The following is a 72,089-nucleotide window of genomic DNA, read 5'->3' on the forward strand; positions in this document are numbered from 1 at the left end:
CATGCTGTGGGTWTGTTATTCAGTGGCAGGGACTGGGAGACTGGTCAGGATCAAGGGAAAGATGAAATTAGGAAAGTGCAGAGAGATCTTTGATGAAAACCTGCTCCAGAGCACTCAGGACCTCAGACTGGGGCGACGGTTCACCTTCCAACAGGACAACGACCCTAAGCACACAGTCAAGACAACGCAGGAGTGGCTTCGGGACAAGTCTCTGAATGTCCTTGTGTGGCCCAGAAAAATCCCGGACTTGAACTCGATCTAACATCTCTGGAGAGACCTGAAAATAGCTGTGCAGTGACGCTCCCCATCCAACCTGACAGAGCTTCAGAGGATTTGCAGAGAAGAATGGGAGAAACTCCCCAAATACAGGTGTGCCAAGCTTGTAGCGTCATACCCAAGAAGACTTGAGGCTGTCATCRCTGCCAAAGGTGTTTCAACAAAGTACTGAGTAAAGGGTCTGAATATTTATGTAAATGAGATATTAAAGTTTTTTGTTTTTTATAAATTTGCAAACATTTCTAAAAACCTGTTTTTGCTATGTCATTATGGGATATTGTGTGTAGATTGATGAGTGAACCCCCCAGACCCCTTGAAAAAGTCAAGGGGTCTGAATACTTTCCGAAAGCACTGTATACTTTGGATGGTGACCAAATATCTGGGCATCTGGATAGATGAAATGCTGTCTTTTATAAATCTTAGATGATGGGTTGGTTAAGAAGCTGAGACTAAAAATGGGCTTCTCCGTTAGAAATAGGTCCTGCCACTCACTAAAAAGTAGAAAGCAGATTATTCAGTCGACGTTCYTATCGGTCCTAGACTACGGCGACATCATCTATATGAACGCATGCTGCCACTTCATTGAAGCCGTTAGATGCAGTTTATCATAGCGCACTGTGCTTGATTACGGGCGGAAAAAGTCCCGCTGTACCTAACGTCTTTACTAAACATACGTGTTACCACACCCGGTCTCAGGGACGGCTAACTCTGGAAATTCCTTTGGTCTCTCCTGAGTTAGATGAATCCGCTTTTACTTTTCTTGCACCTTATTTGTGGGACAATCTTCAAAATTTTCTTAAGTGTGTTGTTTTGGTGCCTTTAGGGAAATTCAGAAAGCTAATTGAGGACTTTATTACTGATGAGGTGTTTGTTTTGCTTTCTGCTTGCATTTGTGTATTTTCTGTAATGTATGTATGGCTCATCTATAAAATAGACATTAGTCTCAGTAGGACAACCTGATAAAATAAAGGTAAAATATATAAAATATCAGTCTCACTCGTTTTATTGACTGAGCAGCTGAAAGCTGAGTTGATATTCAGTTGTACTGTGCTATAATTATTTGTGTACGTTGTCCTCCCCACTCTTGATCGAGCTTCACTGCGGTTGTTTGTTACTCTCACCAACACATACAGTACATCAGCTTGCTATGACAGATGATGAACAATGAGTTGCCATGGTAACCCCATGTCTGGATGATAGCAGATTTGGCCTTAGCTTGTTTCCCGCTGTGCTTGGCATTACATCAGCAGAAATGTGAAGAAATTGTGTTTTGGCCGAGTGTTTTTTTTCCATGCCCTCTCTTGCCACCCACTCAAAGGGTTAATCGGGTTAGTGAACACTGTGATTGGAGGGCTGGGAGTATAGAGTGACGGGTTTCGTATTTCAGCAACTCTTATGCAAAGAGTTATCATGCGTTTATGTGAAATATTATACTGTGCCCGGCAGCAATGTTAAAGGGTAAGTGGAATTGCATGGTGATGTAATACTGAAAAAAAACAGTGTCCCTCTCTGTGTGTGTGTGAGTGTGTGTGTACATCAGTAAGTGCCAAAGGGTGCCATTCCAATTATGACTCACCAGGACACAGAATGACTCCAGTGTTTGTTTGGTTGGTCAGTGGCTATGAGTAAGACATTTAGAATTGAAAACGTCTTTCATTTTTCTCTAACTCAGCCCCTACGTTGATACTAAGTGTGTGTACATCAGTAAGTGCCAAAGGGTGCCATTCCAATTATGACTCACCAGGACACAGAATGACTCCAGTGTTTGTTTGGTTGGTCAGTGGCTATGAGTAAGACATTTAGAATTGAAAACGTCTTTCATTTTTCTCTAACTCAGCCCCTACGTTGATACTAATTCATGAGATATATGCAAGTTATGAAAATGCACACAATGCCGTATACAAACAGGATACATTTATTTTGTTTTCCGGCCAATTAATGAGTCATGTACTACTGTGTTTAAACAACATCTTCTGCTGATGCTTTAGATATTTGGAAATGTCTAATAGGACAACTGTGCCCTCTATTGGGTGAAATACACATTACAAGAAGAATTTCCTCAATCAAATTTCAACATAATGAAATAATTATACTTGCTATGAATATTGCATTGATTAATGTCCTGCATCGATTATTGAATTATATATAAGCACATTTCAAAATTGTATTATTCTCACTATGAAAGTCCTCAGTCAGTGAAGGCTTTGAGTTACTTCAACATGTTTCGTGAATGTGGTGCAGAAAAATGTGTGATGCTGATTGACAAAGTGACACATAAAGTAATACTCATACGATAAAGCATAGGGTGCAAAGAGTATTTAAATTCTTGCTGAATCATCGCATCCAAATGTTTTCCTTCGTTGCTAGGTTGCTATCTTTCATAGTTTGGTTAGGTTTGTTGCAGACACTGGCGCACAGAACTATTTGCGCGTTCGTGGGTCGTCCATTCCGTCAACCCAATATTACCTTGATACAGATCGACTAGCTGTAGGCCTATTTAGCCTAAAATGACCATTGCTTTTGTCTGCTGGCCAGACTACAGACAGCAACGTTTGTGAACACAGCTCTCAAAACAAGGTGCCGGGAGCTCAATAAAGCTGCTCTGAAAATAAAATTCCCTTTGCATGTATCAATGGTTTATGCCGTATTATTTTGGCATTCCTCATTCCGGCACATGTGTTCCTCAAAAAAAATATGTAGCTCGGTTACTCATGCATTTTTGAGTCATTCGTTTTGGCATATGACGTCACGCTATTGAAAAGGTATTTGTTTTGTTAATAGAATTAGTAATTCGAATAATTTAATAGGATCTCTATGGTTTTGTTACTCATAACTCATAACTCAAAACTGCTTGCCTGCCTTACTGGCAGCTGTTCAGACGATTTAGAAAAAGAAAATAGATTGACATAGTATATAAAAAAAATATAAAAAAAATACATTTATATTACCTCATATATGTTTATTTTACATTAGTTAACATGAGTAATAGATAGATATAGATAGGTAAGTTATAGGGTTCAACAATAGTTACTTGCAAACAAACCATAAAAAAWATATATTAAAAAATCATAAAAGGAGCCAAGGAGGCCGAAATGCTMAAATATTAATGAATCTTTTATTTGCCAGTATAAAGTGCAAAACAAAAAGAGAACACTCATTTCGGTTTAGCGCTTGTTTTCACTCTTCRCCGACACTTGTTGTATTCTTTAAGTACGGAACTGGCTGATGGACTAAGTAAGGGTTATGGTTACGGTTAAGGGGAAGCTTGGACATAAATAGCTTGCGCTTCATTTTTGATAAATGAACAAGTGAATGAATGAATACTTTATTGTYCCATAGGGAAATGTGTCTGGCAACAACACAGGCATTCAAATTTCCCTACGGGACAATGGAGTGTTCATTCATTCGTTCATTCATTMATTCGTTCATCCATTCATAATTAAGTGCAAGCTATTTAAGTCCAACCATCTCCTTAACCGTAACTCATATTTAGTCTGTCAGCCAGTTCCATACTAAAAAGAATACAAAGCCCYATAATAAATACAGCATCAAACACCTTTGCTGCAGTAAAGTTAAGACAGTTTCCCATAAAGCATCAATCAACATAGTATCGTCAATAGATCCTATTCTCAGGGCAGCATGCCAACTTTGAGATRTAGTCAGTAACAAGGCTGACACATKCAACAGGTTTCACTGACTCAAAGAAGTCTTCATGTTGGCGGACCAAACCAACACACACGGGTGAGAGGATTTACTTCAGAAATAGTCGGCATCCCAAAGAGCTCTGGTCAAAAGTAGTGCACTATATAGGGAATGTGATGCTATTTGGGATGCACCCTGTCCGAAGGAGATGCTTAGCAACTTTCCCAGAACCAGACAGTGAGGGAGTGTACCATTCCAGATGTTATGGCTGTTTTTCTCCCCAGCCAAACAGAATTGTTCTGGGGATCCATGCCAATACTCTGTGGCTCATGAGGTAAAGGGTAAAAGCTTATTTGGATCTGGCACTAAATTAAAGAGGTTTCTCTTTGGTAAGATAAACAAATGTTTTTGTCAGTGGGAAAAACATCCTCTTTAGTCTTTTAGTRGCTCAGACTGTATTTTTAGGCTCCAGAGAGGATTGTGTTCACCTGCCTCAGTGCCACAGCATATTTAGCATAGCATACATTATTTTGATATTGAAAAATGCATGCTAAACTTACATTTTGGTTCCATCTGGCCCATTCTTAATGAAAAACAGTTAATCATTTGTCATCTGTGTATAGCCTCAGGCTTAGTCCAGACTCCAATTTGTAATGTCTGTAGTTTCGCCCACTGTGACAGTGCCAGAGGTGCTATATAACATTCACAGAAACACACCCAATAAACAGAGGGTCTAGGAATAGAAATGTTCTTCTGAGACCCTCCAACTGCATTCCCACTGAGCACAGACGTCAATTCAACRTCTATTCCACATTGGTTCAATGTTTCGTCATTGAAATGACGTGGATACAACGTTGATTCAACCAGTGTGTGTCCAGTCAGTTCATTTCACAGCTCTATACATTTTTCAGTAGGCCTTTTACTCAGSCTGGATGTAAATGTATTTTGGAGGGAGAATTTAGCCTGGCCTCCATTTATATAGCTTAAATATAATATGACTGCACTTCAAAGCTACGAGTTCTCACTTGCCAATTTCTAATTGATAGCTTGAGAGCAGAGGCTTCTAACCTTGAATTTAGCAAGGCGGCGGCTGCGAACACACCCCACCCTCCGCCTCTTCGTTGGTGCTATAGCAGATCATTCACGTGCATTCCCCAATTAGAGATGATTTGTAGGGGAGTCCGGGCAGCGAGCTCCTTGTTGGCGGTTCGTGTCTTGGCAGGGGAGCTTGTTTTCAACCGCGTTGCTAGGGGACGCGGGGAACAGCAGACATAGGTTAGGTTAAACCAGGGCAGTTGCTGCGGAGGCCCAGGCAGAGACAGACCTGCACTGTCTGACGGAGTCTATCGGCCGGGAACGGGATCAAGGGTCAAAGGTCTGTCAACGCTAGGACGGTTTCAGTGCTCTAAACCTGCTCTAACCTAACAAACAGCTCACAAACACCAAGGAGTCACGGATGAGGATAAGGAACTGTCTGTCACACATTCACAGTGTGGTTCTATAGAGGTGCAGACATGTCATTTTATATGAAGTGAAAGGCAATGTAGTTTAAACATTGAATTGGAGGTCACCTGTTGAAATGTGCTTTGGCAATATTCAAGTACCAGCATACAGCCTCCAAAACATGTCCTGATATGACCTAAAGGTTGAGTCAAACTGAGAGAGCCTTGTGTTATAGTCTACTAAACCAGTGACAGCATTGGAAACTCTGACGAGAAGGAAATAGAACTCCACTTCAGAGTGGCAGTGAAATGAACTAACATATTACTGTAATGTGGTTTGACCGAATATCCTGTCCGGCAGTAGTACACACATTGGAGTAGTCTGCACACTGTGAGCCTTCAACACTGTGGGTAGAGATCAAGCTGAAGACACTGTATCCCTTTTGCTAAAGGAGAATGGACATGCACTACCTGAGGTTATTCAATCAAACCGCAGACCTAAAGTTAGGTCGAGGTGAATGACCGACGGCAAGAAAAAGAGAAACATTTAATCCTGCGCCAAGAAAATGAAAAGACGCCATCTTTAAAAGAGCAGAATACTGAAAATCTTTAATTAAGGCTTTTAAYGTTATACATAGACAGGGTTTAGAGATCTTTAATTGAGAAAGGATCAAGTTCCCTTCCTTGTCATTATATTTCAATGTCTCGTATCAGTCACTGCGGGGCTGAAACTACATGTAAAGTACTTCCGGTTGTCCTTTTGTTATGATATCTGTATTCCCTTTATCATTCTCCGTTGATTAAATACACTTTCTTTTATAGCTCTGAGTAAAATATCTATATTCCCCTTTTTCTCATCCAGGGCTGAATTCAGTCTTTCGTTTACAGTTCATAGTCCTTGGGATATGATATCAGCATTCCCCTGGGCTTATTGGCCTGGAATCATTTTCGATTTCATAGCTCGGTCCTTTTATCATTTCCAGAAATGAAACGTTCACCGTGCTTTTTTTATATTGCGCCATCCTCCAGTCCCTTTTGTCATCCAATGCCACCTTTAAAAATGTMAAAAACACCCAGTCGAAAACTGGCTAAAATGTTATTAGTGTTACCAGTATTGACTGCTCTCTTACTTTCCCACATTGGTAACCCTCTTTCCTATAACTGCACTGTATTGTCATCATGAATATACAGTAACGGAATATACACAATTTGGTATGCATAGCTATTAATAAAGTGCAAACAGTATTTAGTTACGAAGGCTGTATATTTTCCCCAGTCCAGTCATGGCTTGATCCGTCTTTGGAGCAACTGCTGTAAATCTTTAAAAACACCATCACTTCCTTTCTGATTGGTTTGTTCAGTYGTGTTACCTTTTACATGCATGACACACCACATCCAATCTGTTTGCTCCTTGGAGTCACAAGCAGGACAAATACACAGAGCACATACACAGACTCTCCACTTGAATCTCTCTCAGCTGCTTGGTCGCTTGTAGTTATCAGCCTCCCCAGCAGGGGGCATTGTAGTTTGAGGCATAMTTCCTACTTCTCAATCTCTTCGATCTCCGTCACAGAGACGTCCTGGGGGATCTTCTCCTCGGAATTGCTGCGTCCAGACAGCTTGTCTGGGTGCTCCATGTCGTTGAAGCGTTCGGCCACACACTGAGCAGTCAGCCTGGCCTCGGGGTCGTGGTCCCAGCACTCGTCTATGGTGCCGCACACCACCTGGATGCCCTGAGAGAGGCGCAGTGGAGCACAGAGACACACAGTCAGCAGCAGTAGACAGATACTGGAATAGAAGTTGGCCCTAATCACAGATCTAAGATCAGATTATACTATGAAAAAAATTGCTGAACCTGTATCTGTGATTGGGGCAACTTCAACCTAATCCTCGTTATTGTAAAAAAAAAAAAGAAGAATGCGCAAGTAAATGATGCAATAATTATTCTGCGCATGTGTGCATTATGCACCTGCAGTATGTGCGTGTGTGTGTTTGTGTGTGTGTATTTAGTCCTATGTGTGTGTAAGGATGCATCAGTGAGTGCATAATGAAAGCAGGCCTTGTTACTTACTGGGTGGTTAATCCAGCTGCTGGGGATCTCTGGCCTCCCTCTGTCTCTGAGAACGCTGTCCTTCATACTCTCCACACACGGGTGCTCCCTCACCTTACCGAAGGGCGGCTCGTAGTCCTTCACCTCTGTACACAAACACACACAGAGCTGTACATTTAAGACAGGAGCCAGAGAGATACAGATGTCAAAATACTCATATGATACAGGTTACTAGAGGTAGGTTCGGAAACATACACACACAGAGCCATGTATTGTTTTGTTTATATTCAAATGTAGCTCTACCCTCACTATATGATTTTCCATGAAAGTAGACAATAAAGTTTGTATACGCAAACAGAAACAGAGAGACACAGACGTCCAAAAGATACATATGTTAAAGGTTTATAGGATGAGGGGCCAGGGAAAACCTGCCGGAGAAAAACAGTCAATATTATTGCATTTGGTCTCGGTGAGAATGTGCTTGAAACAACTCACCAACTCAGCGTTGGCTCAGTGTCAGCTATCTTATAACGCGGCATCCAAGTTACTCGTCAAGCCCTATGCCGGAATAAAGTTTACTCAGGCAGAATACTAAAAGAGTTGGCTTGGGATGATGCAGAKAACTATTTATCTTCAGATAGATCTGATCTGTCCTTTGGGTAGAGGCAACAAATCAAACTCAAGTGTACTATGAAGAGTGAAGCTCTTGTATAAAAAACATTTGTCTCAGAAAGTCCAAAGCGGGTAATTAAAGTAGTCTGACGGAAACTGTGTGAGAACCCGAGCGCTGAAATGGAACTAAGAGTCACTTTCCAGGAGATTTCCGACGATAAAAAAAATGGTATGCGAGTAAGTCAATTATCCTCAATAGCGCCATATTGCAAAAACATTCCCGTACAATGACATGGAACCGTCGTGAGACGRAGCCAACTGAAAACAACACGGTTATTCCGGGGGCAAAGGCACTGTGGTATTAAGAAATATTTCCACAATGAATACCTGTACTGTGACTATTGTTTCACTTTTGCATTAGTTTAGTAATGCCATTGTGAACGGAACGAAGTTATGGAAATGCAGTAGTATATGGATCATAATGAAAACCTTTCCCATCTCTTAACACAATCCCACAAGCAATCAAACCAATGATGAGTTGACCTGTTAAGAAACTGAAAGGCCCAGTGCAGACAAAAACGTGATTTTCCTGTGTTTTATATATATTTCCACACTATGAGGTTGGAATAATACTGTGAAATTGTGAAAATTATGATAATGTCCTTTTAGTGTAAGAGCTGTTTCTCCTGAAATGTCTGCCTGTTTTGGTCAGATAGAGCTTTGGTCAGCTATTTTGGTTTCTTTTTGACCATTTAAATTGAAAACAATCACAGAGAGACACAGACGTCCAAAAGATACATATGTTAAAGGTTTATAGGATGAGGGGCCAGGGAAAACCTGCCGGAGAAAAACAGTCAATATTATTGCATTTGGTCTCGGTGAGAATGTGCTTGAAACAACTCACCAACTCAGCGTTGGCTCAGTGTCAGCTGAGCCATTTCAGCTTGTTAAGCAGAAATGATTTGATATTGAGATAAAAATTGCTGCATTGGCCCTTTAAAGCTGGTGAGCTGTTTCCCTGTACAGTTCTGTAATACTGTTCAATTCTGAGTGAATTCTGTCTGACAGTTGAGAAACGGGCGATCCCTGCCCAGAAGAGAGGCCYCACAGGAAGTCCAGATGCACACAGACAGGAATTGGACGCTAGGTCACGGCTTGGGCCAACAGCTGACTCCACAGGCATGAGCATCCTGTTTTGACAAGAAGATTTCCCTCGTTTCAGTGTTTAAGAGAAATACACCCATCCACCCGCCCGCCCATCTGTCATTATTCAAGCGAGTAAAGCAATAACGTTAGAGGATCTGGGTACTGTAACGAGAGCACAAGTGGGAGCCAATTTCTAAAACAATTGTGAAATTTTGTTTATCGTCTTAATTCTAAAACAGTAGCTCCCAMAATATGCCATAGGAATCGCTAAGTCCACACCCTTTATCTGGGTAGCCGGAGAGTAGAGCATTGCAATAGTCTAATGCTTTTGTCACATCTAGATTAGACTATCKCGATGCTCTATTTTCCGGCTATCCGGATAAAGCACTAAATACACTTCAGTTCGTGCTAAATACGGCTGCTAGAATCTTGACTAGAACCCAAAAAAGTTKATTATATTACTCCCTACACTGGCTTCCTGTTAAGGCTAGGGCTGATTTCAAGGTYWTACTGCTAACCTACAAAGCATTGCATGGACTTGCTCCTACCTATCTCTCCGATTTGGTCCTGCCCCTACATACCTACACGTACGCTACGGTCACAAGACGCAGGCCCTAGAATTTCTAAACAAACAGCTGGAGGCAGGGCTTTCTCCTATAGAGCTACATTTTTATGGAATGGTCTGCCAATCCATGTGAGAGACAAAGACTCGGTCTCGACCTTTAAGTCTTTACTGAAAACTCATCTCTTCAGTGGGTCMTATGATTGAGTGTAATCTGGCCCAGGGGTGCGAAGGTGAACGGCAAGGCACTGGAGCGACGAAACGCCCTTGCTGTCTCTGCCTGGCCGGCTCCCCTCTCTCCACTGGGATTCTCTGCCTCTGACCCTAGTATGGGGGCTGAGTCACTGGCTTACTAGTGCTCTTCCATGCCGTCCCTAGAAGGGGTGCGACACGTCGTGCCAGGTTTTTTTCCCTCTATACTCGGCTTCAGTGGGTTGAGTCACTGACGTGATCTTCTTGTTCGGTTTTGCGCACCCTCAGGCTCGTGCGGTGGAGGAGATCTTCGTGGTCTGGTGATCTCCCTCTAGTGGTGTGGGGGCTGCTTTGGCAAAGTGAGCGGGGTTATATCCCGCCTGGTTGGCCCCATCGGACAGGCCCCCCCCCCCTTGTCTCAGCCTCCAGTATCTATGCTGCAATAGTCTATGTGCTGCGTGGCTAGGGTCAGTCTGTCCTATCTGGTGAAATTCTCCTGTCTTATCTGGTGTCCTATGTGACCTTAAGTATGCTCCCTCTAATTCTCTAAATCTCCCTATTGACATGAATGTGGCGTCATATAAAAGAAGAGGTTGTGCTCTTTAAAAGTACGTTAACTCGTACTTGTCATGTGTTCTTTGTTTTTGAGCTATGTCTGTTTGTTTGAAACGTGTGAGAAAATGAGTTGTATCTCGAAAATTCTCCGCAAACTACAGCAGCATTCTAGAATTCTATTGGGGTCTAAAGGGTTAAAGCATATCACTTTCCTATTGACTCACATACCTGTATTAGAACTGTTAAGAACGCCGTTGATGATAACTGACATATTGTCTGTATCACTCTATCACTGTGAGTTGTCATAGGACATGAGAAAAGTCTGAAATAGTCTCAACAAGTGAATCAGGAAAATATCTCAACATTCCCGCTCTGGTATTTCCCACTGACTTCCTTTTGCTGGTTTGCAATGTTAATACAGTACATTTTTGGCAGCTCAGACATGTTTCCATAGGTTTAGACTCATGGCCAGACTGTTATGTCTTTATTCGATCTCATCACCACACTGCCTCTCTCTCCCTCATGCTATTAACCATCAGGTCTCAGTCTGGTTTCCTGGTTCAGAGCCTGACCTGTTTAAGTTACTGTGCGGCCCCAGTCATATGTTTGTTACTATGGCTCATTCTAGAGACTCCTGTTCAAACTGTACCCTGTGGTTGAGCAAGCATGCCACCACCTGAGTATATCTGAATAACCTGAGTATATCTGCACAACCTGAGTATATCTGAACCACCTGAGTATATCTGAACCACCTGAGTATATCTGAACCACCTGAGTATATCTGAACCACCTGAGTATATCTGAACCACCTNGAGTATATCTGAACCACCTGAGTATATCTGAACCACCTGAGTATATCTGAACCACCTGAGTATATCTGAACCACCTGAGTATATCTGAACCACCTTATTACAATGCCTTGCAAAAKTATTCATCCCCCTTGGCCTTTTCCTATTTTGTTGCATTAGAACCTGTMATTTAAATATATTTTTATTTGGATTTCATGTAATGGACATACAAAAATAGTCCAAATTGGTGAAGTGAAATGAAAAAAATAATAAGTGGTGCGTGCATATGTATTCACCCCTTTGCTATGAAGCYCCTAAATAAGATCTGGTGCAACCAATTACCTTCAGAAGTCACATAATTAGTTAAATAAAGTCCACCTGTGTGCAATCTAAGTGTCACATGATCTGTCACATGATCTCATTACATATACACCTGTTCTGAAAGGCMCCAGAGTCTGCAACACCACCAAGCAAGTGGCACCATGAAGACCAAGGAGCTCTCCAAACAGGTCAGGGACAAAGTTGTGGAGAAGTACAGATCAGGGTTGGGTTATAAAAAAAGATCMGAAACTTTGAACATCCCACGGAACACCATTAAATCCATTATTAMAWWTKTTTAAGAATATGGCACCACAACAAACCTGCCAAGAGAGGGCCACCCACCAAAACTCACAGACCAGGCAAGGAGGGCATTAATCAGAGAGGCAAGAAAGACACCAAAGATAACCCTGAAGGAGCTGCAAAGCTCCACCGCGGAGATTGGAGTATCTGTCCATAGGACCACTTTAAGCCGTACACTCCACAGAGCTGGGCTTTATGGAAGAGTGGCCAGAAAAAATACATTGCTTAACTAAAAAATAAGCAAACACGTTTGGTGTCTGCCAGAAGGAATGTGGGAGACTCCCCAAACATATGGAAGAAGGTACTCTGGTCAGATGAGACTAAAATTGAGTTTTTTGGCCATCAAGGAAAACGCTATGTCTGGCGCAAACCCAACACCTCTCATCACCCCGAGAATACCATCCCCACAGCGAAGCATGGTGGTGGCAGCATCATGCTGTGGGGATGTTTTTCATCGGCAGGGACTGGGAAACTGGTCAGAATTGAAGGAATGATGGATGGCGCTAAATACAGGGAAATTCTTGAGGGAAACCTGTTTCAGTCTTCAAGAGATTTGAGACTGGGACGGAGGTTCACCTTCCAGCAGGACAATGACCCTAAGCATACTGCTAAAGTAACACTCAAGTGGTTTAAGGGGAAACATTTAAATGTCTTGGAATGACCTAGTCAAAGGCCCGACCTCAATCCAATTGAGAATCTGTGGTATGACTTAAAGATTGATGTACACCAGCAGAACCCATCCGAATTTAAGGAGCTGGAGCAGTTTTGCCTTGATGAATGGGCAAAACTCCCAGTGGCTAGATGAGCCAAGCTTATAGAGACATACCTCAAGAGACTTGCAGCTGTAATTTCTGCAAAAGGTGGCTCTACAAAGTATTGACTTTGGGGGGGTGAATAGTTATGCACGCTCAAGTTCTCTTTTTTTTTGGTCTTATTTCTTGTTAGTTTCACAATAAAAAACATTTAGCTTTTTCAAAGTGGTAGGCATGTTGTATAAATCAAATGAAACAAACCCCCCCAAAAAATCTATTTTAATTCCAGGTTGTAAGGCAACAAAATCAGAGAAATGCCAAAGGGGGTGAATACTTTCCCAAGCCAMTGTATATCTGAACCMYCGGAGTATATCTGAACCACCTGAGTGTATCTGAACCAGAACATGCCAGTTCACATCAAAGTTGAAATAAGATGGAGAAGAGAGAATGACCAATGTAAACCCACAGACATACAGTACCCCTCAGGCACATAGGAATGTGGTATTCATCATACACTACTTTGTTATGGTTAATTTCTTGTGCACTAYCTGGTAGATATTAGGATTTCAGTCATCTTAAATAATTCAAGAAAACAGATCCTCATAGAGCTAACAAAAGTCTGCTTYCCAATCTGAAGCCAACACAGCAGCAGGAATCTGTTGGAGATGCTGTAGTCTCAATAAGAGTCACAGCTTGACTATCCAGCTCGACGCTCTCTCCCTCCCTCTTGGAGAACGATAATCTATTCTTTTATACTCCTCTCCTCTGATGGTTTTGATTAAGATGAAAGCGTGTGGCGATGGCTCTGACACTTGTTTTATGTTCCTCACAGGTTGTTAAAGCCCTGGGTGACAGACAGACAGAAAACCAGCCAGCAAGCCAGACAGACAGAAAGACATACCCTTACGGAAAAAAAACATGAATTTCACATGAACACGTGAAGTGTTCCAAAAACACGTTTTCATGTGATCGCATGCTCTTACATGTATGTGAAGTTAAGGTGATAACACGTGACAACGTTTAAAGTAAGATGTGATAACACAAAACTACACGTGAAAAGTGTTCCAAAAACACGTTTTTACATGAGTTCACAGTTTAAATTTCATGTCAAATCATGTGGTTTTTCTGTAAGGGTAAGGACAGACCGAAAAGACAGACAGACAGTTTGCCAGACAGCTAGCCAGACAGACAGACAGCATGGGGCCCATTCAGGCTTGAGGTGAGGCCATGACATCTGGATAGCAGCCGCCCTCCTCTACTCTACTCTAACCCTGTCTTCTCCCTCAGGGGAGTGGAGGCATTTCTCCTACAGTGGGATGGTCAACACCACCGTTCTCCCATTCCTCCCTAACCCCGCCTGGGAACACCCTCCCGTCTTTCCTGCTCCTCATTCCAGCCCTGCAAATTATATGGGAGAGACATTTCGGGAAAAGAGACGGCCCCGGGACGCTGTCTTTTATTACTTTCTTTCAGAGTTTTTCTTTTTACTTGTCCTTACTTTTACTTTAGAGGATAAACTGTGCATTGTGTTGGCTGCTGCTGCCTTCCCTGAGGTCGCGACTGGCCCTGTTGACAGACAGGCACGTTCGTACCGCGTGACAGACAGCGTGACAGATCCCAGATTATACAAAAGGCCCCGAAACTGTGACAAAGTGGCTGACTGACTGCCTGTGTTTATGTGGCAGTCTGCSAGGCAAGGCAGTGAGACGACAGGAACTGTTCTGACATCTGTCTGGCGGTGGCRGCTGAGGCCGACAGACAGGGAAGCCAACGCGGCTTCGCCTCCCAACTCATTATAATGATGCACTGAGAGGTGTCAGTCGGACTGTGTGTGGGGAAGAGGGAAGTGTGTGCGTTTTCTCAGTTGAGAGGAGTTTCATGCCATCAGGTGTGTTCTCAGGTGAGCAGAGTTTTATGCCATCAAGATTGAGTCACCGAGCTGCGATTATAGCATGGGAAGCTTTTATTGAACGGATGACAAGTGGTACAAAAACGCACGTGCTGTGGTTATGCGAGTGCCACTTTCGCTGACATAGATAGAAGATTTGATAAGATAGTCATTCTAACTCCGCAAACATTTTACCCCCAAGGGAATATCCAAACAAACGGTCAGTGCGGGACAGTAACGCTATTACACAAAATAAGGCAGCTTGCTGTATCAAGGTGGGAGACTAGCTAAATGCATGGTGGATGTATGTAATGTAATCATGCGGTGGGGGGGCAGGGTATTTATTACTGTAGAGTATATGCTTCAGCACAAGAGACTTCTGAGAGAGAGAGAGGAAGGGAGAGAGACTGTGCCCTAGATAGTGGAGGCCTGAGGACATAGTGACCGACCTGGGTCTGTAAAGAATGTCTACTGCCTTGAAGCTGAAACCAGAGAGAAGTTATTGGAAACAATAACAACTGACTATCTGAATGTTTGGAGCGATAAGTGAATGAATGAATGAGTTCATGAGTGAACGAGCGAGTGAACGAATGAATGAATGAACATAAAAATATAACCATTCATGCGGTTTCTGTGTTGTCCTACTCAGTGGAATGCCTTGCTCTCTTGGACCAATGTAACCATAAGCCACTACACACTTTTGCCAATCATGGGCCTAGATTCCCTTAAAACTCATCATCATCACCACAAATATGCTTTCTACTCCAGCAAGACACCAGCTAGGCTACAGCACATCCTCATGTAAACAAGACCAATATTGCCTCTCCATGGAACTGAATATAGTATTTTCAATATGTGTGTGTGTGTGCATTGCTCATTCCATGCAAAACAGGAAATTAACTATTTTCATTTCAGAGGTGTACCCACAGGGCACACAYATTCTTCACCCCCTGCCAATGGAGGAAAAAGTGAGAGGGTCTAACAGGCCCGACCATTCCGCAATGTTGTCCTTGAGAGGGCTTTGGGGCAGCGCTACCGCTCTGACGGTGTAAAAGGGACCACTAGGGACCAAAGGGGAAACAGGAAATGGCCACGCTGGAAGCAGGCGAGTACCAACACTAACATTTGATCGATCAACGTTCTGACACAATGGTCAAACGGGATCACCGGCAAGACAAAATAGACCACAGTGACACAGAGTGGATTGAAAAACAAATTCCTCCTCGTCACATGAAATATGGCCATGTGGCTTGCCGTAGGATGCCCATTAGATAGTCACCCAATTATATTAATTTCTCATATCCTGGCCGTGTTGTTCAGAGAGATGACAAACAGGAAGAAGGGTCATTAGATAAGGGAAGGCTGTTGTTMATTTATGAACTAACTGAGGATGAATTGTGTTTTTGACACAATTTGGTTTCTCTGAAATGGTTCCCACACCACATTTGTTTTATTTTACCCTTATTGTAACAGGTAAGTTGACTGAGAACACATTCTCATTTACAGCAACGACCTGGGGAATAGTTACAGGGGAAGGGAGGGGGGATGAATGAGCCAATTGGAAGCTGGGGATGATTAGGTGGCCATGATGGTATGAGGGCCAGATTACAATAGGTGCAATGGTATTTTTAGTGACCACAGAGAATCAGGACACCCGTTTAACGTCCCATTCGAAAGACAGCACCCTACACAGGGCAATGTTCCCAATAACTGCCCTGGGGGAATTGGGATATTTCTTTGTCTACGTACTCCCCGCCCCTGTTTTGGTAAAAAGCTAAGGGATGGGACTGGAGAAATGTAACGACTCCTAAATTTGTAGAAAGACCTATGGATGCAAGGACTGACCATCCATGATATCAAAATGATAACTTTAACAATTTTTTAGGCTATAGAGTGTTTGTTCACATTAACTTGTTTACAAACATTGGAGTAAAACAAGCTTATATTTTGGCTTTTTGAACTACGCTCATGAGACATTTATAAGTTATATTCTTCAAGAATCATTGGGTAAAATGGATGTAGCGATTGCTGATTGCCCTTTTAAGCAGTCATGAGTAGTGCTGTGGACATCATGACATTTTGTCAGTCGGTGTTATTCAAGCAAATAACTGCTGGTCTCAAGGTAATTTACCGTTAATTAACATAAACAAATGTAGCATCTCCTGGCTTCCACGCACAGCCTACAAGCCTACAGCCTACAAGCCTACAGCCTACAAGCCTACAGCCTACAAGCCTACAGCCTACAAGCCTACAGCCTACAAGCCACTGACCTTTGGAGCATCTACATTTTAAAAAGTCTTAATAAATCCATGAAATATAGCCTACACCATCACAATAAATCCCTTATTTATTTTAGACTGGTCTGATATGATATGAAGAAAATGTAGTCTATTTCAGAAGAACAGAATAGCATACTCTGAGTTGTCCTTATGTTAGGCCCTGATCTGGCTATGCCATATGGCTGTGGGCTATACTAGTTCATTTAGCAGACAGGATTTGCTTAGAATTCCGTGGCATTGGCCTGCCGAGTGGTGCAGCGGTCTAAGGCACTGCTTGAGGCGTCACTACAAACCCGGGTTTGATCCCGGGTTGTGTCACAACCGGCCGAGTYCCATAGGGCGGCTCACAATTGGCCCACCGTCGTTTGTGTTAGGGGAGGGTTTGGCCGAGGGGGCTTTACTTGGCTCAGTGCGCTCTAGYGACTCCTTGTGGCGGGCCGGGTGCCTGCAGGCTGACCACGTCGTCAGGTGAACAATGTTTCCTCCGACACATTGGTGCGGCTGGCTTCCAGGGTTAAGGAGCGCGGTTTGGCGGGTMATGTTTCGKAGGACACATGACTCAACCTTCACCTCTCCCGAGCCCGTTGGGGAGTTGCAGCAATGAGGCAACATTGAAAAAGGGGTACAAAAATATAAATACAAATCTGTGGCATTATTTTATAGTATGAAGAATACAATATCTCCAAACGATTTGAGGGCGGCTATTCTGTGTTGAGCGGTTAACAAAGAAACTGGTACTTCTACATGCTTAATTTAGAGTTATTTATGTCACTTTAGTTGTGATACAAACGTTGGGGGATATGTTTWGATTTTTTATACATTCTAAGGCTGCACGATGCGATGCTAATGATGATTTGAAAAAAGTTGCRCGAAAGACATAAACTCAGCTTTGTTTTTAGCGCAGGCTGTACACACTTCATCAGTTTCTCATTCAAAATTTGACAAGCACTTGATAATGCCTCGAATTTCCCCRCGGAATCCCCTTTGTGTGGCCATAATACCCCCTAAAAAAATCTATGGCTTTTGCGGCCAGTGGGCGTTGGGCCCTTGGGCTGAATATAATAATGATAATTTCCTTTTCCCGTCTGCRCGCTCCGAAGCACCTCTCACTCACATGGCTCTTGGGAACGCAACTGCTCACGTCCTAATCCAATTCAGAGGTGCATATTGAAGATGTCTACATTGACTTTTTGTCAGCCAACAMGATGAGTAGGCCTAAGGAACAACAAAAGTACTAGCCTGTCAATCTACTATCCCCCATAGTACAAAAGTTGACACTCTATTCTGCGCGAGAAATAAATATTCCAAACATAGTCTGGGACAGTTGTGGGATGCGATAGATCCCAAATTAATACAACCACTAGCATAAAAAAACATTTTTAAGTAATGAGGCTGACGCAATAAATCAGAACATTTAGCTTAAAATGTTGATAAACTATCAGGCTATTTCTTCACATTATAAGCGCAGCAATGTGTMCACGGCCGTAGGCTATAMGCGCAAATGTTCCATTAGCAGGAAAACACCAYTCTAAAAAGTGAGTGCAAATGCAATTATGCWTGTRATGCTTTTATTATAAAGGTGCATATTTATGGTGAAAATTATTTAAAACTCACGCGCTGCATATGTATGCCAGTTAGGCTCTAAACCCGTTGTAAAGYAGATGAATGTGTTTAATTTTAAGAAGTTATCAAAACATATAGGCCTATGGGCTAGGCTACATGAGGTGTGCGACTCTGCTGTTGGATCTGACAATTCATCTTGATGGTTGTACAKTTGTCTCAAATAAAMCTTTGAAGGACCTCGGCATTACTCTGGWCCCTGATCTCTCTTTTGACGAACATACCAAGAATATTTTAAGGACAGCTTTTCCATCTTCGTAACATTGCAAAAATCTGAAAGTTTTTTTACAAAAATTATRCAGAAAGCTAATCCATGCTTTTGTCACTTCTAGATTAGACTACTATAATGCTCTACTCTTCAGGATAAAACACRAAATAAACTTCAGTTGGTGCTAAATACGGCTGCTASAATCTTGACTAGAAACCCCAAAATGTGATTATATKAATCCAGTGCTAGCCTCTCTACCCTGGCTTCCTGTTGAGGCTTGGGCTGATTTCAAGGTAGCATTGCCTTTAAATTGTTTAACTTGGGTCAAACGTTTCAGGTAGCCTTCCACAAGCTTCCCACAATAGGTTGGGGGAATTTTGGCCCATTCCTCCTGACAGAGCTGGTTCATCCTTGGGAGCAATTTCCAAAYGCCTGAAGGTACCAAGTTAATTTGTACAATCAATAAAAGCACAAGCCTTTTCAGTTCTGCCCCCAAAAATTATATGGGATTGAGGTCAGACTTGTGGAGGTCTACAATTTATTTTCTAAGGTCTTGGCTGATTTATTTTGATTGTCCAATGAAAATCAAGCAAAGAGGCACTGAGTTTGAAGGTAGACCTTGAAATACATCCACAGGTACACCTCCAATTGACTCAAATTCTGTCAAGTAGCCTATCAGAAGCTTCTAAAGCAATGACATAATTTTTTGGAATGTTCCAAGCTGTTTAAAGGCACAGTCAACTTAGTGTATGTAAACTTCTGACACACTGGAATTGTGATAGAGTGAATTCTAAGTGAAATAATCCGTCTGTAAACAATTGTTGGAAAAATTACTTGTGTCATGCACAAAGTAGATGTCCTAACCGACTTGCCAAAACTATAGTTTGTTAACACGACATTTGTGGAGTGGTTGAAAAATGAGTTTTAATGACTCCAACCTAAGTGTATGTAAACTTCCGACTTCAACTGACTTCATCTTCACCCTGTTCATCCACGACTGCGTGGCCAAACACAACTCCCACACATTAAGTCTGCTGACGACACAACAGTGGTAGGCCTGATCACCGACAACGATGAGACAGCCTATAGGGCTGTCTCTTATACACATCTAGATGTGTATAAGAGACAGGTCTTGCTCAACTGTATCTCTCCGATTTGTTCCTGCCGTACATACCTACACGTACGCTACGGTCACAAGACRCAGGCCTCCTWATTGTCCCTAGAATTTCTAAGCAAACAGCTGGAGGCAGGGCTTTCTCCTATAGAGCTCAATTTTTATGGAATGGTCTGCCTGTCCATGTGAGAGACGCAGAAGTCTTTACTGAAGACTCATCTCTTCAGTAKGTCCTAGTGTAGTCTGGCCCAGGGGTACGAAGGTGAACGGAAAGGCCCTGGAGTGACAAACCACCCTTGCGTTCTCTGCCTGGCCAGCTCCCCTCTCTCCACTGGGATTCTCTGCCTCTGACCCTATTACGGGGGCTGAGTCACTGGCTTACTGGTGCTCTTCCATGCCGTCCCTAGGAGGGGTGTGTCACTTGAGTGGGTTGAGTCACTGACGTGATCTTCATGTCCGGTTTTGCACCCCCTCGGGCTCGTGCCGTGGGGGAGATCTTAGTGGGCTTTACTCATCCTTGTCTCAGGGTAGTAAGTTGGTAGTCTGTTGATATCCCTCGAGTGGTGTGGGAACTGTGATTTGGCAAAGTGGGCGGGGTTATATCCTGCCTGGTTGGCCCTGTCCGGGGGTATCGTTGGACGGGGCCCTAGTCCCCCGACCCCCCCCCCCTGTCTCAGCCTCCAGTATCTATTCTGCAATAGTCCATATTCAGGGTGGCTAGGTTCAGTCTGTTATATCAAGTGTAATTCTCATGTCTTATCTGGTTTCCTGTGTGACCTTAAGTATGCTCCCTATAATTCTCTCTCTCTCCCTCTCTCCCTCCCTCCCAAAGGACCTGAGCCCTAGGATCATGGCTCTTGGCTGTCCGCCGATCCACCTGGCCGTGCTGCTGCTCAAGTTTCAACTGTTCATAATGCGGCTACGGAACCCTGACCTGTTCACAGGATGTGCTACCTTGTCCCGGACCTGTTGTTTTCGACTCTCTCTCAACCACACCTGCTGTCTTGACCTCGGAATGCTCGGCTATGAAAAGCCAACTGACATTTACTTTACTCCTGAGGTGCTGACCTGTTGCACCCTCTACAACCACTATGATTATTATTTAACCCTGCTGATAATCTATCAACGTTTGAACWTCTTGAAGAACAATCTGGAATTAATGGCCATGTAGAGGACTGGCCACCCCTCAGAGCCTAGAGCTTTCTTCCTAGGTTCCTGCTTTTCTAGAAAGTTTTTCCTAGCCAACGGAAAAACTTCTACATCTGCATTGCTTGCTGTTTGGGGTTTTAGGCTGGGTTTCTGTATATGACTTCTGCCGATTTTGATTTGATAAAGTCGCAAAAAAAGGCATGCGCTGTTTCTTGCCTTAAGCTGGACATCATTCMCAAGTGATAATATATCACTCACAAGTGAAAGGCTAATATTGTGACCCATCAGACTATTCTTGATTTATTGTCTTTAMATATACTAAATGATATATGAGTGAAATTGATTTAGAATGGACCGTTATCATGCACTTCTCTATCATGCACCTACAGTATATTTAAATAGTGAATGCAGGACACTATTCCCATGGTTTATGTTCATGCAGGTAGGCTGAAAAGAGAAGCAATGTGCTTAATATTAGGAATGTCGAGAAAKAAATATAGTAGGCCTAGCCTATTGAAAGTTGATGGGATCCTCCTCATTCTAATAGAGGCCAWCACTCTGTTTTCTCACGCAATTGCATAGCCTATAGAAATGTTGCGCAAACATGAGCTCATGGGCTCTCATGAATAGTTTGATTCGATTTTCGAAAAYACATTTGCATTGATGTCAGAGTGACTAGAGGGAYAATAGAGCGYGGAGTACTGGGCAGTTAGCAAGTTTGGTAGGCTACCAATGACCATCGGCAGCATCAGAGCTTGGAGAAGCCTAATTACCTAGACTAAACGGTCATGTGGAATTTGACTGCCGTCCTGACTTGTGWCTGCCGGTGTGGTGGTAATACGGTCACCGTAACAGCCCTAGTCATGACTAACTTCAGATAAACAAACCTGTGATTATTTAACAGTGAACACCTGTATTTTTCACAAACATTTTGTCAAGGTCCTGAARGAATTTCAGGAATGTGTGACTACAATTGCGGGGACCTTTTACGGAGAAGTACACCTACTCTGTATCACTTACACAAGGTCACAAATGAAAATCAATTGGCTACAGTCTAAAGCAGCTCAGTCATGTGATTGGTCAGACGTCATGTGGCGTTACTTTACCTCCAATGGCGTTGCACCTGGAGGTGATCTCCCACAGTACCAGGGCCATGGAGTAAACGTCTGTCTGCTTGAACGACTCAATGTTTTCCAGGTTGATCCTGGACTCCAGCACCTCAGGGGCCATGTACCTGGCAGTGCCCACCTGTAGGGTAAGACCAACAAGGACAAGATGTTAGCCTACTCAGTGGATATTATCAAAACGGTTCTGTTCTATTCTATTATTTTCTATTCTACTCTGTTTTGTTCTGTTCTATTGTATTCTGTTCTGTTATATTCAACTCTATTCTAATGCTATTTACAGTAGAATAYGCATGCTTGCTTCCAGAGGTAGTACTGTACAGTACCATGTACCACTACAATTCAACTGCAATTTTAACTGACAGCCTGGTCTGATACATGTCTTCCCTCTTTCTTCCCCCCACTGTATTATAAGACACTACGAAGAGGCAATGGGTGCATTAGACACCAAAGGGGCACCCTCTAAAGAAGCTCACGATGACTACGTTTCATAACAACGTCACAACGACCCTGTCCTACTGCTGTACAACAGTCTAATGGTTCTATTAGAACTCCATCAGCCCGGTTTGCCTRGTGACTGTAATAAAACAAAAAGGCCTAGCAGCACTTCCTCTATGGATATTACTAATCTGTTGTCCAGAAGAGGAGCCCGCATGGGTAAGCAAGCCAGTCTGAAATGGCACCCTATTCCCTATATAGTGCACTAATCATAGGCAATATGGTACCATTTTGGATGCACCGTGAGTGGAAAGGAGAGACAGGAGSGAAGAATCTGTACCTGCCCACTGTTRGCCAGCTCGTCCACAGACAGCGAGTTGTCCAGACGCAGACCCAGTCCGAAGTCACACAGGACACAGGTGAGGTCCCCCTTCACCAGGATGTTGGAGCTCTTGATGTCCCGGTGGACGATGGGCACCTTGTAGCGTCCGCACAACGTGTGGTCACTATGTAGGTGGGCCACGCCCCTTGCCAGCGACCCGCCCAGCACCCACAGGTCGTCCCAGCTGATGACGTGGCGCGTCAGGTACTCCTGGAGGTTGCCCCGGGGGTGGTAGGCCGTGATCAGCCAATACTGTTTCTCCACCTTGTGGTCCTCTGCGGTCAGGAAGTGCAGGACATTCTCGTGGCGCAGGTCGGCATCCGAGAAGATGTCCTTCTCGTTCTTCCACGAGGCATAYTCCTCGTCKGCGAAAATTTTGACGGCAACGGTCTCGAAGTGCTCGCCGGCYCCCGTGGCGCCCTGCTTCAGCTTGGCCTTGTAGACCTCGGCGAAGCGGCCCTTGCCCACCTGGGCGTCCAGCTCGATGGGGAGGAGCTCCGTGTTGTGGTTGAGGTTGTTGGCGTGCGTGGAGCTGCTGTCCGAGCCRTCGTCGTCCATCATGATGGCGTGGGCATCACTGAAGTCGAGCGGCGTCTTCTTGCGCTTGGCACCGGCGCGGCGCTGGTGGTAGATGCGGTACCAATAGAAGGATGTGATGACCAGCACGGCCAGAACCAGCAGAGGAACCAGGCTGACCAGGATCACCGACACCACCTGGGAGTCCAGGGAGTCTAGGGTGGAGARGAAAGACGAGAGAAAAAGAGACAACAAGGTAGATGTTATCGAWTAGTTATGCAATACATTGCCTATTCAGTTGAAATATTGTAGAATATACCTATTCTGTAACATGCAGTAGGCCCACCCCCTAGTTAGGTATATTCTACAATACTTTTAAAATGATCCACCTCTGCAATATTAGAACTCTTCAGCCATCACACTCTGCTCTAAAACTTGAGCATATTTTCACAATGACCTTTTCACTCACTATGAGTAGCTGGACTGGCCACGAAGGTGAAGATCAAAGAATAGTCTGTTTGTTGATTGAACTTATTAAGAGCCCACTGCATAAAAAACTATGACCACAAAGGACTATGTGGGATACATGACGTGTGCAGTAGCCTATACTTTGACGTTTTGACATTTCAGTTGCACTTGAACGTCATACTGTACATTACACTCCAGCTCCTTCAGCGCTCGGAAATCAACAGGAAGTAGCCAAGTAGCTATGTCGTCTCAGAGCATCTTGCTACGCGCCACGCAGCCTGCTCCTTTCCGGCAAAGCAGAGGAACCTAACACTTCCATGAAGAATGTCAGTAAGCATCTGGAAGCTACGAAGCTRAAGTTAGCTTGCTGGTCTGTTAAACACACAAATAGGCTGTAACCRTGCCCMAGTCAACCACATATTGTGTTCCCTTTATAGACCTAGTCTATGTCTGATTCTTATACTTTTACGGAGTGATGTCGGTGTCTGCTAGACAGAGTAATCTGGTGAACGTTTATGTATATGCTATGTTTATGATCCTATTTCTGGGGATGGCAGAAGTCTCGTAGAAAACGGTAATAAAATGCAACGTGTCACGCGAAATTCCAGACCCCAGATCAGTTAGGATTTAAAGGGTCGTAAATGAGTCATTAACACGTTGTCTGAACAGGCAGACTGTGACAAGTGCTGCTGGGGTTCTATAAATACAGACAGAGATATTAGGAACATGTTTGGCAGTGGAGGATTGTGTGTGTGCGTGTGTGTATGTGTGTGCGTGCATTTGTGTGTGTGTGTTTGTGTGTCTATGAATGTTTCTGTGCATACAGAGCAGCAAGTACMCGTCAAGCCCTCACTCACTCGCTCCTTTTTTTCAGACAGGAAACCACATGTCTGAAATCTTCCACCGTGGCCTCAGCAGAGTTTGTTTTCTTTTTCTCAGAGCGAGAGAGAGGCGATCCGTCACAACAAACCTGTCCCTGTGCCTCTGCCATCTCTCGGCAGATACGGCCGACAAAGGAAAGCTTCCTAGTTACTAACCCCGCTTAGGGCCAGGTTTGAGAATATCGATTGTATTAATACATGCACACGCTGTTTTTCACCATTCATTTCTGTGACATGTTGTCATATCAGCGTTGTCATATGTTATGCTGTGAACATGAGGTTAGACAGTGTGCAGCAGAGCTATCCATCTTCCACGGTGAGGGGAAATGTTTTTCCATGACATCGATGTTCCCGATGTGCAGATGCTTTTAACTTTGGGCTCCGGAAAGCAAAGTCTTGAAAATGTATCTCTGTGTTATTACTGCTTGGATGCTGTAGTCAAAATACATTTGATTCCAAAATTATAACGAAAGCCTACAGCCAAAAGGCCTCGGCGATGCGGAACCTGTTTACAATCTTGTATTTGGWGGGTGTACAACAGTAMACAMATGTTAGCATTCATGTGACACCTTACATGACAACCTAATAAGGAATTGCATAAGCGTTTATTACAACATATGATAGAAGAACATGTGTGAGTTACGTCAAAAGTGTTAGTAAACTACATGATCAATTGTAATAGCTAGCCTACAAAACACAATCAGCCATGACAGGTGACATAGCACCAGATGGGGACTCCCAGAAGGTGAAGAAGACACGGTCGTTGCACTCGTTTAACCAATCATAATGCCAACAAAAGGCTATCTTGAGCATGACATAACAGGTGACATAACCCTATATAGGGACTCACAGGGGGTGAAGAAAAGGTGGTCGTTGCACTCGTCCTCGGAGCAGGAGCAGATGAAGAACTGGGAGCCCATGCCATTCCTCTCCCTCATCTCACACTTGCTGTTGTTATAGTCCTCCAGCACCAGACCATGCAGCTTATGGGCTGGGTTGTGGCATATCGTGTCTATGGTGACATTGTCGTCTTTCTTCCTCCTGGAAACAAGACAACAGGAGCCATTAGTTCCACTCCAATTCATATTTATTAAACATAGAGAACATTTAAGCTATTGATAAATACAGCAATAAAAGGGAAAATAACTTTTTTTAAACTAACATACCGCAGTCTAAGCATTAGGGTAATGCTTTGAAACAGGGGTTAGGTTGTACAGAATGTATCACCCAGTTACAAAATACCACCGTGCACGTGCAGTGAATAATCCTGAAGGTGCACAAATGGACCTACAAATGGGCTACTCAGGCAAATTTCACAACAATATTTGGTGGGGTTAACTAAACCTTGTTCACAGCAAATTTCGTTTTTAAATGACAAAGAAAGATGATTCATTTCTGCTCTGTCACACACGTACCCACTACCCAGCATGCTCTCCTAAGGTCAAGTTTAAAGGTCATTCCAACTCCCAATGAGAGATGATGAGGGGTGCTGTAGTCACTCACCAAATGCTGACACACACGTCCTCTGGATGGGGGCAGATGGMTGTGATGCTACAGTCGGTCATACAGCTCCCTGTGCCCGTACAGCTGGTAGACTCAACGTCACAGAACTTACACAGACGCTTCAGCTTCAGCATAGTCATTGATGAGGCCACTGAGGTGGAGACACAAAGAGATAGGGGAAAGACATTAGATTGATCGTTTATAAAGGGATACTGTTTCGTAAAGCAGTCAATAGTTTGTCCATTTAGGTTACTCATGTGTCGTGAAATATGTTCACTCTTCACTGCAGCTCTTTACTTCACTATTACAAATTAGTACAGGTCACTTTGAGGGTCTAAAACACAAGATAAGACATTTGACCGGGATTAAATTTGATCGCGCTCGAATACAGCTTTTAAAGGCAATGTTACCGTGTTCGCGGAGATCACATTCGAGGTAAACGCTGCAGATGTTGGCTCAAATGGAAATCCCCTTTAAATGTTTTGGATTGAACCCCAGTCATTATTTGCTTTCTTAAATGGGCCTAAACTGTATTGACCCAGAGAAGATGATAACTTTGCTCGACTTAGGAAACTGACATTTCCCTCCAACTACACAGACAAACAAAAGGCTACAAACATTACAAAGGCRAACTTTCTCATCTAATATATTACATATTCATCTGAACCTTTCCTACACTGGAAGAGTATGGCGTGTGGAATATCAGTGAGTACAGTAAAACATTAACCTCACATCTCAGTCCAGACTACGTGAAGGAATGTATCATTAGGGAGAGACTTGACAATTTCACTTTGAAAAGAATATGTGAAATAGACCAAAAGGAATGTTCCCTTCGGTACTACGTCTCTAAGTATAATTATTCCAAAAGACAGTTTTCAAAAGCAAGTGATAAAAAGCATTTGTGTTCATGTGTTCTTCTCCAATTCATTCATTACAGTGTAACATGTACATTCATTTTTCAACCATATGTAAACTATTTCCCTCGAGCACAAATTCTACTGGGTGAACAATCAGCACATTCTGCAGTGCCATCTATCTACTATGGTCGTGTTCAGACTTGACTTCACACTCAGACTCAGTGGTGTGATGAGTGCCTGTGTGTGTTTGATAGTCATCTCTACTGAGACAACCACTAGACAGACAAAAAAACAAGCAAAGGGAACATTGAACATCAGTATATCTTTCAGTCGAGTAGTCTCTAATTTGCACATTTGATTAGTTGCTGTCTTGCCAATTCACTTTGGGAATATCAAAAAGCAGGAGATAATGTCGGAGTGTGTGTTTGTGAGTGAGAGAGAGAGAGAGAGAGACAGCGAAATAGATAAATAATAGAGTGTATAAATGTGTGTGTGCGCATTTGTGTGTTTAAAGTCTAGTCTAGGATGGCGCTCCTAGTGGCAGATTACTTTAATGCAGGCAAACTTAAATCAGTTTTACCAAATGTTTACCAGCATGTCACATGTGCAACCAGAGAAAAACTAATCCTAGACCACCTTTACTCCACACACAGAGATGCATACAAAGCTCTCCCCTGACCTCCATTTGGCAAATCTGACCATAATTCTATCCTCCTGATTCCTGTTTACAAGCAAAAACTAAAGCAGGAAGTACCAGTGACTCGCTCAATACGGAAGTGGTCAGATAACGCGGATGCTACACTACAGGACTGTTTTGCTAGCACAGACTGGAATATGTTCAGGGATTCATCCAATGGCATTGAGGAGTACACCTCTTCAGTCATCGGCTTCATCAATAAGTGCATCGACGACGTCGTCCCCACAGTGACTGTACGTACATATCCCAACCAGAAGCCATGGATTATAGGCAACATCCGCATCGAGTTAAAGGCTAGAGTTGCCGCTTTCAAGGAGCGGGACACTAATCCGGACGTTTATAAGAAATCCCACTATGCCCTCAGACGAACCATCAAACAAACAAAGCGTCAATACAGGATTAAGATTGAATCCTACTACACCGGCTCTTACGCTCGTGGGAAGTGGCAGGGCTTGAAAAGTATTACGGACTACAAAGGGAAACCCAGACGTGAGCTGCCCAGTGACGCGAGCCTACCAGACGAGCTAAATGCCTTTTATGCATACTTCGAGGCAAGCAACACTGAAGCATGCACGAGAGCACCAGCTGTTCTGGATGACTGTGTGATAACGCTCTCGGTAGCTGATGTGAACAAAACCTTAAACAGGTCAACATTCACAAAGCCGCTGGGCCAGACGGATTACCAGAACATGTACTCAAAGCATGCACGGAACAACTGGCAAGTGTCTTCACTGACATTTTCAACCTCTCCCTGACCGAGTCTGTAATACCTACATGTTTCAAGCAGACCACCATAGTCCCTGTGCCCAAGGAAGCGAATGTAACCCGCCTAAATGACTACCGCCCCGTGGCACTCACGTCGGTAGCCATGAAGTCGGTAGCCGCCGCCAGGTGGTAAGAGTAGGCAACAACTCGTCCGCCACGCTGATCCTTAACACTGGGGCCCCTCAGGGGTGTGTACTTAGTCCCCTCCTGTATTCCCTGTTCACACACGACTGCGTGGCCAAACAGGACTCCAACACCATCATTAAGTCTGCTGACGACACAACAGTGGTAGGCCTGATCACCAACAACGATGAGACGGCCTATAGGGAGGAGGTCAGAGAACTGGCAGTGTGGTGCCATGACAACAACCTCTCCCTCAATGTGAGCAAGACAAAGGAGCTGATCGTGGACTACAGGAAAAGGCGGGCCGAACAGGCCCCCATTAACATCAACGGGGCTGTAGTGGAGCGGGTTGACAGTTTCAAGTTCCTTGGTGACGAACTATCATGGTCCAAACATACCAAGACAGTCGTGAAGAGGGCGCGACAAAACCTTTTCCCCTCAGGAGACTGAAAATATTTGGCATGGGTCTCCAGATCCTCAAAAGCTTCTACAGCTGCACCATCGAGAGCATCCTGACCGGTTGCATCACCTTCTGGTATGGCAACTGCTCGGCATCTGACCGTAAGACGCTACAGAGGGTAGTGCGAACGGCCCAGTACATCACTGGGGCCAAGCTTTCTGCCATCTAGGACCTATATAATAGGTGGTGTCAGAGGAAAGCCCGTAAAATTGTTAGAGACTCCAGTCACCCAAGTCATAGACCCCCCCCCCCCCCTTTTGTAAACTGCTGCTACTCACTGTTTGTTATCTATGCATAGTTACTTCGCCCCCACCAACATGTACAGATTACCTCAACTAGCCTGTACCCCTGCACACTGACTCTGTACCCGGTGCCCCCTGAATATAGCCTCATTATTGTTATTCTTATTGTGTTCGTTTTAATTATTACTTTTTATTTTAGTCTACTTGGTAAATATTTTCTCAACTCTTCTTGAACTGCACTGTTGGTTAAGGGCTTGTAAGAGAAGCATTTCACAGTAAAGTCTACACTTGTTGTATTCGGCGCATGTGACAAATAAAGTTTGATTTGATTTGCGTGTGTGTGCACTCATGTTTTACATCCAAATAAATGATATTGGTTATCTACCTGTCCTTGCACTGTGTGGGCTGCTCCTGATAACCATTAGACTGCATGCTACTGTTTGGCTAATGTAAGAGAATACAAATCTCAGACACATGGCAACATCTGGAATTGAACTCTTCCAATCCCAATGAGTATGAGGAAATTCTGTTTTCACCGCAATCACCATAGTGAAGTATGTGGGAACAGGGATCTTTTGGCTGCGAGATGGGGAGAGGACATCTCTATCTCTAGGGCTCCCGGGTGGCGCAGCGGTCTAAGGCACTGCATCTCAGGTGTCATTACAGTCCCTGGTTCAATTCCCGGCCGTGATCGGGAGTCCCGTAGGACGGTGCAAAATTGGTCCGGTTTGGCTGGGGTAGGCTGTCATTGTAAATAAGAATTTGTTCTTAACTGACTTGTCTAGTTAAATTAAACAAATTAAAAAATCTCTCTTGACTTTATCTATGTGTGCAAGCATTATTCAGTCCCAACCCCACAGGGGTCGTGTTATCATATGAAGACTTGGTCCAACTTTACACACTGTCTGCGTGTGAAATGGCATCCTATTCACTATGGAGTGCACTATAAAGGGTATACAGGGTGCCATTTTGCCATTTTGGACACACATGTCTGTTTCGTGAATAGGCATACTGTATCGTTGGTGAGAGGAACATAGTCCCCTTCCAGCAAAAATGTGTAATTTACTATTACTGGGTTATGTTTGTCCACCTGTTACAAAAGCGAATCATAATTCAGAGAGTTATGCTTTGGAGGGCGCCAGTGAACGGTTGATTACCTTACATAAATGTTTTTCTGTAGTTACTTAATTGTCGCAATAACATGTGGACAGCACATTTTGAACATAAAATCAACTATAGCCCCAAAACAGTCCACTTTGGTAAGGTAGGAAGGATCCAACAATCTTCAGGACTTTCTCACTGAGGGGTTGGAAAGTGAGAAAGAAAATGCAAGAGCGAGAGAAAGAGAGAGATTTTGCACCTAACTGCCAGATCACTCCCTTTTTTCCCCATTTGCTCTCCTTCCAGACCTTTATGGAGTGTCTTTAGCATGAATAAAAACAGAAACGGACCAAAATCAGACGCTCCTAATTGTTAAAACAGAGATGAGGTGAAATGAAGTGAAAAGAGATGGAGGGAGAGATCTTACACACTGAATGACATCACTACCACATAACCACACGTTTCAGTATGATAGACTGCACAAACAGGAAGAGAAAGTTCAACCTTTTACTTGCATCAGCAGCGTCCTCGTGACACAACCAATAGTGAAAGTGGATTATTGACCGTCAACTAGGCCTGTCTGCATGTGCAGCTCGAGGATTTCCTCTTGAAGAATTTCAGTCGCCGAGAGCTAAGTTCAGCCAAGCGAAATGGGTGAGGATTGGGTCTGTGTCCAAAATGACAGCCTATTCCCTATGTAAAGCACTAATTTTGATCAGGCAATGGTCAAAAGTAGTTTACTATATAGAGAATAGGGCACCATTTGGGACGCAGCCTGGGTCTCCGCTGTATTTGACCGGCTGGCAGGGGGCGAACCTGATAGAGCCACTTTGTCAGGTCACGTGACCAACCATGTCAAAATAATCAACCTTCTCTCTCTAAAGTCGGTAGAGGAGAGAGAGCAAATACGGTTCTCTGCCCTCCAACTTCCTCACAGTGCAGTAGTATACTGTATTACTCTATGCCAGAGAACATCAAGGCTACTGACTTAGGAGAGAATGTTGTACTCCTGTACCAGGACAAAACGCCTACTGTAGCTGGTCCCAATCTGCAGGGTGGAGTAGAGCTGCGGCTTAAAGCAACAGAAATACAACCTGCAAGTCTGAAAACCAGAGTAACTGGAGCAGATCATTCCACCTGCAAGTCTGAAAACCAGGGTAACCGGAGCAGATCATTCCACCTGCAAGTCTGAAAACCAGAGTAACTGGAGCAGATCATTCAACCTGCAAGTCTGAAAACCAGGGTAACTGGAGCAGATAATTCCACCTGCAAGTCTGAAAACAGGGTAACTGGAGCAGATCATTCCACCTGCACGTCTGAAAACCAGGGTAACTGGAGCAGATCATTCAACCTACAAGCCTGAAAACCAGAGTAACTGGAGCAGATCATTCAACCTACAAGTCTGAAAACCAGAGTAACTGGAGCAGATCATTCCACTACAAGTCTGAAAACCAGAGTAACTGGAGCAGATCATTCCACCTGCAAGTCTGAAAACCAGGGTAACTGGAGCAGATCATTCAACCTACAAGCCTGAAAACCAGAGTAACTGGAGCAGATCATTCAACCTACAAGTCTGAAAACCAGAGTAACTGGAGCAGATCATTCAACCTACAAGTCTGAAAACCAGAGTAACTGGAGCAGATCATTCCACCTGCAAGTCTGAAAACCAGGGTAACTGGAGCAGATCATTCCACCTGCAAGTCTGAAAACCAGGGTAACTGGAGCAATCATTCCACCTGCAAGTCTGAAAACCAGGGTAACTGGAGCAGATCATTCAACCTACAAGTCTGAAAACCAGGGTAACTGGAGCAGATCTAGAGAAGCCACATCCACTGCAGCTGGCAGCATTCATAAGGCAGTACAGACAGTGAAGTAAACACGGTGTCAGGATATTGCAGAGGGATACTAGGCTACATTCTGTTATTGCTATTTCTAGGGTGTAGTGTACATGTCTGACTTGCTAAATCTTAAGCAAACAAATAAAGGCATTACATTTCAATTCTGCAGAGGAGTACAATTTTGAATTTGGCCTGAAGTGGTTTGTAGTGTGTTATAGATTTATAACAGAACGGCTAAGAATGAACTTGGGCTGAGAGCTGGTAGTAGAGAGAGAGGTGGTAGAGTTAGGAGTAATTATATCATTAAAAAACTCATCTCAAAGTGTATGTTATTTAAGCACAAGGAGGCGGGCTATGGTGTGGATGAATGCTGGTAATTGTCACCCAGGGCAAAATATAATTGCAGATGTGGGGGAGAGAGGATTATTAGAAGTCAAAGCTGTTTGGTACCATTGGGGCATGTTTGGAGTTGGAGACAGAGGCAAATAGATGACAATTTCTGATATGTCTACCTTGCAAATGATAGACCAAATATAATTCCAACATCCAGTGTCAACAACGCACATCAGCATGAAAAGTCCCATTGGTAGGACGAACATGCATGTTTTCTACTGCAACAGGTGGTGTAGCTAAACCTCCTTCCACTGTGTTAAGCAACCACTTCAATACACAACATATACTCTACCTACCGGTACTTCCTCTTTACAAAAACATCATGCTACACACTCAAATGCTTTTCTGATGTGATTTCCTCTTGGAAAATACTAGTGCTCACTTGAATTATGGAACATATACATTATGTTCATAAATTCCAACCCCGCTTTAGTAAGAAATAAGGATTTGGGTATAAATGTACCGCCGTTCCTGAATTCCTGATATTGAACAACACTGACTGCGTAGTTTGTATACATTAAATACTACTATGCATACAAATTGCAGTAACACCATCCAATATCTTTGCGCGTTTTAGCTCAAATGAGCTGAACATTTTGCCTTCCACCAAAATGTATAGTTTTATGTATGGATTATGTTTGACCACCTGCTACAAAAATCTGAATGACAATTTTGAAGAAACGTGTGTCAACGTTCGTTACAACAACCTCATTAATGTTTCAATAATTACTTGATTACCTCGATAACACTAACCAACCACCAACATTCATAGGTTACTTTAAATAAACGTATAACTCACTTTTCTGTTCTAGAAGAATACTACCAAACATTATCGTTCCCCACCAGAAAGGGGAAAAACGAAGTAGCTCCATTTAGAAACGGACTATAAACTCCTCTTCTTTTCATTTACTAAAGCCTTGATAATAGTAAATATCCAGACTTTAATTCGAGACGTTCTTCGGATTTTCTTCGGTCTGCCTGTTGCTCTCATGCGTCTCTCAAACAGCCTCCGGTTAGAAAAGTAAGTAGTTCAGGCAGAACTTGCCGTATATGAGTCAGACGGTATGTATGCACTTTTCATGAAACAGGAAATCTTCAGAAAGGGCAGGACTGTTTTTTTCTTCTTCTCTAGGCTACTTCTGAACTTCTGGGCTTGTGGCTCACTGGTCTTGAAACATGTTATTATGGCCACAAAACTTATAGCAAGGCAAAACTTGAAACGACACGCTCCAAAATAGATGGCAATGACTTCAAAAGAAGTGAGGATAAGTATACATCCAAACAAAATGTATGAACTTAACACCTCTCTACTTACAATTCTGCAACATTCTTGAAGTTTTTACACACTTCACTGTGCCATTTACCATAACACACAAATTATTGATCAGCCAAAATACAGCTGTGTCTGATGTCAGAACATGTATGACAACATTACATAACTTCTTTACTTGCTATACTAACACTTTTTCACATGGACCCCTGATACATTGTCCCCCTCCTGCATATCTCTGAGGAAAGCTATTATTCATCAGAGGGGGGGCAGTAGAGGTGGTGAGTGGCCTGGGTGAGTGCTCCTTGATGTTCCTCTGTGTTGGTTTGATGGGTGGCGCTCAGGGGTTAAGTCCACTGTTAACACCCATAAATTAATGGTTTATTGCTGGGCTTCACCAGCATATGTTTTCACTTGGCATACTCTAAGCCATGATGTCAGGCTTCAGACCTGACCTTGTGAACTCTCTACAGATGTCGTCTCTACCTCTCTTCACAATAAGGTATTGCTGCCTTGCAATCCAATAAAAGTCACATAAAACACTCATAATAGTTATTTTTCTGTATTTATCTCATTGACGAGATTTTCTGAATAAAATATGATTTGTTTATTGTGTGCAAACCTTTACGTTTTGTGGTGAGTGTGTGTTTTTGTCTGTGTGCGTTTGTGTGTGTGTGTGAACATGCGTGAATTTTTTAATTTTTTAATTTTTAATTTAAACTTTCTTTAACTAGGCAAGTCAGTTAAGAACAAATTCTTATTTACAATGACGGCCTACCCCGGCCAAACCCGGACGACGCTGGGCCAATTGTGCCAACTAACAAATGTAGATCGGAGGGCCGTCAAACAAAATAGACCAATGAAGCGCGGGTAAACTGCGCGTGTATCTACAACTCTCTGAGGGCTGGATATGGCAGGGGGCCAATGCCCTCCGGCATGGCGCACGTCGTCCGCGTCGTTACACGTGCATGCATATGTGTGCATGTATATGAGTGTGCATACTGTCTTAAAAATATACACACACACTTACACATACACCACCCATGCACGTAGCACTCGCTTACCGGCTCTAGCCTTTCGGGTGCCCTACGCAAGATTTGCAGCACATTTCCTGCAATTATACACATTATGCCATTGGGTGGAGAGAAATGTTTACAGTTTTAAAGCAAATTTCCTGCAAATTGATACATTTTGTAATGACTTAGGGAATGTTAATATGATATCTGAGTGAGAATGACTAACCACCTGGAGGTTTGCCCCTTAGACAAACTACATTGTTAAAATGAAGTGCTTTGAAACACTAAAACTAGTGGCAACTGAGCTGCCACCACCTTAAAGGAGACAGAACCTTAGCTTTGCTGGAGTATTGAAACACATGGGTGTGAGGGTATTGGGACAGATTTAAAGGGACATTTCAAAGTTTTCACCTCATTCATCATCTCCAACACCACCCCAACATCAACATATGTGAAATGGCACGTTTCTATGTTTTGTAGAGAAAAATATAGAGGAAGATAAGTGTTTCTAATGACATCATATTTGGTTAAAATCACATGATGCATACTGATGATGTCATTGGAAACACTTATCTTCCTCTATCTTTTTTTACTACAAAACATACAAACACAATTTTCACATATGTTGATGTTTGGGTGGTGCTGGAGATGATGAATATGACATTGACATTTTTTACAATTTCTCTTTAGGGTGTACTGAAACATTCATCCTGAGGTATTCTGACACATGACATGGTTTGTTGTAACGCCATTTAATTAAGAGTTGTGCAACACCTTGCCAGAGACTTGGAGCAATAACCCAGAAAAGGTTGAACACACTATTATGGTGTTTTGAGTCCTGTGTAGTGCAGAATTAGATCCCTTCTCTTTTAGTGTTGTTTACACTCTCTAAAGCTCCCAAACACTATGACGGTGTTTTGAGTCTTGTCTAGTACAGAATTGGAAACCTTCTTCTGGAGTTTCCAAATATTGTAATTACTAATGAACTCCTCATTGGTAATTCTAAAAGGTCCAATGCTCAGTATAATGCTCAAACAAAGAACAAGAGAAAATATTGTTTTGTGAAAATACTATTTCATCAATTTGTCCAGGATAATAATTATTGAGTACAAAATTACTTTTTCCAGACATGATTTGAAGCTTGAAATGCTTTCTCTTTTCTTTGCAACTGATCAAATGACAACAAAACATTAACAGGTCTTTCACATTTTCTATGTAAAGTAAGACAGTTCGAAGATCTGTAAGGTATTTATTATATTAGTAGTCTTCCAAATTAATGGAAATATGGCATTATATTTCACATTCATGGATAAACAATACAGGCAATGACTGCCAATGTCAGCAGTAGCACATACAAAACTTGTACAAAATTTCACTCCACGGCTCAACGCAATCCACCAGTCATCCATCATGCGAATGCATCTGACCTGAGTCTTTATATTCAGATGATGGTACATGGCATGCTAAGTTGTTCAGATGGAATCACAGTACAGTTGATATGATTGACAGTTGAGTTGACATTAGTCAAATCAAAATCAAAATCAAGTTTATTTTTATAAGCCCTTCGTACATCAGCTAATATCTCGAAGTGCTGTACAGAAACCCAGCCTAAAACCCCAAACAGCAAGCAATGCAGGTGTAGAAGCACGGCGGCTAGGAAAAACTCCCTAGAAAGGCCAAAACCTAGGAAGAAACCTAGAGAGGAACCAGGCTATGAGGGGTGCCAGTCCCCTTCTGGCTGTGCCGGGTGGAGATTATAACAGACATGGCCAAGATGTTCAAATGTTCATAAATGACCAGCATGGTCAAATAATATCAGGAGTAAATGTCAGTTGGCTTTTCATAAGCCGTCATTAAGAGTATCTCTACCGCTCCTGCGGTCTCTAGAGAGTTGAAAACAGCAGGTCTGGACAGGTAGCACGTCCGGTGGACAGGTCAGGGTTCCATAGCCGCAGGCAGAACAGTTGAAACTGGAACAGCAGCAACGCAGGTGGACTGGGGACAGCAAGGAGTCATCATGCCGGTAGTCTTGACGCATGGTCCTAGGGCTCAGGTCCTCCAAGAGAGAAAGAAAGAGAGAAGGAGAGAATTAGAGAGAGCATACTTAAATTCACACAGGACACCGGATAAGACAGGAGAAGTACTCCAGATATAACCAACTGACCCTAGCCCCCCGACACATAAACTACTGCAGCATAAATACTGGAGGCTGAGACAGGAAATCGGGTCCAGGAGACACTGTGGCCCCATCCGATGATACCCCCGGACAGGGCCAAACAGGAAGGATATAACCCCACCCACTTTGCCAAAGCACAGCCCCCCAAAGCATTAGTCTGTGATTCTTGTCTTGATTGACTTTGATTAAGGACTGCCCAGCCGATGGGTAACGTAGTTTGTATATACGTTTTYTTCTGCAGGGACACAGAGAAATAGTAAATAATAATAATCATGATATTACATGAAAGCATAATWAGGTTATCAAATCCTATAATATTAATAAATTGCAATATGAATATACAATTATTAAACATATCGGTAGCAAKCAAAATGCATATGTGATTAAGCTATGCAAATATAGCAACAGATAACAATAWGGGTAACACTTTACTTGACACCCAGTGTCATAACACGTTATGACATGGTCAGAACCATGCCATAACATGTCATAACAGATGACATAACTTGTCATAACCTGTCATAATATGGTCATTACACTGTCATGACCCATATATTTACACCTGTTGTGACATATATTGTGTTATTTCATGGCCGGTTATGACACCTACATTTATTGAAATTATTTTTTTCACTGCCAGTCATGTTTTTTTAATCATATTTTAAATAACTTGTCGAAAATACACTTTACGACACTGTCATGAAGCATTACGACCATCCTTTGTCACTTTACTTAGACTAAGAAAATACACTTTAAGACACCGTCAAGAAGCATTTTGACCATCCTGTGTTACTTTAATTGGAAAAAGAAAATACATTTGATTCTCGGACCAAGATTATAACCAAACACTACAGCCAAAATGCCTCTGCGATGTAAAACCTGTTTGCAATCTTGTACCCAAAGGTTGCAAGATCGAATCCCCGAGCTGACAAGGTAAACATCTGTCGTTCTGCCCCCTGAACAAGGCGGTTCACTGTTCCTAGGCCGTCATTGAAAATAAGAATTTGTTCTTAACTGACTTGCATAGTTAAATAAAAGTTAAATAAAAAAAAAAAAAAAATTTGGAGGTTTACAACAGTAAACAAATGTTAGCATTCATGTGACACCTTACATGACAACCTAATAAGGATTGCATAAGCATTTATTACAACATATGTTTGAAGAACATGTGTGAGTTACGTCAAAAGTGTTAGTAAACTACATGAAATCATTTGTAATAGCTAGCCTACAAAACACAATCAGCCAGGAAAGGTGACATAGCACCAGATGGGGACTCCAGAAGGTTTTATTTTTTTAACCTTTATTTAACTAGGCAAGTCAGTTAATAACAAATTCTTATTTACAATGACAGCCTAGGAACAGTGGGTATCAACTGCCTTGTTCAGGGGCAGAACGACAGATTTTTACCTTGTCAGCTTGGGGATACGATCTAGGCAACCTTTCGGTTACTGGTCCAACGCTCTAACCACTAGGCTACCTGCCGCCCTATAAAGGTGAAGAGACACGGTTGTTGCACTCACATGACCAATCATAATGCCTACAAAAGGCAACTTGAGCATGACATAACAGGTGACATTGCACTAATAGCAGGTGACATAGCCTACAGAGGGACTCACAGGGGGGAAGAAAAGGTGGTCTTTGCACTCTCCTCGGAGCAGGAGCAGATGAAAACTGGAGCCCATGCCATTCCTCTCCTCATCTCACACTTGCTGTTTTATAGTCCTCCAGCACCAGACCATGCAGCTTATGGGCTGGGTTGTGGCATATCGTGTCTATGGTGACATTGTCGTCTTTCTTCCTCCTGGAAACAAGACAACAGGAGCAATTAGTTCCACTCCATTATTTTATTAAACATAGAGAACATTTAAGCTATTGATAATACAGCAATAAAAGGGAAAATAACTTTTTTTAAACTAACATACCGCAGTCTAAGCATTAGGGTAATGCTTTGAAACAGGGGTCAGGTTAGGTTGTACAGAATGTATCCCCCAGTTACAAAATACCACCGTGCACGTGCAGTGAATAATCCTGAAGGTGCACAAATGGACCTACAAATGGGCTCTCAGGTCTCCTGCTGGGTGGTGTGGAGCGTATGTAGTGAAACCTTTTTAAGAGGTGTTGCTGTGAACATGGCATTAGGAGTTCAACTGACTTCAGCTCCGAATGCTATGAATGTGATGACATAATGTGGTATTGCCTTCAGCTTCGAACAGGAGGCCAAATCTAGTTCTCCACTTTCTTAGTGGGATTAGTGGGTGGGGCACTTTGGGTTTAGCTACTTAGCTAAACCTTGTACCCACTACCCAGCATGCTCAAGTTTAAAGGTCATTCAACTCCCAATGAGAGATGATGAGGGGTGCTGTAGTCACTCACCAAATGCTGACACACACGTCCTCTGGATGGGGGCAGATGGCTGTGATGCTACAGTCGGTCATACAGCTCCCTGTGCCCGTACAGCTGGTAGACTCAACGTCACAGAACTTAACCAGACGCTTCAGCTTCAGCATAGTCATTGATGAGGCCACTGAGGTGGAGACACAAAGAGATAGGGGGAAAGACATTAGATTGATCGTTTATAAAGAGGTATGGTTACGTAAAGCAGTCAATAGTTTGTCCATTTAGGTTACTCATGTGTTGTGAAATATGTTCACTCTTCACTGCAGCCAAGATAAGACATTTGACCGGGATAACATTTGATTGCGCTCGAATACAGCTTTTAACGGCAATGTTACCGTGTTCGCGGAGATAGCATCCGAGGTAAAGCTGCAGATGTTGGCTCAAATGGAAAATCCCTAAATGGGCTTGAACCCCAGTCATTATTTGCTTTCTTAAATGGGCCTAAACTGTATTGACAGGAGATATACTGGACTTAGGAACTGACATTTCCTCCAACTACACAGACAAACAAAAGGCTACAAACATTACAAAGGCAAACTTTCTCATCTAATATATTACATATTAATCTGACCCTTTCCTACAACTGGAAGAGTATGGCGTGTGGTATATCAGTGAGTACAGTGAAACATTAACCTCAGACTACGTGAAGGAATGTATCATTCACTGTGAGAGCATGACAATTTTACTTTGAAAAGAATATGTGAAGACAAAAAGGATTGTCCCTTCGGTACCATGTATTGTCGTGGAAATTCCTAATTAGTCATGCTATCCCGTGTTTTATTGTTTAACTTTTATGGCTGCAGCCCGGTGTCGGTACACTTATGAAACAGCCCGTCCAAGTGCAGGGCGCGAAATTCAAAATATATTTTTTAGAAATATTTAACTTTCACACATTAACAAGTCCAATACAGCAAATGAAAGATACACATCTTGTAAATCCAGCCAACATGTCCGATTTTTAAAATGTTTACACGCGAAAACACCACGTATATTTATGTTAGCTCACCACCAAATACAAAAAAGCACAGACATTTTCACAGCACAGGTAGCTTGCACAAAACCAACCTAACTAACCAAGAACCAACAAACTAACCAAGAAACAACTTCATCAGATGACAGTCTTATAAAGTTATACAATAAATCTATGTTTTGTTCGAAAAATGTGCATATTTGAGGTATAAATCATAGTTTTACATTGCAGCTACAATCGGAAATAGCACGAAGCAGCTAGAACAATTACAGAGACCAAATTGAAATACCTACCTTAAATATGCACAGACAACTAATTGCCTTTTACATACTGTCTGCTGACTGCCACGTATACAAAAAGGATTTATTTTTCTATAAAAGCAGAGACCCAACTGTGTTTGTGAAGGTTTCAACTCTGAACCATTCTTGGTGAAGGTTGGTTGCTTCATTTTCTAAAATCTTTTAAATTTTTCGTTGTGCTGACAACAAAATCCCACAAAAATTATCAATGGAAATCAAATTTATCAACCCATGGAGGTCTGGATTTGGAGTCACACTCAGAATTAAAGTGGAAAACCACACTACAGGCTGATCCAACTTTGATGTAATGTCCTTAAAACAAGTCAAAATGAGGCTCAGTAGTGTGTGTGGCCTCCACGTGCCTGATGACCTCCCTACACCGCCTGGGCATGCTCCTGATGAGGTGGCAGATGGTCTCCCGAGGGATCTCCTCCCAGACCTGGACTAAAGCATCCGCCAACTCCTGGACAGTCTGTGGTGCAACGTGGCGTTGGTGGATGGAGGGAGACATGATGTCCCAGATGTGCTCAATTGGATTCAGGTCTGGGGAACGGGCGGGCCAGTCCATAGCATCAATGCCTTCCCTTTGCAGGAACTGCTGACACACTCCAGCCACATGAGGTCTAGCATTGTCTTGCATTAGGAGGAACCCAGGGCCAACCGCACCAGCATATGGTCTCACAAGGGGTCTGAGGATCTCATCTGGGTACCTAATGGCAGTCAGGCTACCTCTTGGCGAGCACATGGAGGGCTGTGCGGCCCCCAAAGAAATGCCACCCCACACCATGACTGACCCACCGCCAAACCGGTCATGCTGGAGGATGTTGCAGGCAGCAGAACTTCTCCACGGTGTCTCCAGACTCTGTCACGTCTGTCACATGTGCTCAGTGTGAACCTGCTTTCATCTGTGAAGAGCACAGGGCGCCAGTGGCGAATTTGCCAATCTTGGTGTTCTCTGGCAAATGCCAAACGTCCTGCACGGTGTTGGGCTGTAAGCACAACCCCCACCTGTGGACGTCGGGCCCTCATACCACCCTCATGGAGTCTGTTTCTGACCGTTTGAGCAGACACATGCACATTTGTGGCCTGCTGGAGGTCATTTTGCAGGGCTCTGGCAGTGCTCCACCTGCTCCTCCTTGCACAAAGGCGGAGGTAGCGGTCCTGCTGCTGGGTTGTTGCCCTCCTACGGCCTCCTCCACGTCTCCTGATGTACTGGCCTGTCTCCTGGTAGCGCCTCCATGCTCTGGACACTACGCTGACAGACACAGCAAACCTTCTTGCCACAGCTCGCATTGATGTGCCATCCTGGATGAGCTGCACTACCTGAGCCACTTGTGTGGGTTGTAGACCTCGTCTCATGCTACCACTAGAGTGAAAGCACCGCCAGCATTCAAAAGTGACAAAAACATCAGCCAGAAGGCATAGGAACTGAGAATTGGTCTGTGGTCACCACCTGCAGAACCACTCCTTTATTGGGGGTGTCTTGCTAATTGCCTATAATTTCCACCTGTTGTCTATTCCATTTGCACAACAGCATGTGAAATTTATTTGTCAATCAGTGTTGCTTCCTAAGTGGACAGTTTGATTTCACAGAAGTGTGATTGACTTGGAGTTACATTGTGTTGTTTAAGTGCTCGCCTTATTTTTTTTGAGCAGTGTATATATATATAAAATATTAAAAACATTGTTCAAGAAAATGAATTGTACTGGTAAACAGTTGGTTATGATTGGGAAACCAGATAAAATGTAAACCCTACACGGAAATGTGCATTGGAGGAACTACCATGTGGGTACAACATTTAAAATGACAGAGTAATTCAAAAATATTTTGATGRWGAAGAAATGACTCTTTTCAAATTCTAAGAAAGGAAGACGTTCCTAACCAAATAGTGTTTATTTTGTGTGTTTGTTTCTGTTTCCTGAGTGTGTGTATTGACAAGATATTTATATTGTGGATGGACAATGGACCCTATCAGCACGACTGGCTGCACTGTGTGATTGAATAAAGGAACACATATTCTCCAGTAGTAAATTGGCAGACGTTCCAGTATTGGTTCTAATACAAGCGATCAAAACCTTTACCAATAACTTTCTCTCTGGGGAAGTGGGTATCACTACCTTGGAAAAATGTTAATATTAGAGATATATTAGACATATTAGACATATTAGAGCCATGAGTGAGTAAATTTAAACACTCTGGCCACGGTCAGGAAGAGGTAAACTATAGCAAATCCATAGAGAAACTAAAAGAAGCGCAAGTGTATTCTACCAATTCGGCTCAAATACGAAAAAATTACTTWAAAAAATTAAATTCATGGATAAATTTGGCAGCATTTCCCTGCTGACGGGAAATATGCTAGAGCCGATACAAATTCATTGCTTTAACTAATTATGACAATTTGCTAGTTACGCTATCCGTTTGAACCGCATAGCATATCATTATAGCAGTATGTACTGGTAATATATGTTAGCTAGCTACCTAACATAAGTTGGCTACTAATACATCGAACATGCCTGTATATTAACTATATGTAATCTAACTACCCAACGTTTATTGACTTGATTATTCACGTCATTCTTAGCTTAGCTAAATGGTATAGTCGTTGTGCATTCTCATCGGACATTGTTAATTCGGGTGCCTTGAAAATTCGCTTTGGCTATCTGCTCAGATTTCAGAGCACTCTCATCTGAATGTACCAGAGCGCAGAATAACTGATGAATATACTAATGCTCAACACCCGTTGAATATAGTCGGTGTCAGTAAACGTTGGGGGTAAAGAAACATAAGTAAATTGTTGTCAACAGCACAGTTAATCACCATCGCTTTGGATAACATGCCGAACCAAATCTGCTAGGGTGAGTAGACTAGTCAGAGAGAGCAGGTGTTCTCATTTGCGTTTGGAAGTAGCTAGTAAGCTAGCCAACTTTAGCTAGTTAGCTTGGGTGCTTGACTGCCGTTGTGAGGTACGAACTCTCAGATCAACCCTGCTCCTCGGCCAGAGTGGGCAGTGTACACTCTGAACAGTCTGAATTTTCAAACACCCGAAGTTGTAGTAATTTGCTAACAAGCTAGCAAGAGGCTGCATAGCAACAGCATCAACTTCCGGTAGACATGCAAAGCTCAGCTGAAAGGTTACCATTTGTTTACAGTATACTAAAATGAGCTAATAGTATATAGTATGAAGTATATACTCATTGAGTATGTGTTATATAGTATATTAGTATGGGTATTTGTACACCGTTTGGGTATGTGAGTATATTGATAAAATGTGTACGTATGTTTTGATTGCAGGTTTCAAACCTGCTATGTAAATGGATACTGCGGGGGTAGCGGAAAAATACGGAAAAGTGAGTGTAGGGGCAATATTGGCAAAATTTACAACAGGAAAAGTATTATATTTATTGGGGACACAGGCAGAATCGAAAGCGATATGACTACTACCCATGTCTTTGAACATGGGACCAGTAACAATACCCAGATCATTGTACATGGCCATGGGTGTGGAACTAATTTAGGGGTTGGATAATCCTTGCGAGAATCAAAGGCAGTGGATATTAGGTAACATATTAAAATTGTCAGTACATATGGGCGAGAGCACGAATGATGTTTACAAATAGTCCAACTTTGTATCACGCCTCATTAAAACAATTGCTAAAAGGGTGTACATTTGAGGGTTCTGTGATGATACAGTATGTAGTGACTTATTATTGGCGTAAAATGATGAAGAAACTCATATGCCAGACATCACCACGTTAGTAAACTATTTGGTAGAGCAGGGTCACAAGGCATCACATGGTACAACCAGCATAAAACAAGAGATAACATATTTGGGCGTTTCGATTTCGGAAGGCACGAATCACACTACACGTGATCGAGTAGGAACAATACGTTCCTTGGCAAAACCAAACATTCCYTGTAGACTCAAGAAAACCCCAGGGGTTTTAATCTTGTGAGACACTTTATTACGTCTTCTTATAAAATAGATGTATACAATTGACGAAAGGGAGGAGGGGTCACGAGTAATTAAAGTGGCCTCCCTGTGGACAGAAGTTATCGTGTTTGTTTGACTGTAATTTAAAACGTATTGTTCACCTGGTAAAGTAAACGTTAGACGGAAAGACGGAGGTAGAGTATAGTAGAGATTGAGAGGGCTTCCGAGTTAAAGCAAACAAGGGAACCCGACCCCTCCTGTCTCAGCCTCCACTACTTATGCTGCAATAGTTTATGTGTTGGAGGGCTGAGGTCAGTCTGTTATATCTGGAGTATTTCTCCTGTCTTGTCCGATGTCCTGTGTGAATTTAAGTATGCTCCCTGTAGTTCTTTCTCTCTCTCTCTCTCTCTCTCTCTGTCTCTCTCTCTCTTTCTCTCGGAGGACCTGAGCCTGAGGACCATGCCTCAGGACTAGAGATCGACCGATTAATTAGGGCCGATTTCAAGTTTTCATAACAATCGGTAATCTGCCTTTTGGATGCCGATTATGGCCGATTACATTGCAATCCACGAGGAAACTGCGTGGCAGGCTGACCACCTGTTACACGAGTGCARCATCAAAATGACCTTGTGGCTGCAAGGAGCCAAGGTAAGTTGCTAGCTAGCATTAAAATGATCTTATTTWAAAAAAACTATCTTCACATAATCCCTAGTTAACTACACATGGTTGATGATATTACTAGGTTAACTAGCTTGTCCTGCATTGCATATAATCAATGCAGTGCTTGTTGATTTATTATCGAATCACAGCCTACTTCAACTTCACCAAACAGGTGATGATTTAACAAAAGTGCATTCGCGAAAAATGTACCTAACCATAAACGTCAATGCCTTTCTTAAAATTAATACACATAAGTATATATTTTTTAAACCTGCATATTTAGTTAAAAGAAATTCATGTTTGCAGGCAATATTAACTACGGAAATTGTGTCACTTCTCTTGCGTTCAGTGCAAGCAGAGTCAGGGTATATGCAACAGTTTGGGCCGCCTGGCTCATTGCAAACTGTGAACTAATTTGCCAGAAATGTATATAATTATGACATAACATTGAAGGTTGTGCAATGTAACAGCAATATTTAGATTTAGGGTTGCTACCGTTCGATAAATTACGGAACGGTTCTGTATTTCACTGTAAGAATAAACGTTTTGTTTTCAAATGATGGTTCCGGATTTGACCATATTAATGACCAAAGGCTCGTATTTCTGTGTTTATTATATTATAATTAAGTCTTTGATTTGATATTTGATAGAGCAGTCTGACTGAGCGGTGGTAGGCAGGAGCAAGCTCGTAAGCATTCATTCAAACAGCACTTTACTGCGTTTTGCCAGCAGCTCTTAGAAATGCTTGAAGCACAGCGCTGTTTATGACTTCAAGCCTATCGAATCCCGAGATTAGAATGGCAATACTAAAGTGCCTATAAGAACATCCAATAGTCAAAGGTACAGTTGAAGTCGGAAGTTTACATACACCTTAGCCAAATACATTTAAACTCAGCTTTTCATAATTCCTGACATTTAATCCTAGTAAAAATTCCCTGTCTCAGGTCAGTTAGGATCACCGCTTTATTTTAAGAATGTGAAATGTCAGAATAATAGTAGAGAGAATGATTTATTTCAGCTTTTATTTCATTCATCACATTCCCAGTGGGTCAGAAGTTTACATTCACTCAATTAATGAATTAGTCCCTCCTGCAGCAAAGCACCCCCACAACATGATGCTGCCACCCCAATGCTTCACGGTTGGGATGTGGTTCTTCGACTTGCAAGCATCCCCTTTTTTCCTAAAAACATAATGATGGCCATTATGGCCAAACAGATCTATTTTTGTTTCATCAGACCAGAGGACATTTCTCCAAAAAGTCAGATCTTTGTCCCCACGTGCAGTTGCAAACCGTAGTCTGGCTTTTTATGGCGGAGAAATGGAGTCTTTCTTGCTAAGCTATGTCGATATAGGACTCGTTTTACTGTGGATATAGATACGTTTGTACCGGTCTCCTCCAGCATCTTCACAATGTCCTTCTGGGATTGATTTGCACTTTTCGCACCGAAGTACGTTCATCTCTAGGAGACAGAACACATGTCCTTCCTGAGTGGAATGACAGCTGCGTGGTTCCATGGTGTTTATACTTGCGTTTGTACAGATGAATGTGGTACCTTCAGGTGTTTGGAAATTGCTCCCAAGGATGAACCAGACTTGTGGAGGTCTGCAATTTTTTTTCTGAGGTCTTGGCTGATTTCTTTAGATTTTCCAATGATGTCAAGCAAAGAGGCAATGAGTTTGAAGGTAGGCCTTGAAATACATCCACAGGTACACCTCCAATTGACTCAAATTGTCACGCCCTGACCTTAGAGATCCTTTTTATGTCTCTTTTTGGTTTGGTCAGGGTGTGATTTGGGGTGGGCATTCTATGTTTTGTTTTTCTATGATTTTCTATTTCTATGTTTTGGCCGGGTATGGWTCTCAATCAGGGACAGCTGTCTATCGTTGTCTCTGATTGGGAACCATACTTAGGTAGCTTTTTTCCCCACCGTTCTTTGTGGGAAATTAACTTTGTTTGATGGCACTTAGCCTTAAAACCTCTTGAAGCTAGGGGGCAGAATATTTATGTTTGGAAAAATATAGTTCCCAATGTAAGCTGCCTATTTCTCAGGTCCAGATGCTAGAATATGCATATAATTGACAGAGTAAGATAGAAAACACTCTAAAGTTTCCAAAACTGTCAAAATATTGTCTGTGAGTATGACAGAACTGATTTTGCAGGCGAAAACCTGAGGAAATCCAACCCGGATGTCAGGACCCGGTTACGAACTCGGGTGTGAGAAACAGTCACTTAGCAAACTGAGCCACTAATAGTCGGCAGAACCCAGAAGATGAGGCAGACACAGCAGTACTTGAGACGGTGTTTTCATAAAGTAAAAAGGAAAGTACTTCAGGCAAAAATATAAATCCACAACGTCAAAAGTAATTCCAAGAGAAAAAAGGTAATCCTCCAAGACAAAAGGTAAATCCACAAGGTGGTAGATACAGCAGGGAAAAAACCTCAAAAGAAAATAATCAAAAATAAATAAACAAGAACAAAAACAGAGTACCTCAAGAGAATCCAACTGGAGTAACAAATGTACACAGCATTGCTGGGTGCTAACATACAAACACAGAGCAAAGAACTGAGGAAAACTAAGGGTTTAAATACATTCAAAGGAAACGAGGCACAGGTGCAAATAATAACTGGAAACAAGGGGAAACAAAAGGGTCAAAAAAGCACAATGGGGGCATCTAGTGGCCAAAACCGGAACAATCCTGGCCAAATCCTGACACCGGAAGTGACTCTTATTTTGAAAAATCACTGTTCCATTGCCTGCCTTTCGTCCATTTAAAGGGATATCAACCAGATTCCTTTTCCTATGGCTTCCTCAGGGTGTGAACAGTCTTTAGACATAGTTTCAAGCTTTTATTCTGAAAAATGAGCGAGATTTATCAAATCGCGTCAGTGGATAGACGGATGTCCTTCCATTAGTTAATAATGTGCGCGACACTGGTCGCTCGACATTTTCTTTCTCTTCTGTAATGAATAGTTTACAGTCCGGTTGAAATATTATTGATTATTTATGTTAAAAACAACCTGATGATTGATTATTAAAAACGTTTGACATGTTTCTACGAACTTTACGGATACTTTTTGGAATTTTCGTCTGTCGTTCATGACTGCTCCATGGCACGAAGCCTCCAGTGATGATCCATGGCACGAAGCCTCCAGTGGTGATCCATGGCACGAAGCCTCCAGTGATGATCCATGGCACAAAGCCTCCAGTGATGATCCATGGCACGAAGCCTCCAGTGATGATCCATGGCAAGAAGCTTCCAGTGATGATCCATGGCCCGAAGCCTCCAGTGATGATCCATGGCATGAAGCCTCCAGTGATGATCCATGGCACGAAGCCTCCAGTGATGATCCATGGCAGGGAGCCTCTAGCGAAGGTCTCCAGTGACAGCCTCCAGTCCAGAGCCTCCAACGACGGTCCCCAGTCCGGAGCCTCCAGCGACGGTCTCCAGTCCGGAGTCTCCAGAGGCGGCCTCCAGTGCAGAGCCTCCAACGACGGCCTCCAGTGCAGAGCCTCCAACGACGGCCTCCAGTCCGGAGCCTCCAGCGACGGTCTCCAGTCCGGAGCCTCCAGCAACGGTCTCAAGTTCCGAGTCTCCAGCGACGGTCTCCAGTCCGGAGCCCCCAGCGACGGTCTCCAGTCCGGAGCCTCCAGCGACGGTCCCCAGTCCGGGGCCCACAACGAGGGTTCCCAGTCCGGGGCCGGCAGTGAGGGTCCCCAGTCCGGTGCCTGGAACGAGGGTCCCCAGTCTGGGGCCCGCAACGGGGGTTCACAGTCCGGGGCCCGCAGCTAGGGTCCCCAGTCCGGGGTCAGCGACGAGGGTCCCCGCACCAGAGGCGCCACCAAAGTGGGTTGAGCCAGAGGTGGAGCGGGGTCTACGTCCCGCACCAGAGCCGCCCCCGCGGATAGATGCCCACCCAGACCCTCCCCTATAGGTTCAGGTATTGCGGCCGGAGTCCGCACCTTTGGGGGGGGGGGTACTGTCACGCCCTGACCTTAGAGAGCCTTTTTTATGTCTCTTTGTGGTTTGGTCAGGGTGTGATTTAGGTGGGCATTCTATGTCCTTGATTTCTATGATTTGTGTTTCTATGTTTTGGCCCCGTATGGTTCTCAATCAGGGACAGCTGTCTATCGTTGTCTCTGATTGGGAATCATACTTAGGCAGCCCTTTTTCCCACCTGTGATTGTGGGTAGTTATCTTTGTTAGTGGCACTATAGCCCTGTTAAGCTTCACGATTGTTTCTTAGTTTCTTGTTTTGTTGGCGACATTTACAAAAATAAAAGAAAATGTACACTCACCATACTGCACCTTGGTCTCCTTCCGACGACGGCCGTGACAGAGTTAGTGAAATTCTACATTTGTATAAAAATATAAAGGTATCAGATCCGGCCGTAGAGGGAGCTCCCAAATAAGTAAGACCTGGCTATTGGTTTGTTTGTTTTGCCCTACGTATTACACACGCACGCACGCACGCGCGCACACACACACACACACACACACACACACACACACACACACACACACACACACACACACACACACACACACACACACACACACACACACACACACACACACACACACACACACACACACACACACACACACACACACACACACACACACACCACACACACACACACACACACACACACACACTATGAATATTAGTTAGTGGTGTTAATCCCGTGTTTGATTTATTGTGTGGGGTCTTTTGAAATTTGGTTGTAAACCAGGTAAGCGGAATGATGGAAGTATTTGAAATGTTTTAAATCGTTTTTTAAGAACAGGGAAAGAAAAGAGAAAAAAAATACTTAATAAGGCTGACTGACCTATAACCTATGTTCTGGCTTCCTGGGGAGGCCTGATCACATTGGGTGAGATTTAAATGTGTTATGTAAACACTAATAATTAGGAAGAAGTTTATATTTTAGCAATAGCCCTATGTGTTATTCAGACCACGTGAAGGAGAGAGAGAGAGCACTGTCCCTGAATGAGGGACACCTGTCTCTAGTCTATTTTACCATTACCCTATGGGATACAATTATTTCTTTATGGAGTTATCAAGAGTGATAATTCTAATTTGATTTGTTATTCTAATTTGTTTATTTTTGATTTAACAGGCAGTGTTTTTGTTTTTAATTACCGGTCCCCTGGGGCCCTTGGTAAATATGCTAATGTATTTCTTCACGTCTGGCTATAAAAGGAAGAAAAGTTTTTCCTACCTCGAGTTTAATACATGTATTGATGTTGTGGTGTTGTTTGTTTGTTGTTGTCTTGCTTCCATAACAAATCTCATCAGATTGGGTGTGCTGTAGGGTCGGGATGTCTCCCTAAGGATTGGCCTTCTAACTCCCTGACCCTGTAACTTTGTAGTGAGATCGCCAAGATGATAGGGACAATTTGGGGGGAAATGGTTTAAACTGTCTATTCTTATTCTCTTGTTTTAGAAATCTGACAATGGCGTTCAGTAGGGTCCTGCACTTCTCCTACCGAGTGCAACATGAGTCCACGTGGAGTGAGCATGGAGAGAGATCCCGTCAAAACATCTTTCATGCTGCTGCTGTAGTGGTAGGAAAATGGACAAGACATAATGGACTGTAAAGGACAGTGGCGGCTCAGGTGAGAGACATTATCAAGGGCCATCCACTTTGAACATGTGCCATTAGAAGGACGAACTGAAACAGTATCTGAAGAAAAAGATGAACGCACGCCAGGAGGAGGAGTGCCCAACAACCGTGCCCGTAGTTGTTTATTTGGGGTGTCAGGTTGATTGTGGAGGTCTGCACACTGCAAAATGTATAGTGTGTATAGTAAGAATGCATTGAGATACCGATCTGTCATTAACATGCCACTCACGACAGTGTAAGACAGGGATAAACGGTGGCTGAATGAGAAAAGTTAATATTGGTAATAAATTATACAAACTGTCTATATATAATTACATTATATTGTGTTGTGTTGGTGTGTGTTTGAGTGAAAGATTCAATGTGAAGCATTGAAGACTGTCATTGATAGCAGGGGTTTTGTTTTACCATGTTATCAGAATTGTAATGTTAAAGCTCATCAATACATGTGGCTTTCTGGATGATACAGTACAATTGACTTGAGCATGTTTTATTATGTTTATAACTATGTATGTGTTTGAGACAGAATGTCTGCAGAAGAGTGTGCCAAATGATAAGACCATTGCTGTACATTTATACCCCGGGGGGTGAGGGTAACTTTACTATTGTAGTGGAACATCTGTAAAAGCACAGCGATGATCACACCATAGAACATCAACCAGACAACGATTGGAATCGATTTGGATTGGTTCAGTAACTATTTGGTGTTATGGGAGCTACAATATTTCATTGGTTGATTTATGGCTTTTTTWAATTGTTTTTTTTTTACAATAATGCTTATTATAACATGTGTTAAAAAATTGTGCAGCAAAGCCGTTGAGACTATTTTTGCCTTGCCATTACTGACCCCTGAAGGAAACGCCTCAGGACACTATTTACCTGATTTATTTCCTATGTCTGATTACATGTCACCATTTTTATTATTATTATATTTTTTTWAACCTTTATTTAACTAGCCTCCTTGGGCGGAAATGACATAAACTCCTCTCAAAGTGTTTCTGATGATATAATTACTCCTAACACTTCAATACACAACATATCCTGTACCTGTTACGTGCCTCCTAACGGAGGAAGGTGCAGGAATCAGGAGCAGGAGAGCAAGGAAATCCAGTGGCAAATAATGCTTATTGAGCAGTCCCAACTCAACTACAAACATGGGACTGAAATACGCCCAACTGAGGTTGCCACACACACAGGGAATAAAGCGCTACACACTGCCGAGAGAAAAGAAACCCCGTGGTGCAAACACGCACCCCTACTAACGTAACCACAGAAAAACAATCCCGCACAAAGACTAACAGGCAGCGGAGGTAAATATACCCACCGAAATCAACTAATAAGACACAGGTGTAAACAATACAGACAGACACAAACGAAAAATGGATCGGTGGCAGCTAGTAGGCCGGCAACGACGACCGCCGAGCACCGCCCGAACAGGGAGAGAAGCCACCTTCGGTGGAAGTCGTAACAGTACCCCCCCTGATGCACGGCTCCTGCAGCGCGGACGCCGGCCTCGAGGACGACCCGGAGGACGAGGCGCAGGGCGATCCGGATGGTGGCGGTGAAACTCACTCATTAGAGATGGGTCCAAGACGTCCTCCACCGGCACCCAGCATCTCTCCTACGGACCCTACCCCTCCCAAAACACGAGGTACTGCAGGCCCCTCACCCGACGCCTGGAATCCAGTATGGATCACACTGTGTACGCCGGGGCACCCTCGATGTCCAGAGGGGGGGACCTCCCGCACCTCAGCTCCTTGAAGTGGACCAGCTACCACCGGCCTGAGGAGAGACACATGAAACGAGGGGTTAATACGGTAATAAGGGGGGAGCTGTAACCTATAACACACCTCATTTATTCTCCTCAGGACTTTAAATGGCCCCACAAACCGCGGACCCAGCTTCCGGCAGGGCAGGCGGAGGGGCAGGTTTCGGGTCGAGAGCCAGACCCGGTCCCCAGGTGCGAACACCGGGGCCTCACTGCGGTGGCGGTCAGCGCTCGCTTTCTGCCGCCCTTCGGCCCGTCTCAGGTGCCCGTAGACGGCCTCCCAGGTTTCCTTCGAGCGCTTCACCCAGTCCTCCACCACAGGAGCCTCGGTCTGGCTCGGATGCCACGGTACCAGGACCGGCTGACCCCAACACGCACTGAACGGGCGAAAGGTTAGTTGAGGAGTGACGGAGTGAGTTCTGTGCCATCTCTGCCCATGGAACGTACCTCGCCCACTCCCCTGGCCGGTCCTGGCAATACAACCGCAGAAACCTACCCACATCCTGGTTTACTCTCTCCACCTGCCCATTACTCTCGGGGTGAAGACCAGAGGTCAGGCTGACCGAGACCCCCAGACGCTCCATGAACGCCCTCCAAACCCGGGACGTGAACTGGGGACCCCGATCAGTGCCGGAAGACGTGAGTAAATAGGGCCTCCGCAGTCTGTAGGGCCGTAGGGAGACCGGGCAGAGGGAGGAGACGACAGGACTTAGAGAACCGATCCACAACGACCAGGATCGTGGTGTTACCCTGGGACAGAGGAAGATCAGTCAGGAAGTCTACCGACAGGTGTGACCAAGGCCGCTGTGGAACGGGGAGGGGTTGTAACATTCCTCTGGGCAGGTGTCTAGGAGCCTTGCACTGAGCGCACCTTAGCTAAAGTGGGCCACCAGTATTTCCCCCTAAGGCTTCACACCATCCTATCGATACCCGGATGACCAGAGAAGGGTAACGTGTGCGCCCACCGAATTAACCTATCACGAACACCAAGCGGGACGTACCTCCGTCCAGCTGGACACTGAGGTGGAGTAGGCTCTGACCAAGATGCCCGCTCGATGTCCGCGTCCACCTCCCACACCACCGGCGCCACCAGACAAGAGGCCGGAAGTATGGGTGTGGGATCGATGGACCGCTCCTCTGTATCGTACAGACGAGACATTGCGTCTGCCTTAGCGTTCTGGGAACCTGGTCTATACGATATCATAAATCTAAATCTGGTGAAAAACATGGCCCACCTTGCCTGGCGAGGGTTCAGTCTCCTCGCCGCCCAGACGTACTCCAGATTACTGTGGTCGGTCCAGATGAGGAAAGGGTGTTAAGCCAATGTCTCCACACCTGCAGGGCTTTTACGACAGCCAGCAACTCCCGGTCCCCCACGTCATAGTTTCGCTCCGCCGGGCTGAGCTTCCTCGAAAAGAAAGCGCAGGGGCGGAGCTTCAGTGGTGCGCCCGAGCGCTGTGAGAGCACGGCTCCAATCCCAGCCTCGGATGCGTCCACCTCCACTATGAATGCCAAAGAGGGATCTGGATGAGCCAACACGGGAGCCTCGGTAAACAGAGTCCTCAAGCGACAAAACGCTCTGTCCGCCTCAGCCGACCACCGCAGACGCACCGGTCCCCCCTTCAACAGTGAGGTAATGGGAGCAGCCACCTGCCCAAAACCCCGGATAAACCTCCGGTAGTAATTGGCAAACCCTAAAAACCGCTGCACCTCCTTTACCGTCGTAGAAGTCGCCAATTACGCACGGCTGCAATGCGGTCACACTCCATCACCAACCCTGATGTGGAAAGGCGATAACCCAGGAAGGAGACGGCCTGTTGGGAGAACACGCATTTCTCAGCCTTGACGTATAGGTCATGCTCCAACAGTCGCTCAAGTACTCTGCACACCAGAGACACATGCGCGGCGCGTTTGGCGGAATATATCAGAATGTCATCGATATACAACACCACACCCTGCCCGTGCAGATCCCTGAGAATCTCGTCAACGAAGGATTGGAAGACTGCTGGGGCGTTCTTCAACCCATACGGCATGACGAGGTACTCATAATGGCCGGATGTGGTACTAAACGCTGTCTTCCACTCATCTCCCTCCCGGATACGCACCAAGTTATACGCGCTACTGAGATCCAGTTTTGTGAAGAAGCTTGCTCCGTGAAATGACTCTGTCGCCGTAGCGATGAGAGGTAGCGGGTAACTGTACCCCACCGTGATAGAATTTAGTGCCTCTATAGTCAATGCACGGACGCTGACCTCCCTCCTTCTTCTTCACAAAAAAGAAACTCGAGGAGGCGGGTGACGTGGAGGACCGAATGTACACCTGCCTCAGAGATTTAGAGACATATGTCTCCATAGCCACCGTCTCCTCCTGTGACAGGGGATACACGTGACTTCTGGGAAGGGCAGCGTTTACCTGGAGGTTTATCGCACAATCCCCTCGTCGATGGGGTGGTAATTGGGTGGCCCTCTTTTTACAGAAAGCGATAGCCAAATCGGCATATTCGGGGGAATGCGCACGGTGGAGCTTTGGTCTGGACTCTCCACCGTCGTTGCACCGATGGAAACTCCCACACACCTACCTGAGCACTCCTCTGACCACCCCTGTAGAGCCCTCTGTTGCCACGAAATAGTGGGGTTGTGAATGGCCAACCAGGGAATCCCCAGCACCACTGGAAACGCAGGTGAATCAATGAGGAAGAGACTAATGCTCTCCTTGTGACCCCCCTGTGTAACCATGTCCAGTGGAGCCGTGGTCTCCCTGACCACCCCTGACCCTAATGGTCGACTATCTAGGGAGTACACATGGAAAGGTTTGTCCATCTGAACCAGGGGAATCCCTAACCTATGCGCGAAACCGCGGTCCATGAAATTCCCCGCTGCGCCTGAATCTACTAGTGCCTTATGCTGGGAATGGGGGAAAAATCAGGGAAAGAGATTATTAACACATACATGTGACCAACAGGGGGCTCTGGGTGAGCCTGGTGCTGACTCACCTGGGTTGCCCGAACAGTACTCGGCCTGCCGTCTCGACTCCCAGACGAGCTCCTCCAGCACCGGTCGGCAGTGTGCCCTCTCCGACCACACCCAGTGCAGGAGGAGGCTCCTCCTCCGATCGCCCTCACTGCAGCACCCCCTAACTTCATGGGTGTTGGAGCGGAGGCGCTGGGAGCTGGAACCAACAGGACCCGATCCGGATGCCCGCACGTAGCCAGCAAGTTGTCCAACCTGATGGACATGTCCTCTAGCTGGTCCAGGGTGAGGGTAGCGTTTCTACATGCTAGCTCCCTTCGGACGTCCTCACGTAGGCTGCACCTATAGTGGTCAGGGCCCTGTCGTTCCACCCTGCGCCTGCGGCCAAGGTCCTGAACTCCAATGCGAAGTCTTGAGCGCTCCTCGTCTCCTGCCATAGATGGAACAGATGCTCTGGGTAGTTGTCCCTCGTCGAGTCTGGTCCATCCCAGACCGCATTGGCCCACTCCAGAGCTTTGCCTGACAGGCAGGAGAGAGGGCGTTCATGCTCTCACCTCCCGAAGGAGTCGGGTGCACGGTCGAATAAAGCGCTACACACGGAGGAGAAACCTCTACTCCTAAACTCACTACCAAACGGCACAACTGCCGAGCGAAAAGAAACCCTGTGGTGCAGACACGCACCCCTACTAACGTAACCACAGAAAAACAATCCCGCACAAAGACTAACAGGCAGCGGAGGTAAATATACCCACCAAAATCAACTAGTAAGACACAGGTGTAAACAATACAGACAGACACAAACGAAAAGGAAAAATGGATCGGTGGCAGCTAGTAGGCCGAGCGCCCGAACAGGGAGAAGAGCTACCTTCGGTGGAAGACGTGACAGTATCTACTTCCTCTTTACAGGAACATCATGCCACACACTCAAATGCTTTTCTGATGTGAGTTCCTCTTGGAAATACTAGTGCTTATTTGAATTATTTAACATCTACATTATGCTCATACATTCCATCCCCGCTTTAGTAAAAAATGAGGATTTGGGTATAAATGTATCACAGTTCCTGAATTCCTGATATTGAACAACAATGACTGCATAATTTGCGTACATTAAAAACTACTATGCATACAAATTCGCAATAACACCAGCCAATATATTTGTGAGATTAAGCTCAAATGAGCTAAACATTTTGCCTTCCACCAAAATGTATAGTTTTATGGCTGGATTATGTTTGACAACATGCTACAAAAACCTGAATGACAATTTAGAAGTTGTAATTTGGAGAACCAGAAACATGTGTCAATGTTCGTTACAATAACCTCATAAATGTTTCAATAATAACTTGATTACCTCAATAACACTAACCAACCACCAACATTCATAGGTTACTATAAATAAACATATAACTCACTTTTCTGTTCTAACAGAATACTACCAAACATTATCGTTCCCCACCAGAAAGTGGAAAAACGAAGTAGCTCCATTTAGAAACGGACTATAAACTCCTCTTCTTTTCATTTACTAAAGCCTTGATAATAGTAAATATCCAGACTTTAATTCGAGACGTTCTTCGGATTTTCTTCGGTCTGCCTGTTGCTCTCATGCGTCTCTCAAACAGCCTCCGGTTAGAAAAGTAAATAGTTCAGGCAGAACTTGCCGTATATGAGTCAGACGGTATGTATGCACTTTTCATGAAACAGGAAATCTTCAGAAAGGGCAGGACTGTTTTTTTCTTCTTCTCTAGGCTACTTCTGAACTTCTGGGCTTGTGGCTCACTGGTCTTGAAACATGTTATTATGGCCACAAAACTTATAGCAAGGCAAAACTTGAAACGACACGCTCCAAAATAGATGGCAATGACTTCAAAAGAAGTGAGGATAAGTATACATCCAAACAAAATGTATGAACTTAACACCTCTCTACTTACAATTCTGCAACATTCTTGAAGTTTTTACACACTTCACTGTGCCATTTACCATAACACACAAATTATTGATCAGCCAAAATACAGCTGTGTCTGATGTCAGAACATGTATGACAACATTACATAACTTCTTTACTTGCTATACTAACACTTTTTCACATGGACCCCTGATACATTGTCCCCCTCCTGCATATCTCTGAGGAAAGCTATTATTCATCAGAGGGGGGGCAGTAGAGGTGGTGAGTGGCCTGGGTGAGTGCTCCTTGATGTTCCTCTGTGTTGGTTTGATGGGTGGCACTCAGGGGTTAAGTCAACTGTTAACACCCATAAATGAATGGTTTATTGCTGGGCTTCGCCAGCATATGTTTTCACTTGGAATACTCAAGCCATGATGTCAGGCTTCAGACCTGACCTTGTGAACTCTCTACAGATGTCGTCTCTACCTCTCTTCACAATAAGGTATTGCTGCCTTTCTTTGCAGTGCAATAAAAGTCACATAATATACTCATAATTGTTATGTGTGTGTGTTTTTGTCTGTGTGCGTGTGTGCACATGCGTTATACGTGCACACATATGTGTGCTTGTGTGTGTACGTGTATACCGTGTTAAAAATATGACAAACACACACACACACACACACACACACACACCTTTACACACACACATACACTTATACATAGTACACATGCACGGAGTACTCGCTTGCACAGGGCCGGCTCTAGCCTTTTGGGTGCCCTAAGCAAGATTTGCAAAACATTTTAGTGGCCACTTCTTGACGGTGGAGAGAAAAATTTCTGTTTTAATGTTAATTTCCTGCAATTAAAGGGGGCGTAGAGAAAATGTTGTAGTTTTCTACTTTTTTATACATTTTGTAATGACTTAGGGAATGTTAATATGATATCTGAGTGAGAATGACTAACCACCTGGAAGTTTGCCCCTTAGACAAACTACACTGTTAAAATGAAGTGCTTTGAAACACTAAAACTAGTGGCAACTGAGCTGCCACCACCTTAAAGGAGACAGAACCTTAACTTTGCTGGAGTTTTGAAACACATGGGTGTGAGGGTATTGGGACAGATTTAAAGGGACATTTCAAAATTGTCACCACATTCTTCATCTCCAACCACATCACCCCAACGTCAACATATGTCACGCGATTCAGGAAACTAGGCATATGTCGCAATTCACGACTTCACAGAAGAGACGTTTGAACGTAATTGTTTTTTAAATCAAAATAATTTTTTTCGCCAGAAATGCCTTCTCAGACATGTGAACTTTCATGTGCCTTAATTACAAACTTGTATGCCATCTGTAAATACGAATACAAGTGTTAAATTATGAGCCTTGTTGGTTAAGCCACAGAAAAAGTGAGCAACCTTCCCACTAGCCATGATTGGCTGAGATAATGAGTGGGCTGGACATATAGGAGGCTTCTGTCTATTTGAGCTGGTCAGTCTGTGTTGGTAATTCTGTCGAACGCAGCTTTTTTAAATGTATTGTTTAGTGGAGCTGCATAAGTGTTGCTCTCCACTTTCTTGAGGATCAAGTTTTGAAATCAGTGGAATTAGAGTATGATAGCAAAATAAATGGAGAAAACATCTGTCTCAGGATTACATCTTCAAACTAAGGGCAACCGTGGCATGGCATTCATGACAGGGAGACGCATCCATCATGCATGATGTATACAGGTAAGATAGTCTAGCGTTAGCTAGCTACATTTTCAAATATTATACGTTTCTAATTTTGACAGAAAGTGGTTTCATTTCAAGCTAAAGTGTAGCCAGCTAGCTAATGTTAGCTGGCTGGCTTCATAGCTGACGTTATTATTCATGTCCCAGAGCCGTTTGCTTTTCTAGTTAGAGCCTAATGTTAGCCAGCTAACATTGAACCTGGTTGGTTAGCTCCCAGCATATTCATGCAGGGTACTAACGACATGATTTCTCACTGTGTTCATTGTTGTTTAACTAGCTAACGTTAGCTGGCTGGCTCATTAGCTAACGTTACGTAACATGTGTGGTCTTACACTTACCTAGCTAGGTTCATTGTTTACCTAGCTAGCTAGCTACATGTCTTAAGCTAAAGTGTACTGTTAGCTAGTGTCATGATGTTGGGTTGGGCGTAGGTTTATGACAATCATAAATACCTCTTTCCCCCTTTTTCCCTCTCCCTACTATAACGGATGTGACATAAGAAAACCCCTTGGTTAACATAGAGATTCTGAGAACATCAGAAGTGGGGGGAAATGAACTATATTCTGGTAATCCGACCAACTGAACATATGCGGTGGTACTTAAGGTATATTATGTCAGTTCGGTTGCCCTCTGACACATTCTCATCAATGATAGAATGACATAAACTCTACTGTGGAAAGTCTAAACGTCAGAGGTATCGGATTCACATGGAATTGTTGTTTAATTGAAATGTTTGAATATGACATTATTTGTGAAGAGGTGAAATGTAATTTTAGCTTCCAAATGAGAGATCTGTGCTTTCATAAGTTTTCCTCTGCTCACAGTGGCCCGCCCCTGTGAAGAGACATGGGTTGTAAACTTTTCAGACACACCCCTCTCCCTCCACTATATAAAGCCATTGACAAAAATATAACTTTCTGTTCCGGGTACACCAGGATGACGGTCCTGTGTCAGAATGGTTCAGATAATAACTACAGAACCAAGCCAACATCAGCATGGACTTTGATTGTGAATGGTATGAACTTTGAACTCGTATTCACTACAGAAGTGATATCTCCTAACCGTTGAGTTAGCAACAGCTAAACGCAGGTTAGGAAGGACAGTCCGAGTATCCCGTCTACTATACACAACGTTACTCCAAAGTATCCCGTGACAACCAGAGACATTCTCCAAAGGACAGAGGACTCRGGTTGGCGATACGGCCTTCCATCTACCACCAACCTACTGAAGCGCAGCTCAGAGTAAATATGTATTGCATTTTCCTTTTCAAATGGGCGGTAATTTAGAATGCATCAGATACTGTATTTACGATAGCACAGCTCGCCTATGTTCCAGTCTCCCGCTCTTTCACTAAGGCTCAGCCCCTTCCCTTTGTGTAACAAGCTGTCATATCTATTCCGCCCGCTAGGGACGTTTTTCTGTATGACGTAMTTKGTGATCAAGTTATGATTTAATTGTATATGTGTGATTCTGTGTGATTAGTTAGGTATTTAGTAAATAAATAATTAAACCCAATTTTGTATTGCTGATTCAACTTGTTAGCCAGGATTCTTGCAGATAATCAAGGACTTACAACTTTCAGATGAGACTGAATAAAATGACGATTAATGTGACTGCTATTTAGTAAAATATTACTAAATCTTTAAGAGTTTATTCGAAAGATAACAGCTCTATAAATATTCTTTTGTGGTGTCCCTCTCTAGTTAATTAATATTTACATGATTAGTTCAATCAGGTAATATTAATTACGGAGAAATTATTTTATAGAATAGCATGTCATAGCAATTAATCTGGCCTAGTCAAAGACACGACACTAGCTAGCTAACGTTAGTTGGCTGGTTCCCTAGCTGACATTATTATTCGTATCCCAGAGCCATTTGCTTATCTAGTTAGAGCCTAATGTTAGCTAGCTAACATTGAACCTGGTTGGTTAGCTCCAGCACTGTGGCATTGTTGGCACTGTGTTCATTGTTGTTTAACCAGCTACGGTTAGCCGGCTGGCTCATTAGCTAACGTTACGTGACGTGTGTACAACACCCGTTGAATATGGCCGGTGTCAGTAAATGTCTGCAAAAAAGCGTAATGAAATTGTTGCCAGCAGAACTGGTTAGGCTGTTTTCATGTTATCCAGAGGTAAACAAATCATCAGCCAGAACATCAAGTGTTCGTTCTGAACGCTCCGAGAGCGAAACGAGATGGGTGGGGCTAAAGCTTAAGAGGGTGTGAACGATGCTGAATGGGTATAGACAAAGAAGAGCTCTTCACTGGATACCAAAACATTCAAAGGCAATTTTCTCAAAAGTGCGTTTACAAGTTTATCAAATTTCAAAGCAGAATTACTTACCCATTGTTCCTCAAATGCAGTGTATGATATGCCATTTTGTAGCTCTGAGTCTCTACTTTTATCCAATGTTAAAAACATAATTTCATATTTTGCTACATAAAACCGAATCCAGGCGATGAGTCACATATGTGAAAATGGCATGTTTCTATGTTTTGTAGTAAAAAAGATAGAGGAAGATAAGTGTCTCCAATGACATCATCAACCAATTAATAGACAATTAGGAGGCAATTAGTAGGCACTGTCTACTAATATTTGGTTCAAATCACACGATGCATACTTATGTCTTGGAAACACTTATCTTCCTCTATCTTTTTTACTACAAAACATACAAACACAATTTTCACATATGTTGATGTTTGGGTGGTGCTGCTGGAGATGATGAATATGACATTGACATTTTTTACAATTTCTCTTTAAGGTGTACTGAAACATTCATCCTGAGGTATTSTGAAACATGACATGGTTTGTTGTAACGCCACGTAATCAAGAGTTGCCAGASACTTGGAGCACTAACCCAGAAAAGGTTGAAAACACTATTATGGTGTTTTAGTCCTGTGTAGTGCAGAATTRAATATCTTCTCTTTTAGTRTTGTTTACACTCTCTAAAGCTCCCAAACAATATGATGGTGTTTCGAGTCTCGTCTAGTGCAGAACTAGAACCCTTCTGATAACCTCCTCATTGGTAATTCTAAAAGGTTCAATGTTCAGTATTATGCTCAAACAAAGAACAAGATCAAATATTGTTTTGTGCAAATACTAATTACTGTTTCCCCCAATAATTGTTTACTCACTAAAACGTGAGGCACAATGAGGCACAATGACACAAACCTGTATCTCATTTAGCAGAACCACACACCAAATCTGCAATGCTACTGGCACATATTTTGCTTTACTCTCAGAATGCAATTCTATAACAAACATTTGGCAAAACACAACACCCAATTCTCTACCTTTGGCACAACCTTCACAACTAAAATATCTTGTGTGCAAATGAAAAGCAACACCGTTCAACAAGCTAAGCTCAATTACTTATTGATCACTTTCACACTTTACATGGGYAAACACTAATTGCGTAAATGTTCACYTTGCAACCTTTGGTATGGATAAAAAGGCCACAGGTGAGTACTCCTGTGATTGGAGAACAATGGAAGCAAACTTGACAGAGAGAGAGGTAGATGTGGAGTGGGGGTAGAGGTGAAGATGGAGGTGGAGGTCGGGGCACAGGTGGAGGTGGAGTGGGGGTAGAGATGGAAGTGAGTGGGGGTGGAGGTGGCAGTACAGGTGGAGGTAGAGGTCGGGGCACAGGTGGAGGTGGAGGGTAGAGGTGGAGGTAGAGGTGGAGGTGAGGTGGGGGGTACAGGTGGAGGTGGCGTACAGTGGAGGTGGAGTAGAGGTAGAGGTGGTAGAGGTCTAGGCACAGGCACAGGCGGAGGTGGAGGTGGAGGTGGAGGTGGAGGAAGACCAAGAATAAGGAGAGTGATCTCTGATGAAATTCGGGTGAACCATGTGGTCAACCATGGTCTGATTTGAGAGAGGCTGAGCAGAGAGTGCAGCCCAATCTGAGCCGCTTCACCCTAGCGTCCATCGCCAGACCTTACAAAATGAAATAGGTATGTACTGCAGATATTGGACCTCTCTACTACTTTTCAACTTGACAGTAGGAAATGTAAAGCACTGTAAAACAACAGATTCCAATACATACAGTGGGCAAAAAAGTATTTAGTCAGCCACCAATTGTGCCAGTTCTCCCACTTAAAAAATGAGAGAGGCTGTCATTTTTATCATTGGTACACTTCAACTATGACAGACAAAATGAGAAAAAAATCCAGAAAATCACATTGTAGGATTTTTATGAATTTATTTGCAAATTATGGTGGAAAATAAGTATTTGGTCAATAACAAAAGTTTATCTCAATATTTGTTATATACCCTTTGTTGGCAATGACAGAGGTCAAACGTTTTCTGTAAGTCTTCACAAGGTTTTCACACACTGTTGCTGGTATTTGGCCCATTCCTCCATGCAATCTCCCTAGAGCAGTGATGTTTTGGGCTGTTGCTGGGCAACACGGACTTTCAACTCCCTCCAAGATTTTCTATGGGTTGAGATCTGGAGACTGGCTAGGCCACTCCAGGACCTTGAAATGCTTCTTACGAAAGCCACTCCTTCGTTGCCCGGGCGGTGTGTTTTGGGATCATTGTCATGCTGAAAGACCCAGCCACGTTTCATCTTCAATGCCCTTGCTGATGGAAGGAAGTTTTCACTCAAAACTCACGATACATGGCCCCATTCATTCTTTCTTTACACGGATCAGTCGTCCTGGTCCCTTTGCAGAAAAACAGCCCCAAAGCATGATGTTTCCACCCCCATGCTTCACAGTAGGTATGGTGTTTCTTTGGATGCAACTCAACATTCTTTGTCCTCCAAACACGACAGGTTGAGTTTTTACCAAAAAGTTATATTTTGGTTTCATCTGACCATATGATCTTCCCAATCTTCTTCTGGATCATCCAAATGCTCTCTAGCAAACTTCAGACGGGCCTGGACATGTACTGGCTTAAGCAGAGGGACACGTCTGGCACTGCAGGATTTGAGTCCCTGGCGGCGTAGTGTTTACTGATGGTAGGCTATGTTACTTTGGTCCCAGCTCTCTGCAGGTCATTCACTAGGTCCCCCGTGTGGTTCTGGGATTTTTGCTCACCGTTCTTGTGATCATTTTGACCCCACGGGTGAGATCTTGCGTTGAGCCCCAGATCGAGGGGATTATCAGTGGTCTTGTATGTCTTCTATTTCCTAATAATTGCTCTAATTTTGTCTGTCATAGTTGAAGCTGTACTATGATGAAAATTACAGGCCTCTCTCATCTTTTTAAGTGGGAGAACTTGCACAATTGGTGGCTGACTAAATACTTTTTTGCCCCACTGTACTGTGCGGGGAAATAAAGTAAATGTTTCATGTATTACTGTACGTATGAAATTGGGAGCTATACTACTTTGTAACATGTTTATCTTKCATATTGTATTACTGTAGTGTTTACTGTACTGTGTCATGACTTTCCSTCCTGGGTGAAGATCAAAGAGAGGCCTCCCCTCTCCCACCAGAGAGGAAGTGGGGGAAGTGGGCCGGTCTTATGACTTTAACGACCGGTCGTATACTCTCTCTCTGGACCTGCAGTGTTGARCAAAGGAACYGGATGTGTGTAGAGCGAGAATCTCTTGCCAAAACTTCAAACATCAAAATATTGGATATTGGAACATTAGTTTTCAAATCYAAACATCTGGAATGGTTGGTGGGGATCCAAAYAATAAATCCTGTCAAAAGTTTATTATTTTGTGATATCATTAAGAACGGTATAACTAAATAACTGTAACTCTAATAATGTATACGTCCCATTTATCAGATTTACATCTAAATGTTGTAAACATTATATGATTAAATATTAAACTATTTGTGAGAAGATGAAATGTGATTTTAGCCTTCTAAATKAGATAATTGTTKTCATATAAAGTTTTACCCAGTCAGTAAYCACACCCCCATGAGCACAGGCATTACGCCATTAGGATGGAACGCCCCTTTTTCCAGAGAGCATAAAAGGACAGSTTACGAAATTTACATTAGACCAGAAAGCGTGGAGCGGTGGCTACACATTGAAATGGTTTAAAATTACAAGACCAGTATACGTGCGGCGCGAGCTGAATACGTTGAAATGGGTGCAATTTAAATTGAGACCAGAAAATGGTAAGACCCTCAAACTCTTGACGAGTGAAGGTGAAGACTAGACATTCACAGTCTGCAGCTATATATGTAAAATAGTCTAGGAAACTCGACTGAAGACGAAAGAAGAACATTTCGCTATCATCACCACTGTGGTACATTTCTGATGTATCCATTCTAACGAACACTTCCAGAACAAAGAAAGCCTACAGCTACAAAGGACATTGTGACCTCTGGTGGACAACCAAAGACTTTCTGTGAACCTATTCGTCACAGACGGAGTGAGTGATTTCAACAGAGAGATAACAGACAGACATCTAAGCGTAACAATATGTTGCATTTCTAAATCCGAATGAGCGGTTGTTAGGGTGCTAAMTATCCATATTTACRGTGAGCGTATTATTCAACTGTTTGTACAATAGTTGAATTCCTTTGTCTCTCCCTCTCCTGCTCTTTCTTTCTCCACCCCTTTTCATTGTGTAACAAGCCGTCATATCGGATTAGTCCACTAGGGACTTTTCATTGCATTATGTTAGTAATCAATAATCTATATTGTATGTGTGTTTATGTAATTCTGTGTGATTATTTAGTTAGTTAGAAAATAAATAATTAAGCCAATTTGTGTATCGCTGAATCATCCTTTAGACTAGGGTTCGTGCAGATATCCAAGAATTTWGCGATGTTCAGAATGAGACTGATGAGGTAATAATAATTAATGGATGACTGGTATGATAACGATATATTCTGATATATTGYTGAGTTAATTCGGGAAGTGGTATCTCAATAACAAACCCCATGAACGTATGGACTTTCTCTGGGCAATGGAGGAGGCCTGTGGTGACATTCCAGCAGTCCTGTCAGGGGTGGATGTGTCATGCCAGAAGATATTTCCCCCGCTGTCTGACCAAGGAGAATATCGCCTGTGATCTGTAGACGGACCAAAACAACAGACATGACTGATTTAGTTTTCTCAATGGAGTATTTGTTTCTTGACTTATGATTTAGATTTGACAGTTTTTTTTATTTATTCTGTACACTTGATCTATGATACGGTACAGTAGAACAAATAGGACGATTTTTCATATGTTTGCATTTTTTACTGTATGTGTGCTTACAGTATGCTGTTTTACATGTATTGAGTCATGTTGAAATATAAAACACATATTTTTGCACTTGTGTTCCTTTCTTGTTTGAGTACACACAAACAAACAGTATAACAACAAAATCTTACTCTTTACACTGAAATAGGTTCTGATAGTAGTGTTTTGAATGTGTCACATTAGTGTGATCTCAGTTGTCACTAAGTTAGATTCATTTGACGTTTGTGTCTCATTAGTAAACAGAGTTTCATTTTGAGCAGGGAGTACATAATTTTGTTTACTGTGTTTCATTTTGCAAGATGTCTTCGCGGTTTGGGGAAATTAGCTAACTGTTTTGTGTTTAGAGTTTTGAGTACCTGAGATGTAGTTTCAGCAAATGTAATAAGTTTGTCAAGGATAATAATTATTGAGGACAAAATTACTTTTTCAAGACATGATTTGAAGCTTGAAATGCTTTCTCTTTTCTTTGCAACTGATCAAATGACAACAAAACATTAACAGGTCTTTCACATTATGTAAAGTAAGACAGTTCGAAGATCTGTAAGGTATTTATTATATTAGTARTCTTCCAAATTAATGGAAATATGGCATTATATTTCACATTCATGGATAAACAATACAGGCAATGACTGCCAATGTTAGCAGTAGCACATACAAAACTTGTACAAAATTTCACTCCACGGCTCAACGCAATCCACCAGTCATCCATCATGCGAATGCATCTGACCTGAGTCTTTATATTCAGATGATGGTACATGGCATGCTAAGTTGTTCAGATGGAATCACAGTACAGTTGATATGATTGACAGTTGAGTTGACATTAGTCTGTGATTCTTGTCTTGATTGACTTTGGTTAAGGACTGGCCAGCCGGTGGGTAACATGGTTTGTATATATGTTTTTTTCTGCAGGGACACAGAGAAATAGTAAATAATAATAATCATGATATTTCATGAATACATAATTAGGTTATCAAATCCTATAATATTAATAAATTGCAATATGAATATRCAATTATTAAACATATCAATAGCAAGCAAAATGCACATGTGATTAAGCTATGCAAATATAGTCATAACCATGTCATAATATGTCATAATAGCTGACATAACTTCAAATCAAATCAAATGTATTTGTCACATACTAATGGTTAGCAGGTGTTAATGCGAGTGTAGCGAACTGCTTGTGCTTCTAGTTCCGACCATGCAGTAATATCTAACCTGTCATAATATAGTTGTAACACTCTCTTGACCCATATATTTACACCTGTTGTGACATATATTGCGTTATTTTGTGGCTGGTTATGACACCTACATATTAGTTTATTCCCTGTCAAAAAGTTTCCTTTTGTTTAAAAGTTTGTTTCTTGCTGTAATGAATTCTTTACAGTCATGTTWAAAAAAAAATCATATTTGAAATAACTTTAAACACTTTATGACACTGTCATTATGACCATCCTGTGTCACTTTACTTAGYTTAAGAAAATAAACTTCAAGACACTGTCAAGAAGCATTATGACCATCATAATCATATAAGCCAGATAGGCCAATCACGTACATGCCATTATATCAGTCATCAGTCAAAAAGAGGGTGTCTTGTCTGGCTCCTGAAATCTGCATTCATCCCAGTCATCAGCAGTGGAGCATTGGGGTAGCTGCATGTCTGACATCATCGTGTGCACAATTACAATGATAATTTAATATGGTCAATTTCACCCAAAAATATACAACATAAACATACTGTTGACACGTAGGTTATGGTGTAATGGAATGTTTTGCCTTGTGTGGTATGTTTTGTGGGTTTTGACACTCTTATGTAGGTGTCATAACCAGCCATAAAATAACGCTATATATGTCACAACAGGTCTAAATATATATGTCATGACAGTGTTATGACCATATTGTAACAGGTTATGACAAGTTATGTCAGCTGCTATGACATATTATGACATGGTTATGACCATGTCATAATGTGTTATGACGCTGGGTGTCAAGTAAAGTGTTACCACAATATGTCAAAAATGGGATGCAATAAAATGTGTTGTGGTAGGCCAAAGCTAAAGAAGGCTAAATTTGCTTTGGCTATTAAGTGTAGCTAGCACATAGCATTTGGGTCATACATCAAATAAAAAGCTCAAACAGCTAGTAGGCCAACAAGCCAGCAGTGTTAACTAAAAAGCAGGCCTTAATTTGCATAAAAAAWCAGGTGCACGAAAGGTGCAATTAATTAACAACTAACTACGTGTAGCATCAAGAAAACTGATCAATGAATCAAAATGGCTGTTTGACTTGTAGCGTTAGCGGCCGAAATGCTAAACAAAACCAATGTTCTTTTAAGTGAATTCCTTTTCTGTTTCCTTCTTCAATGTGATTACATGTTCTACTCACGTTTTCAATGAAGCATMATTTCTTGGATTGTTTCGGAGAGTTTTGTCTGAGCATTTGGGGTGCTTTCACCCTCTACATTAAAACCAGAGAGGAAGAGGAACAGCTAGGCCCAATTTGCCGAAAAATCTGTCTCCTTCCAGCAAGTGGGATTTCGCTCACTAAGCATGGAGTTTTGGTATGGAGGTCAATGAGGTTCCTTTCAAATTTGGTCAACCAAAAAATGTATGGCTTGTTTGCTATGTGAGTTTTATTTTATCTAATAGAAGTTTTCTAATGCTCAAGATGCTACGAGTGTACTGATAAGTAGGACACGTGACATACCGGCAATTTTGTGTTTTTCTTTCATATCAGAGTTCTCGAGAYGGCTATGCATATTCATGGTGAGGCTAGGAACATAGCATCTCTCTCCATTGAATAAGCAGGCTGTTGACGTCAACAACCCCTCATTGAATATTCAAAAAAGGATTATAATAATGAGATGTAACTGACGGAATGTGAAATGGCTAGCTAGTTAGCGGGTACGCGCTAGTAGCATTTTCAATCAGTTACGTCACTTGCTCTGAAACCAATAGTAGTGTTGCCCCTTGCTCTGCAAGGGCCGTGGCCTTTGTGGAGCGATGGGTAACGATGCTTCGTGGCGACCGTTGTTGAATGTGTGCAGAGGGTCCCTGGTTCGCGCCCGTGTCGGGGCGAGGGGACGACTTAAAGTTATACTGTTACATTGATGCTGTTGACCCGGATCACTGGTTGCTGCGGAAAAGAGAGGAGGTTGAAAGGGGGGTGAGTGTAACGGATGTGAAATGGCTAGCAGTTAGCGGGTACGCGCTAGTAGCATTTCAATCAGTTACGTCACTTTGCTCTGAAACCAATATTGTAGTGTTGCCCCTTGCTCTGCAAGTGCCGTGGCTTTTGTGGAGCGATGGGTAACGACGCTTCGTGGGTGTCAGTTGTTGATGTGTGCAGAGGGTCCCTGGTTCGCGCCCGGTGTTGGGGCGAAGGGACGGTTTTAAAGTTATACTGTTACAATAACCACCAATCCAAAGAAAGGATAGGCGGGAGCTAGACAGCCCGCCGTGTGGCTTTGTGGACAACGACTCCCATTGTTAGGGCAGAGAGACATGTCATTATATCCATAATCTGTGTTAAATCCAGGCTCTCACCTGTATGAGTTTGTGAAGGACCCGAAAACAGGGCAGGCGCCAATGGTGTACTTTATATAAACCCTGGATTGCGGATACTATGCATTGGCCATTGAGAGGCTTTGAAGCCACCGTTCGGCCATATTGGCACTCCCCATTAGGAGCAGTCCTCCATAGGAATGAATGGAATTCTAAAGTATTTCAATTAAATGTTTCAAGGACAAAATTACATGTATTTAAGTAGTTGTTTGTTGTAGTGGGGACAGTAACATTAGTAATCTAAAAKAATGATACTTTATAGGCAATGTTTAAAAATATTTTTGTATGTTTTATTTGAATGTTTAACTAACAAATATAATTTAAAAATATGAATTAAGGTGTCTGTAGACATTAACAAATGCATTTCTACAGCTTCCAAAATATTTTTTTTACAACGGTGAGGGTGTGCCAATACAGAGGCATGGTGGCTTCAACACAGCGCCCCCTATCAGTCATCTAGTGTATATATAAATCATTGGGAGGCACCCTCAAACTAAAATCTGTCGTTCTGCCCCGGAACAAGGCAGTTAACCCCTAGGCTGTCATTGAAAATAAGAATTTGTTCTTAACTGACCTGCCTAGTTAAATAAAGTTTAAAAAAAATAACTTGCCTGTTTTTATACTTCTCCATAGCATTTCCTAGAGGGCACCCCTGCCACAAATGCCCTCTATCCACCTCCATGCCTCAGAAGTTCACATTTTTCCAGTAATCTAAACATTTGTCTTCTGATATGCGGGCCCAAGTTCTTCACGTAGTACTGTGTTGTTAAGTGGGTAAAATGGGCCATCTTACTGCCTGACCCAGAATTCTGGGGTYCAATTCCTGCTTCCGCCTGTCCAACTTTAACTCCTTCTATGTGTCCTCCTGTTTCTAATCTGTATAAACAAAGAGCGTTAAAAGTAAATATTCCCYGTAGGCCCTATTCAGACTTTATTTAACATGGACTTACACTACCTGTCTAAAGTTTAAGAACACCTACTCATTCAAGGGTTATTCTTTATTTGGACTATTTTCTACATTTTAGAATAATAATGAAGATATCAAACTRTGAAATAACACATATGGAATCATGTAGTAACCAAAAAAGTGTTTGAGATTCTTAAAATAGCCACCCTTTGCCTTGATGACAGCTGTGCACACTCTTGGCATTCTCTCAACCAGCTTCATGAGGTAGTCACCTGGAATRCATTTCAATTAACAGGTGTGCCTTAAAAGTTAATGTGTAGAATGTATTTCCTTCTTAATGCGTTTGTGTCACACCCTGGTCTTTGTGCTTGTCTCCACCCCCCTCCAGGTGTTGCCCATCTTCCCCATTATCCACAGCGTATTTATACCTGTGTTCTCTGTTTGTCTGTTGCCAATTCGTTTTGTTTCGTCAAGCCTACCAGCCTTTTTCCCGTGCTCCTGTCTTTCTCTAGTTCCTGTTTTCTAGTTTTTACAGTTTTGACCAGTCTGCCTGCCCTGACCCTGAGCTTGCCTGCCGTTCTGTACCTTGTCACAACACCCTGGATTACTGACCTCTGCCTGCCCTGACCCTGCCTGCCGTTCTGTACCTTTCGGACTCTGCTCTGGATTACTGACCTCTGCCTGCCCTTAACCTGTCGTTTGCCTGCCCCCCTGTTTTTGTAATAAACTTTTGTTACTTCGAAACTGTTTGCATCGTGGTCTTCTCCTGAGCCTTGACACAATTGGGTACTTTTTCCACCACTGCAAACAACCACAACGTTTAATTCTAAAATGTGAGCCTCTTTAACACCTCTCAGGCGTCCTTCCTAACTCAGTTGYCGGAGAGGAAGGAAATCGCGCGTGAGGCCAATGGTGACTTTAAAACAGTTATACACTTAATAATGTTTACATATCTTGCATTACTAATCTCATGTATATACTGTATTCTATACTATTCTACGGTTTTCTTAGTCACTTAATGTTTACATATCTGGCATTACTCATCTCATGTATATACTGTTTTCTATACTATTCTACTTAG

At 43.1% G+C, this 72,089-nt stretch overlaps 2 protein-coding genes across 2 annotated transcripts; both read right to left on the reverse strand.

The window, feature by feature from the left end:
- Positions 1-5,942: 5,942 nt before the first annotated feature.
- Positions 5,943-33,769, reverse strand: LOC111955151 (TGF-beta receptor type-2). The gene is made up of 7 exons (XM_023975250.2): positions 33,484-33,769; positions 26,209-26,359; positions 25,556-25,746; positions 22,799-23,571; positions 22,003-22,144; positions 7,432-7,556; positions 5,943-7,093 (listed from the first exon to the last, which is right to left on the reverse strand). Exons 1-7 carry the CDS (start codon positions 33,554-33,556, stop codon positions 6,902-6,904), a joined length of 1,647 nt encoding a protein of 548 aa, XP_023831018.1. The 5' UTR covers positions 33,557-33,769; the 3' UTR covers positions 5,943-6,901.
- A 3,279-nt stretch (positions 33,770-37,048) lies between these two features.
- LOC111954866 (TGF-beta receptor type-2-like) lies at positions 37,049-57,532 on the reverse strand. Its single transcript, XM_023974769.2, has 3 exons — positions 57,179-57,532; positions 39,520-39,670; positions 37,049-38,947 (listed from the first exon to the last, which is right to left on the reverse strand). Exons 1-3 carry the CDS (start codon positions 57,249-57,251, stop codon positions 38,842-38,844), a joined length of 330 nt encoding a protein of 109 aa, XP_023830537.1. The 5' UTR covers positions 57,252-57,532; the 3' UTR covers positions 37,049-38,841.
- Between the last annotated feature and the right edge of the window lie 14,557 nt (positions 57,533-72,089).

The sequence above is a fragment of the Salvelinus sp. IW2-2015 genome, linkage group LG30, assembly GCF_002910315.2.
Source record: "Salvelinus sp. IW2-2015 linkage group LG30, ASM291031v2, whole genome shotgun sequence".
Classification (NCBI taxonomy): domain Eukaryota; kingdom Metazoa; phylum Chordata; class Actinopteri; order Salmoniformes; family Salmonidae; genus Salvelinus; species Salvelinus sp. IW2-2015.

Excerpts from the sequence above, each read along its gene's own strand:
- LOC111954866 (XM_023974769.2), bottom strand. The coding sequence starts at position 57,251 with ATGGAGCTACTTCGTTTTTCCACTTTCTGGTGGGGAACGATAATGTTT. Across the intron at positions 39,671-57,178 it reads TATTCTGTTAGAACAGAAAA|TGGCCTCATCAATGACTATG; the intron begins GTGAGTTATATG and ends TCTCCACCTCAG. Across the intron at positions 38,948-39,519 it reads GACGTGTGTGTCAGCATTTG|GAGGAAGAAAGACGACAATG; the intron begins GTGAGTGACTAC and ends TCTTGTTTCCAG.